The 72089-nt window shown below is 39.9% G+C and overlaps 1 protein-coding gene across 3 annotated transcripts; it reads left to right on the plus strand.

The window, feature by feature from the left end:
* Positions 1 to 16446: 16446 nt before the first annotated feature.
* On the plus strand, positions 16447 to 43429 carry LOC141586809 (uncharacterized). Of its 3 annotated transcripts, none has more exons than XM_074408174.1 (3): positions 16447 to 18856; positions 20844 to 21048; positions 43243 to 43429. In XM_074408174.1, the coding sequence occupies exon 1, from the start codon at positions 16627 to 16629 to the stop codon at positions 18274 to 18276; it is 1650 nt and encodes a 549-aa protein (XP_074264275.1). In that variant the 5' UTR covers positions 16447 to 16626; the 3' UTR covers positions 18277 to 18856; positions 20844 to 21048; positions 43243 to 43429. The 3 variants fall into 3 exon arrangements, with proteins under 3 accessions (XP_074264275.1, XP_074264274.1, XP_074264273.1); XM_074408173.1 differs by lacking the exon at positions 43243 to 43429 and adding an exon at positions 21217 to 21324; XM_074408172.1 differs by lacking the exon at positions 43243 to 43429 and having other exon boundaries at positions 20844 to 21324.
* The last annotated feature ends 28660 nt before the right edge of the window (positions 43430 to 72089 follow it).

Raw genomic sequence — 72089 nt, forward strand, 5'->3', positions numbered from 1 at the left:
CTCTCTCTCTCTCTCTATGCGTGAAAGCTGATGATTGGTGTTGATGAAGGAGGGAGGCGTGTGAGATGAGGGGGGTGTATGGTTAGGGTAAAACTAGGTTAAAATTTAGGTTAAAGATCAAGTTAGATGGTAAATGGGTCATGGGTAACGTGATTGGTAAATGGGTAAGCTATCGTTCAGTTAAACCCGTCTCAACAAGTTTACGAGTAACTCGGTCTTACGATATCAACACGACTAAACAATTAACCCGACTTAATTAGTAATATATAAAATGTATAATAATTAATATATATTAATATCCGTTTAATTGATTATATATAAAATACGGGGTATTACAAAGCATTATAATGTGTCGATGATTGTCTTTTATTCTATTTTTGGAGATTAATTCATATGTATTTCATCATACTTTGTACGATTTTTTATACTAAGTGCACATTTAAAGTACAAGTTGAAAGTATTATACTACTTATCTCGTTTGATAAGTCGTAAATTTTAGGGCCCGAAAAGCCCATATAGGCCCAAAAGCCCGATTTAGCCCATAAGGGCCGGGCTTGGGCTCGCTAAATAGGCCCTCTCATTTGGCCCGGTCCAGCCCAACCCGCACATGTGGGCCATTTTTATCATCCCGGCCTGGCCCAAGCCCGCATAGGCCCGGCCCATGATCAGCTCTAATGTGAATTATTATGACATCATGACGAAGAATAGACGAACGAACAAGCAAAAGAAAGATTTGAATACGAATTACAGAGGACAAGCGAAGAAGAAAGGAAGCGAGGAAGCTGCGGCGGCCCTCACGAAGAGCGGCGCAGGCTGCGCTCCTTCAAGAGGCGCGCAGCGATTCTTGCGTCCTTTCTCGGCGGTTACCTACTGGAAATCCGCAAAAACAGGTTTTAACAAAGGGTTTTAGAAATCGATTTTAACGGTATTTTCGACATAAACCTTACAATTGATGATACGAAAAGTAAAATACAATAAATAAAGAGAGATTACACCCTCAGACTTACATGTTGACGAAACGAGAAGAACTAAGATATCGATTAGTGAATGCTCGACGCGAATGCAAAGAGAGTGCCTTCGTAAGAGGAAAACGATTGATTAATTAAGTTGATTATTGTGTAGTTGGTCAAATTGGTCGGTCATGCAGCGGAGATCTTTGGTACCGGAAGATCCGAGCTTACGTGGTCGAAAGTTCAAGCACGTAGGCGCCAATAAGTAAGAACAAAGTCTAGAATGCAAAGGGAGAAGAGAAGGGCGGACACTCGCGTGAGAAATATGAGGAGCGAAGGCTCCTATTTATACTAATCACGTGAAGGAATTAGGGTTTCGGAGACTCTTTGGAAGTGAATCTCGGAAAGATATGAAAAAGATACGTGAAACATGCGAGAAAGGGGCACAGGAAAGGCGCAGCGTCTGCGTCTCTTGGAAGAGGCGCGGCGCTTTCTTTGCGTACATTCCCGGAGGTTTCTCTCTTGAAGAAAGATTTCAGCGTTTGAGTTATGGTAGGACGGAAATAATTCGACTTCCTTAATATCTTATATGAATATTACGGGATATTATTTGCCAAAAGATAAAATTTATGAAATATGGAATAGAAATATCCGGAACATTCGAACATTCGACTCGGGATTTAACGGTTATCAGGAAATGGAGACGGTTTTTGACCCGGACTCCGAATGTACTCTAATTACTGCCAAAACGACCGTATCGGTACGTAGATGACAACTAAGAGGTAGACATTTAATATTTGAGCAATCACTTGACGATAATCTTACGAACTGTCACAAATCGTTCTGCGTATCAAACATGCGGCCCAATCATCACCGGGTGGTTTGCGGGAGATGCAGAAATGAGGTATCTACAGTATTCTGTGACAAGTGTTTCGACACGCCTTCATTATATTCCCCCCAGCGAGAGTAAGCGGATAGACAATCCCTCTCGAGACATGGAGATCAGTTCCCGATAAGGTTTTCCCCAACGAGAGTTCACGACATACAATCGTCCTTCTCAAGTTCTTCTGAAGTTTGTTTGAAGACGACCCAAGCAGATTTCGCCCAGCAGTTCCCGTCTGTGTCCTGCTACTCACGATATTTCTTGTTTCCCCACGGAGTGCGATGAAGGTGTCGTTCTCCAGAAGTTCCCAGACCGGCAGAGTTCTTACACTCAAACCTTGGTTGCCCCTTAAGTTGAACTTATATTTAGCCTCCTCCCCATCGATGCTTTCCTTTAGGGTCCCACACCCTAGCACAGTCCTTATATATCTTTTAGGTCTTACCCTTAGCTCCTACGCTTAACCTTAGCTCCTATGCACTTCCAGAAGCATCATGAGAAAGAAGTTTCAGGTATGGTATCTTCTTATGGCTGACGAGCTTCCTTACGTAGTCTAATGGACTTTAAACGACCATCCCCGACAGTCGACAGACTCTAAAATGTTCCCGACGATAGGTCAATGGTTCAGACCTCTTGAGCCGCCTCGCGTCGCCATAGTCGTCAGGTTGTAATCTTCGATTGACCTGATGGCTATACTTTGACTTTCGCCTTGTCCAAGCCTCGGTCAAAGTGGGGGCTCTGTAGATACCTCATTTCTGCACCTCCCGCAAACCACCCGGTGATGATTGGGCCGCATGTTTGGTACGCGGAACGATTTGTGACAGTTCGTAAGTTTATTGTCAAGTGATTGCTCAAACATTTATGTCTACCTCTTAATTGTCATCTACGCGCCGATACGGTCGTTTTGACAGTAATTAGAGTACATTTGGAGTCCGGGCCTAAACCGTCTTCATTTTTCGATAACCGCTAAACCGGAGTCGAATGTTCTGGAATGTTCCGGATATTTCTATTCCATATTTCACAATCTTTTAATCTTTGGTCAAGAATTTCCCGTAATATTCACACAAAATATTAAGGAAAATAAGATTAATCCGTTATTCCATAAATTAAACACGGAAATCTTTCTTCCGCAGAGGAAACCACTGGGGAACGGACGCGGCAGTCTGCGCCTCTTCCAAGGGACGCGTGCATCTTTGCGCCTCTTCCCAAGTCCTTTCTGCGTATTTTTGTATCTTTTCATATCTTTTCGAGATTCACTTCCAAAGTCTCTCCGAAAACCCTAATTCCTCCACGTGATTAGTATAAATAGGAGCCTTCGCTCCTCATATTTCTCACGCGAGTGTCCGCCCTTCTCTTCTCCCTTTGCATTCTAGACCATGTTCTTACTTTTTGGCGTCTACGTGCTTGAACTTTCGACCACGTAAGCTCGGATCCTTCTGAGTACCAGCCTCGTTTTGCATGACCGACCAATTTGACCAACTCCACCATAATCAACTTAATTAATCTTAATCGTTTTCCTCTTACGAGGGCACTTTCGTTACATTCGAGTCGAGCATCACTAAAACATAAACTTAGTTCATCTCGTTTCGTCAAACATGTAAGTCTGAGGGTGTAAATCCTTTTTTATTCATTGTTATTTACTTTTTGTAATCATTAATGTAAGGTTTATGTCGAAAGTACTTCTAAAAACCGATTTGTAAAACCATGTTTAAAACCCTTTTTACGGATTATCATGAGACAGACGTCGAGAAAGGACGAAAGAATCGTTGCGCCTTTTGAAGGGACGACACTGCTGCGCCTCTTCGTGAGGCCGCCATGATTCTCGCTTCTTTTCTTCTTCCTTCGTCCTCTGTTAGTTTCGTTTCTTTACTTTCTTTTGCCATTGTTTGCTCTTTTTTCGTTCACATAATAATTCAACATATTGTTAATCACTGTTAGTATATAATTCATCGTTAAATCCCGACCTAAATCCCTTATAATCTAATATTTGCGGGTTTTCGTCATCAAAGTCAATCCGGGTTGTAGAGATTCGATTCATTCATATCGAATTTCTGAAATTCGATCTTTGATATATTCCCATCTGTTTGTTCATCATTAGTTTTTCATTAATTCGTCATATTTAACCTAATTAGTTCACTCATGTCACTAATCGATCTTTCATTCATGTAATTAATTCGTTTACATTCGTCTCATCCATGTTTTATCGCTTTTATGACTCATTCACATGTAATTAATGTATTAAATCACTTTCATCCGAGTCATATATCGTAATCAATCATTAAATTTCACCCACGAATACTAACGATTTGCAGTTCCGGCTTCACGGCTAGAACTCAGCCTTGGAACAGACGCAGCAACTGTTGCACCTCTTCCAGAGGGCGCAGTCCTGCTGCGCCTGTTCCAGGTTGATTTCTGTCTCTGAACTTCCGTTCTGCCTTGACCTAGTTTAATTAGTTTACGTATTCAATTAATTGTCATTCGTATTATCGTTAATAATATGTTCGCTGATTTATTCTTCTTTTTTCTCAAATTATCCGTTTTAAGAGTATTTTCGACATAAATCATTAAATCCGTTGTAATTATTGTAATTTTCATTATTGTATTATTGTATTTCTTTTATCGTATTGCTTGTATGTTTTCACATGTAATTGAATCTAAATCCCTACTTCGACTCAAATACATGTTAAATTAATTGTCTACCGACTTAGTATTAATTCTCACATGCTAGGATTAATCTAATGGATGTTGCATTGCATGCATATAATCGACAATATATCGAGTATAGACGATTTTCCCTAATCATTAGTAGAGGCCGCTATCGAGGCGGGCGGGATTAGGTGTTCGATCAAAAGAGCTTCCTAATACGTACCCTCACCCCTTACTCCAGATCTCTGTGAACATCCGTGTTCATTGGCATCCACGAGAGTCATTCTAGATATAGAATTCTAAGGGTAATGAGTTCTTTGTGTTCATGTCACTACTTTGTGTCTTGACATGGCACGAGGTATTCGAACGGTTTCCAATTTTCCACAATAAATTGGTGGCGACTCCACAAATGCAAACGCTTGTTTCCCAAGCGCCCACGTGGCCCATTGTCCACAGTAATATTATTTAATAAATGTTTTGTTTAAAATTGTACAAAATTTAATTGGTAAATTCGACAAGGAACCAAACATACATCACTTTTTCTTTGTCCAAATGCGGTTCCTAATTTCATGGTGCAGTGGATAATTGATTGGGTGAATGTCGATAGCGATGGGAACTGTGGGTATCGAGCAGTTGCTCAAGAGATTTATGGTGATGAACATAGGTGGCCAACAGTTAGACGTGATATGGTGGATGAGTTAGAAAAAAATAGACATATTTATATAAGATATTATGGAGGCGAAATGGAGGTCGATAAATTGATTAAGAGAATTTCATGGTGGAAAAGAGATGAAGATGCACCAGTGATACATTGGATGGATGCCGATATGGGATTCATCATAGCTAATTGCTATGATGCAATTTTCACATGTTTGTCACCTACGAATAGTTTTACAAGCTTACCAGTGACGCGAGCGAGTGCAATATCACAGGGGCAGAAACAAATAATTTCCATTGTATTTATAAGTTATGGCAGACACTTTATATGGGTATGTTCGAATTCATTATATTTCTTAATTAATGTGTTATATGCATTTTCCTAACAAGTTTGTTAATCCCTTTTTCTAGGTGCGTCTTAGAAATGGGTCACCATTACCAACCATGCACCCGCATTGGAGATATCATGCTGATAAGAGTAGAATTCTCGAGTTCAAGCAAATTGAGCAAAAAATAATATCTTTTCAATCTCAAGGACCACAATTTGGAGAAGCTTCTCCGGCAAAGACCATATCATCTTCCACATAATGAATTTTAGTGGAACAGTTTAGAACTCGTACTCGTATTTTAAGTGGGCACTATTTAGCTATTTGTTTATGACTCTTGTCTTCAACAAGTTTTACATTATTAATTACATTACATGATTACGTTTCATAATTCCGTCTTATGCTCATCTCTTATATAGTAGTCTTACTGCCGGCAAAGAGAAGTGAAAGACCAATAAAAATTGGAGGTATACACACTATAAGAGCCTGTCAATAGCTGAATTGCATACCCGATGTTCTTCTTAAAGGTTTTTCTACATATTCAAATGCTTCGGGACTGCATATTTTTCAGTTGGTAATACCAGCATCAGTGATTAACACGATTGAGGCTATCTTGTAACACCCCCATACTCCAAGAGCCTTACCAGGACCCCCCAGGTATAAGGATGTTACCATCTCGGTTACCCGAGGCAATGATAATCATAAGACAATAAAGAAACATATTTAAATAGTTAATATAATTTAAGTGATTACATATCTCAAACCAAGACATCAAAAGAATTACAAAGTACTCAATCCGTCTCATCGATAAAACTATCAAGCTACTAGACATCGTCGACACAATGGAAGACTTCTAAGCGCAACGTGATGACTCATCCGGCTATCCCGCACGCGTCATATCATACTGCTCAATAATCGCTCACCACCCCGAATGGATCACCACAGTTTTAAAACATTTAAACGGGATCGATACTATTTACACAAGTTATATATCAACAAGTACAGAACAACAACACAGCTCAAGCAATCATAAACAATCGGGCACTCCACTCCATCTCCGTTACCCGATCATCCTTTGGACCGATACCGCCCGAGTGGGGGACCGCAGCCGTTCCCACATAAGCCCCGCTCATCATACCGAGCGATAACCCTGTCCCATTAATGTGCACATCCCCTTCCGTGGCGGGTTCCACGAAGGGCGAAACTAGGCGTGAAGCCACTCCCGCAAGTGACTCCACTTTCGTAGAACGCATCTTGAGAACCACGGACAAACAATCACAATCACAATATCAACAACCGTTTGAATCAACCAATTACACCAATTACAAGACAATCACCACACATTATGTAAGTAATCGAGTAGGAAACCCTACAGGCAAGAACACAATCGACGGTCTCAACAAGTGTATCAAAATTCCTCTCCTACGAATCCTCCTCCTAACATATAATCATGCAATTGCTACCAATCAAGAAACATAACAAAAACCCCAATCCCAAAACTAGGGTTTAACGAAACTTAACGAAATACTATAAAATTGGTATGTAGATCTTACCCTCGACGCAAGGATTACAAAGGTATAAAGAACGATGGAATCCGACCTCTCGAACTCCGGGATTTGTCAACAACACGGATGAATGCGAAGAACGTAACTTGAATCTCCCTTTTAATGTTATTAGGTTTGTAAAGGTGTATTATGAAAGTGACGGAAAGATTTATATATTAATCCGTGTTATTAACAAAACCGTCGAATTATCACCGTGAATCGAGCTACTCGATCAGTAGGCGAGGTACTCGATCGAGTGCCCCTTACTCGATCGAGTATCAAGGTTACTCGATCGAGTACCCAACAGTCGAAACTAATTTAAAACGCAACACATCCTTACTCGACAGAGTAAGGCCTACTCGATAGAGTACCCAGAGACTCATAAAACCGTAGTATTACAGTCTTCCCTCCTTAAAAAGAACTTCGTCCCTGAAGTTCAACCCATACATAAAAACAAACATACTAACTCGGTCAAGACGCAACAAAGCTACTAAGAACTCAAAACAAAACCCCAACTTACAAAATATGAAACCATGAACTCTTAACACCAACTATACCAACTATTCCTACCTCCACACCTCGCTCACGATGTCATATCAACTACATCATAAACCCTTCCGACACTAACTCCATACATAACCACTACATAAATATCAAACGGAATGTTACATTCTACCACCCTTAAAAGGAACTTCGTCCTCGAAGTTTACTCACACTCATAACCTCATCATCCAATCACAACACTATCGAAGTATTCTCGCATTCCTAACATCGAACTACTATAAGCACGTCCATGACCTTTTAACACTATCAACCACAACATACACAAATCCATACCTTATGCTACACCAACACTCTACTTCCAAATATACTACCATATGTACAACCATCAAACTTTCTTTTATCGCATCCTACTCCTCTTAAGATAAATGTTACGTCCTCGTAACTCACTAATACTAAATCCTAGATATATCTTTTCATTTTCTCATCACCACCGCATGTCAAAGATAATCACCTATAACCTAAACACTCGCCATGCACATATCCAAGACTTTCTTACTTAAACATTTTTCATACCTCAACTCATACGGCACACCACCTAATCTATACCATAAAACTCGTGGCAAAATCACCATACTAACTCTCCATTCTTACTGCAAAACAACATACCTCTCTATGCAAGGCACCTATCTCCCAAAAGCATAACTCACGATCTACACTCGTTACGTACACTCACATTAGATCCTCAAGTTCTTTTCTTTATTACCGCAAAACTCATACAAAACTTAACATGACACTAATTCCCCACACCCTACACTCACTGTCCCAAAATCTGATTATGAACCACTGCAGCGGCCCGGATCAAGTACAACTCATGTTCCACCAATCACTTACCATGATTATGTCTAAAGCCTCATCTTAAAACAAGATCAAAAAATCAGTAACAACTTCGACAAGCGTGTCCCATCAACAGAATGTCACTATACCATGACAACAACGAAAACATATACAACTCTCTTTCATATCATACTCTACCCTCATACCAAAACTTAATTGGTAAGAAACATCAATAAACAAAACAATGTCTATCTCGTACAAATGAAACTCACAGGAAGCAACATCAAACAAAACAACAATCCATGTATGACTGGTATGAACTTTCGAAACTCGAATCATAATCATCCCGCCTACTCCACCACAACCGGTGACAGCATCGCAACACCGCCACCAACAGCCACACCACAATGCGAAAATACCCGCATCTCAATACTAAATACCGTGCCCGGATCACCACCCGAGGCACCACAACCACATCGATAGACATCACAGCTACATACAATTCCCACAAACACTGACTCAAAATAACTTCTCAGACAAGAAAAACTTATACAAATCCACTTTACTAAATCACATCGCAACATATTGTATGAATTAAATAGATAACCTCATGAATATCATCCCCTTACCATATCACAGATTAACATGTATCATGAATACATACAAGCATAACCAGTCACGCCAGATCACTCGAATTATTACCTTTTTGAATACCATTTAATTAGATTAGCATACCCAACATGCATTATAGAACATTCAAATATGACTTTATAATAATCACACTATACCACTTCTTGTGAGGTCAAAACCTCACACAAACATTTATACACATCATAGACCCATAATCACATCCAATCGGTGGAGTCCCGATCACGTAAGTTACCACTCAACATAGGTTACCTGCCGCCCGAGCTTAACTCATATGCCCCTCACAACATTTTCCCCTATTCGCACAACCATCACTTCTTGCCAAGTATAACCATACCATTACTATTCGACTATTAGCATCCGCCTCATCTAACCACATCTTATACCTTCTCACAATTATACACAACAATCAGGTCCCTACCAAATCAACCTCTTTTGAATTGCTACCTTTCTAATATACCATCACTCTTAACCATTAGTCACAAACCATAACACCACCACTGTCCGGACATCAAACCTCTTTCACTCATCTCTAAACATCACAATTTCTTTCCTATCTTCGGTTAACATTCCAAATAACTATCATCAAATTCACCAACAAAATTACATCAACATCATTCCCAATACTATCTTACTCGTATTTTCGTTTAACTCTCCACCAATTATCTATTATCGTGCAAATTTTCCACCAACTGCTTACTCCCTTAATTCCTCGAAACTCATGATTAATCATGTTGTCCTGAAATTTCTGTATAATCACTAACTTACTTACTCTTGATAGTATCATACATCTCGACGATTCCTTACTTTTATGTCACATAACTCCGGTCAACATTTTCCTAGTTTTGCTCCCCTCATTCTTTTCTTGTACACTCGTGTAATCAATTAACCATTCAACTCCTTATCACTTCTACCTAACTCTTTAGTGTTCCAGTTACTTTCTCACTGCTCCAAAACTCACATCTAATTATTTCATATCGATATCATCTCACTCTTTCTTGTCACAAATATTCTCTTATTATGTCATCAATCACCCTTGCCACTAATCCATCCATAGAATCAACGTTTACTGTTCAACAATTACATCTCTAGAAATCAAAATTCCTTTCATACCGCTAATTGCCCAAAGAAATCACACAGTAGTTTCATCTCTTAATAAACCAAATCTCCCAAACTCATTCACTGTCTACAAATCCACCTCGCGACATGTCTCCACAAAGTTCACTATATACTACTCTTCTCACCCTTTTAAAACGAACTTTCACTATGTATATTCTTAACCCACACGACTCGTAACCATTCCCCTCCATGATTCTTTACACATCTCAAGATGCCACCATTTGCGTTCCTCATTTCAATCTTTCAATTCTCACGTTCCATAAACTCACATCATCCCTTGCCCACATTCACTTACTTTTACGTTACTCAACACACAACCATATCACTCATCTCATTTCATCTTAGAAAACATGCTCTATGTCTCAATTAAGCCATAACGATCTTACTTTTCTTTTTCCACTATCTATCACAACCACGTATAACTCATGTCCTCCCACCGAACTCATACTCACCACAGGTGCCACTCATTACACCACAAGATTGGGTAACTTACGCGTCAAGACCAACGTACGTGTAAAACAATGCATAAAGAAGCAAAATAACAACTTTGAATTAAACATAATATGCAACGAATTCAAAAGATAAGCATATGACCCAAAACAGGGGTCACTAGATCGAGTACAGGACACTCGATCGAGTAAGTGACTTACTCGATCGAGTAGGTGAAGATCAGAAGCATGTAAAACAAATTACCAGGACTACTCGATCGAGTAACTGACATACTCTATCGAGTTCCCCCCTACTCGATCGAGTACCAAGGCTACTCGATCGAGTACCTACGCATTCTCAAAGACTTTGTCCGAGTTTTCGTAAAACAATCATAACTCACTCATTTCTTGGTCGTTTTGGGCGTGTGACCTATCGTTAGAATCGTTAAAGGACACGCTATCACCTCCAATTGGAATCACATTAAAATCATTTATGCATATCAAGTTATAACAGTTTAAAGACAACCTCCCTATAATCGAAAACACAACTACTTGATTTTACTTCCCAACAACTTAAACGACAACATGGTAAACAAAAACAACTCGATGCTCATAAAACCAGTATCCCTAACCACATGTTACTAACTTCAAAAGCCAAGCAATAAATAACTCGATGCACATATATCATTCAACTCACCAATCACATATTACCCACATGTTTTTATTATATAACTTTACGTAAACAAAATCACAAGTATATGACATCAAGTATCATATTCACATGTTACTAGCATAACAACCTTATAAAATCTCTTCCATCATACAACATGCGTTATAAAAAAAATATCATATTATCATGCAACAATTATCATCTTTTCCACCAACTATTCATGCTCTTACTCAAACTTTCAGCTATATAAACTCGTACAACACTACCAACAACATATATGTATACATAACTCTATGTATAACTCCAATCAAACACATTTTCTTTCCGTATTTCTATAATGCCATATCGTAAAACAACTATCATGCTTTCAATCAATAACTTACGAAATCACATCATCACCATCTTTTCTACACATTCCCCATTCTCAACATACATACATCCACTGATTCATGCCACACATCACTACATAGGTACACAATACACAAGGTAAACACATAGCGATCCCGACTCATATCCCATAGTGACCGGTTCAAAATCGTAGGGCGAGTTCGCGACTTTAGGACGTCTCCCAAGTCTTTGCATTAGCTCCTACAACTTTTACCCCAGGTTCATTTTATTTGACTCCCTATGTTTATTGGGTTCATTGGTTACTGAGTTTAGGATCGTCGCTCGATACCATTTTGTAACACCCCATACTCCAAGTGCCTTACCAAGACCACCCAGGTATAAGGATGTTACCATCTCGGTTACCCGAGGCAATGATAATCATAAGACAATAAAGAAACATATTTAAATAGTTAATATAATTTAAGTGATTACATATCTCAAACCAAGACTGTCAAAGGAATTACAAAGTACTCAATCCGTCTACTGATAAAACTATCAAGCTACTAGACATCGTCTGACACAACGGAAGACTTCTAATCGTAACGTGATGACTCATCCGGCCTATCCGTACGCATCATATCATATACCGCTCAATAATGCTCACCACCCCGAATGGATCACCACGATTTTTAAAACATTTAAACGGGGTCGATGTACTATTTACACAAGTTATATATCAATAGTACACAAGAAACCAACACGGCTCAAGCAATCATACACAATCGGGCACTCCACTCCATCTCCGTCACCGATCGTCCACCTTTGGACCCGACCCGCCATTGGGGGACCGCGCCGTTCCCACCTAAGCCCCCGCTCATCATACCGAGCGATAACCCTGTCCATTAATGTGCACATCCCCTTCGTGGCGGGTTCCACGAAGGGCGAAACTAGGGCGTGAAGCCACTCCCAAAAGTGACTCCACTCAGCCGAGAACGCATCTCGAGAACCACGGACAAACAATCACAATCACAATATCAACAACCGTCGAATCAACCAATTACACCAATTACAAAGCACAATCACCACACATTATGTAAGTAATCGAGTAGGGAAACCCTACCGGAACAGCAACACAATCAGACGGTCTCAACAGCTGTATCAAAATACCTCTCCTACGAATCCTCCTCCTAACATATAATCATGCAATTGCTACCAATCAAGAAACATAACAAAAACCCCCAATCCCAAAACTAGGGTTTAACGAAACTTAACGAAATACTATAAAATTGGTATGTAGATCTTACCCTCGACGCAAGGATTACAAAGGTATAAAGAACGATGGAATCTGACCTCTCGAACTCCGGGATTTGTCAACAACACGGATGAATGCGAAGAACGTAACTTGAATCTCCCTTTTAATGTTATTAGGTTTGTAAAGGTGTATTATGAAAGTGACGGAAAGATTTATATATTAATCCGTGTTATTAACAAAACCCGTCGAATTATCACCCGCTAACCGAGCTACTCGATCGAGTGGCTGAGGTACTCGATCGAGTGCCCCCTTACTCGATCGAGTATCAAGGTTACTCGATCGAGTACCCAACAGGTCAGAAACTAATTTAAAACGCAACACACCCTTACTCGACAGAGTAAAGCCTACTCGATAGAATACCAGAGACTCATAAAACCGTAGTATTACATATCTATTGTACATATTTTTCCAGAAGGGACTGATAGAGCTCTACAACAAAAACAAAAACAAGTATCTCATAACTATGTGAAAATAGCCTATCAACAAGTAATCCCAAATTATACAATATCAGTAGCTGAATTGTTTGTTTTGTAAAACAAACAAGAACAACTCGTTTTCGACATTAGGCATCAACATCACTCGTCCAAGTAGTGTGAAGATAGGAAAAATAGAAATACTTATTTACTGTTTGTAAAAACTTGTTCAGCGTGAATCGATTATTTTTAGATGAATCGATTAAATAAAGACAAACAGTAGACAAATAAAGACAATAAGTAGCTGAATTGTTTGTTTGTAAAGACTCGTTTTTGCTGAATCGATTATTTTCAGATGACTGCAGGTTTGCTGGCAAAAATCAATACCAGTAAGAAGGAATAATGTCGAGTGATGTTGATGCCTTTACAAACAGTAAACGAGTAATGGAAAAAATAGATATCTAGCTTAGTAAAAATCGATTTAGCGAGATTCAGCGTTGTAAAGACTTGTTCTTCTGATGCATATCTCAAATTTCTTCACTTCCCTGCAAAACCAACCAAATAATGCTCCAATTTCTACTATTTCGACCCGAAAGCAGTAAACTCGTTGAATCACAGTCAAAACTCGGAGGCGGGGATGTGAGCAGGGAGGGGTGTTCGGCTGCGAGGAGGGGACTGTCGACTGCAAGGAGGGGACTGTCGACTCCGGGGAAGGGGCTGTCGGCGCGAGGATAAGGGTATGATGTGATGTTCGTCGCGTGGATGAGAGTGTGGTGTGGTGGTCGGCGGCGCAGGGCGGGAGGTGAGGGAGGAGGGTGGCAGTGAAATTAATATTTGGGTTTTTTTACTTCTCTTGTTTCTCTCTCTCTCGTTTGTCGTTTGATGAGGGGGAGAAATGAGAGGGGTAGTTTTGAAATAAGGTGGAATTAAGTGCGGGATTGAGTAAAATGATGTGCGGGATTTAGCACGTCCCTAATTATAATTTTAGATATGATATACTTCCTCCGATCCAGACAGATGTAAACACTTCCCTAAAACGGATGAACCAGATCAATGTAAACATACCATATTTGGCATGGAAAATGACAAGCTTACCCTTACATCCACTACCTATTTACAACTTTATCATCCACTCATCCACTCACCAACTACTTATTTAATCCACCTAAACCCATGTGGCCGCAATCAATATTTCCTACTTTACCCCTCACATTTCCACATTTTCTTAAATAACCACTTTTTGCTTACGTTTACATCTGCCTGGATCGGAGGGAGTACAATAATATATCGTAAATGGTACTCCGTAATAGTCCGAACTAGAATAAGGTAAGTCAACACAATTCAATTTCATACAATATTAAGTTAGACGGTAAATGTAGGTAATCCGAACGGGATCAGACACCAAAACTAGTACGCACAAATAATTGAAACCCGGCTTACTAAACCTGACAAAATTGACCCGGGCCGAGTGATTTGGCCTGAATAACGTGACCCAAACCTGAATTGACCCGATCTAATATATCCTCGACCCGATTCTTAATTATTACTCACAGATTATTATAGGCTTGATTAATTTGATAATAATAACTGACCCGAAAATAATAACCGAAATAAACTAAGCAGACCCGGTTAACCCGTTTGCTTAGGCCACATTCTTTTCGGCTTTTTAGAGCCGAATCAATTAATTGAATCGAATGGAGCCGAATGAATCGAATCGAATGAAATGAAATGAATCGAATGGAGTCGAGTCGAATCGAATCGAGATGAATCGAATCGAATGGAGCCGAAATCAACCGAACTGTTTGATTAAATTTGAATTGAACTGAAATAATATTAATATTAATATTAATATTAACACTAAATATAATAAATAATAATAATAATAATAATATTATTATTATTATAGGTATTAATATTAATAATAATAATATTATTATTATTATAATTATAATTATTATAATTATTACTATTATTATTATTATAATAATAATTATTATTATTAGAAGAAGAAGAAGAAGAACATTAATAATAATAATAATAATAATAATAATAATAATAATTAAACTAATTTGAGTGATTAACTAGGTAGCCACCATGAACCACGGTTCGCCATCAATCTAATTAGGTGAAATAATGGAGCACCAATTTGCTAGATTGATGTTCAAAGTCTAGCCGTTTATCATCCTAATTTGACAGATTAGGTAACCACCACAAAGCACCAACAATCCTAATTTAATTAATTAGATAAATAAAAATCGACAGGCCCTAATTTCATCTTTAACAAATAAATAAAATTTGGTTGATTAATTAAAACTCAAGAAATAATATTAATAATTAATAACAAGTAAATTAATTAATTATTTTAAAAATTAGAATTCATCTTGTAAGTTTTAAGTCATTTGAGCAATTAAATTAAGTTTTAGGGAAAAATATTGATTTAAGAGTTCACTTGGTTCAGTTTGAGGTCAAAAGGGTACAGAATAGAACGTTATGAAAAAGTGTGTGTGAAAGAATAAAGTTCGTATATGAAAAAATAATTAGGTATTAATAATAGTAATATTAAAATTAACAATGTTATTAATAATATTATTATTAATTAATATTCATATTCATAATAATAATAATAATAATAATAATAGTAATAGTAATAGTATTAATTATATTAATATGAATATTATTAATTTTAATAACCATAATATTCATAATAATAACAATAATGAGGATGATTAATTAATAATAAATTAATGATGATGATAATAATAATAATAATAATAATAATAATAATAATAATAATAACAAATAAATAAATAAAAATAATAAATAATAATAAAATAATAAAAAATAATAATAATAATAATAATAATAATAATAATATTAATATTAATATAATATTAATATAAACTATTAAGTTTAAGATTCGCAGAATTGAAATTGGCTGAATTTAGTGGAGCTGAACTGAAGTGAGTCGAGCTGAACTGAATGGAGCAAGCTGAGCTGGACTGAACTGAATAGAGCTGAACTGAACTGAACTGAGCTGAACTGAATTGAATAGAGCTGAGCTGAACTGAAGTGAAGTGAGCTGAAAATAAGTCAGAAAGAAGAGTGCCTTAGTCAGTGAACTCACCCAACACAAACGCTGCAGGGCTTGCACCCTTTTTTCTTGCTCTTCAAGTCGTCCTATTTCCGACCTTCTGACAATGCACTTCCTATCTCCCATTCTCCCTCCCCTGCCGTTTCTCCGCTAATACAACCTCATAACCCCCCATTCTTCTTCTCCTTGAACCAATAAAAAATACCATCAATTTCACGCAAAAATGATTTAAAATAAGAACAAACAATCTAAACCTTAGTTAAACCCCTGAATCCTCATGATATTTCCATTCAAATCCCATCACAAGGTACGAAGCTTAGTTTCCAATTTTAATTCACACCCTTTTTTTGCACTCTCTCGTTTATTTCATCATCACCATTGTCCCCGTGGCGATGCTTGGTTTACAAAGTTTGTTTGTACCCTTTTCTGTTTGAAACCGCAATACTTGGATTCTAATTTGCATTTGGATTATCTTGGTCGAGCTATAACCCCTCTGCTTGTGTTTCGTGTCGTTGCGAAATTGGATTACCAATATAAAAATCCCATCTTGGCATTTAAGTTCTTTGAGTTAACCCGTGTTAGATTTAGCATGATTCATAATTTTGACACTTATAATTGCTTGTTGAGGTCACTTTGTCAGATGGGTTTTCATAATAATGCTCAAATTGTTGTTGATTGGATGATAATTGATGGGTGTGAATTGGATTGTTCGGGTTTGGGTCAATTGGTTGGCTTGTTTGTGGAAGTGGGTAGGTTTGATGTTGCACGGAAATTGCTTGGTGGAGTGAAATGTCGCGAGGGAGGAGTGGATTCGTATTTGTATAACGTACTTTTAAGTGGTTTGGTTAGGAGTAATAGGGTAGATGACGCTGTTAGTTTCTTTAGTGAGGAGATGGTATCGAAATCTTGCTTTGATGTTTGTAGTTTTAATATATTGATTAGAGGCCTTTGTAGGACTGGAAAGGTGGATGAGGCGATAAGATTGTTCAATGGTATTAGAGGTTTTGGTTTGTTACCAGACATTATAACTTATAACACTATGATAGATGGATTATTTAAGGTGAAGAAGGTAGATAAGGTTCGAGAGTTGGTTTTTGAAGCTAGATCGAGGAATGAGATTACGCCTACTGTTGTAACATATACGTGTATGATATCTGGTTACTGTAAACTTGGTAGGATGGATGAGGCTTCCTTGCTGTTTCAGGAAATGTTGACCATTGGTATTAGACCTACCACCACAACGCTCAATGTTCTTATTGATGGTTTTGGCAAGGTGGGGGACATAGCTTCCGCGTCTGCTATGTATGAAAAGATGATTTCTCTTAAGCTTCAGCCTGATGTTATTACCTTCACTTCTCGCATCCATGGTTACTGTCGGATTGGACTAGTGGACGAGAGTTTGAAGGTTTTGAATGAAATGATACATATGAAATTGTCTCCAAATGGGTACACATTTTCTATTCTTATTTTCGCCTTATGCAAGGAAAATAGATTGAATGAGGCATGCAATTTACTTGGACAATTGAAGTCGAGGAATATTACTCCTCAAGCTTTTATTTACAATCCAATCATTGATGGGCTCTGCAAAGCTGGAAAGGTAGATGAGGCAAATTTGCTGGTGGCCGAAATGGATGACATAAGATGCAAGCCTGATAAGTATACTTTTACAATTCTTATTATTGGGCACTGTATGAAGGGGAGAATGATGGAAGCAATTAAAATTTTCAATCATATGCAAGCACTTAAATGTATCCCGGATTATATTACTGTAAAATGTTTATTATCATGTTTGGTAAAGGCTGGAATGCCGACTGAAGCTTCACAAATACAGAAAAGCATAGCACTAAATAATGTGGCTGTGGGTTTATCATCTTCAGAAAAACGTATCCCAGCCAGGACCAATATGGATATTGAGGTGGCTGCTTAAGCGAATAACCCGTGAAAATGCTTCATACCGCAGCTGGATCGGACTTTTTCTTTCCATCCAGAAAATTGATTAGCTGGATCTATTACTTTGTGCTGCTTTGATTTTTTCCGTTGTGTTCAGGATTACACACATCGATTTAATCACCGCATTCAATATACGCTTAACCTGCGAAGCGTCTTTGGCATGGGCACTTGGGCAGGGGGTTATGTTTAGGCAGTTTTATAAAGAGGAGTTTTTGTCAGATTTTTGACGACGGGTGCAATATTTGTCTGCCACTTCACAATTTAAAAGGGGCTCAAGCAGTTTGCTGAGCTATTTGGTCTATTTCATCATGCTCCTAAGTTCTAAATTGAAGATAGTGAAAATTCTTGGATCCCTTGGAAATGGAAATCATGCTATACCTGTTCCTCCTGCTTATGTTTGATTGGTGCACCTCAAATGAGTGCTTATTGATAAGACATCTGTTGCTTATTGATCAGCTGTTGCTTCAGGGATCTTGTTTTGCTTTTTTGAATGAGATCTTAACAATATCGCATTGTGCATCTCTTGACTTAAGTAATGTGAGATGATGGAGAATGAGGTTAGCATATATTCACAATTTTCCTGCGTTTCCTTGATCTTTTATTCACTTCTCATATGATTTCTTAATAGTGGCATGATCTTACGACTTTCCTTGTTCAGATATATACAGAGTATATAACAAGCGATGCAATACAATGCACATTTCATATCTTTGTCCTTTTATTTTTCCCTTTGCCCCATCATCCGTATGTTAGAGGATCCCTCTTTAGAAGTAAAAACGGTATTATTGCACAGTTCTATATCTACTTTAGATTGAAATACAAATTTGTCTATAAAGCCGTGAGTTTCCTTCATGCCGTCTTTGTTATGGGACCCTTGTTTAGTTTGAAGAGGCGACAAGGCGCAAGGCGAAGGCACTCGAGGCGTTCCAATTTTTTTTTTTTTTTTTTTTTTATCAAGTTTGTATTTTTCAAATAAAATTTTGGGCATCAATACCCATTTTACCATGTAAAAGAGTAAAAATTAGGATTAATGGGGAAAAGAAATGACATAATTAAGATCTAGAAGAAAAATTTATGGAAATTGCATAGAATGCATACTAGTGAGCCTGGTCAGGCGAGCCTTATCTAAAAGGCGCACCTAAAATGCACAAAGGCGTTTTGGCTAGTGCCTCATCCAAGGCGCACTTTTTTTAAACTAAGGACCCTTGTCACCTTAGTACGCCTTGCACCTTTTACGATTAATCTCGCCGTATGCGCTTACTAAACTGTTTCTATGTTGTAGTTTTGTTATGTTAATATTGCTAAGTTGTCATAATTTTTAGCAGTTGCAAAAAAATGCCATCTGTAAACCCAAACCCCTTATGCTGATTTATGAACCACTAATTTAGTATGCTTCTTAATTACTAACCAATCAGATCACCAACATCCCCATCCGTACCCACCCTAACTTCCTGCTTCCTCACCAGAACACCCCCCCCCTCCTCCTCTCTGAAGCAACCCAACCCAGCGGCCGACCACTCTCCCATCTTTGACCACTCCCCAACCCCGACCTTCCCACCAGAAACTCCTCCTTTCTCCTCCATTCTCTTCAGCCGATATTTCACAACCTTTATATCCGACCGGCCCATCCCTGTTTCTGCCACTGCTTCCGCCATCCACAGGCCACACCTGATGTCCCCTACATACATTAGAGCATCTGTCTCCTCCCGCAATTAAAAAGAGCTTGTATTTGAGTACATTACATTGCATTTTATGTCAAAATAACCTAATATAAAATCTATTTGAAGTGTACATTAGCCAACATTAAAATACATAGCAAACAATATTGAAAACACCAATCCTATGAATATCTTAGTTTTCTTTGTCTATGACCTTAACATCTCCAACGCAAATCTTCATCTCATCACATTTCAGCTCAAGCTCCTTCAAATCCATCTTCTCCTTAACTCCTTGCTTAAGTTGATTAACTTTCTCATGACACGAAACTTCAAGATGTTTTAAGTACAACATGGATGCCACAGTTGCATACCTTTCTTCTAGTTCAAGTTTGCGTGGATCTTATTAAGGTACTTGACATTGGGTAAAATCATAAATGGAGATGAAGGAGATAAGAAGAAAGAGGAGGGAAGAGAGGGTGTTGAATTTTTTCAAGAGAAAACAGAATGAAAGGGTAAAAAAAGACAGCTCCCACGCGATAAAAAGAGTAAACAAAGTAAATGCCGGAGTCTGACCAAAATTTGGCCGGATAATGGATTTTGGTGGTTTTCAACAAAATTTTAAAAATTAAAGGTAGTGTCTTGCAAAAAATTAAATGATAGGTAGTGTATTTGCAAATGAGACAAATCTTAGGTAGCTTTTGACAAAATACTCCATAGAAAATGAAAATCAGCTACTCATGTTAAGACATTTAGTGACGTGTGTAATTGAATGGGTGCGATCCTTGGTTCATATGTACTCCACCGCTTGAGGAATAATTCAAGCACTTTTCCTCTCTTGAGTCCTGACAATGAAACTGAATCACACTATATTTTTGCATCTATTCAGTTTTACAAGTTATTTAGGAGGACATGATTTGAAAACATGGAGGTGATTGGATCATGCAAAAAGCACATCACATCAGTTGATCCCCAATTTCTCTTATATCAGTCATCCTGATTTTCATCGTTGGCTACAATATAGAGACACTAGTGGAGGCCACACCTAACAACTGGCAACCGTATTGTGGATGGCAGGAAATTACTTGGATGAGGTGTGTTGGTTTCTCCCATTTTTTTTTTTTTCGCTTCAGAGGTTGCTTTGGATCCCCTTGTCCATCTGCATTATTGAACTTCTCCCTTGTATAGCATGAGTATAGTTTTTTCCTGGTGAGGGTATACATTGTCTCTTACTCCTGTTTTATTGGCAACTGTATATACAGAGTAGTTAAACAAAAAACAGAGATTTGGGAATACTGTCAAACATTCACAACTCAGCCATATCAGATTCAAATAAATAAACAGAGTTAAGAGGTCGTTTGGCTAAAAAATGGTGGTATGGAATGCTTGGAATGTGATACTATTGAGGTATGAAGTTAGAACCCCATTGCACATGTACTTGTTTGGTTAGATACTTGGATATCTTTCCCACTGTAGGTGTAGGGGGAATAGAGTTTGAAACTTGGTTTGGAGAGTCAAGCATGAGATTCTAATTGATTTAGCGTTTATCAAGTATCGGCTCCATTTCAATATACCTCATCAAACAGTGGAATTGATAAAACCCATTCCATTCCAATTCAATCCAAAACACTCAACCAAACACCTCGTAATTGCTGTTTGACTTGCTGCGTGTCAATAGCTGTTTGGCTTGTTGGCTATCGATGATAAATAGAACTCTTATAATCTGTATGCTGTTGCCATTTGTGGCTTTCAAATTGATGATTCCTGTTGGCTGTTCCCAAACATTCTGGGAAGTCATCTCGGGAGGTCGTCCTGAGTATGCATTAATCTGTAAACTGGCCATCTAAAACCATCCCAGAAATCTGAGTCAAAATGACGGATGTATGTCTAATTAAAGCCATTTAGTGACGTTCTTCAACCCACCATATCTTGCATTAGGATCTTGAAGAGTTTAGGATCCCAAAGTACCTAAGAGGGGGAGGGGGTGAATTAGGTACTTTTTAAAATTTTTAACTTAACTTAATTGATTTAAGTTAGTTAAATGAAATGATATCTCAAATACCTAACACAATCTCTTTTAAATGAAGATTAAAAGAAGTGTCGTTGGTTATGATTGAGGCAACAGTGTAACAGACTGTAACTTGTTGTCTTTGTAAAAACTGTAAACAACGTACCAACGTGACAGTATAGTAGACCATTGCTTTGAAGAAAATGAAAACGACAAACTAAAATTGCAGCGGAAAAGAATGAACGAAATAAGATCAACACAATCGGTTTTGAATTGGTTCGGCCTACACTCTATAGGCCTACGTCCAATCTAGTTCTCATTAATAATTTGATAACGTAGTTAACTCTAATTACAATTATTCTATTACACCGAGATTTCCCCACAATCTACTCCGTTTGTGCTATTTAAGAAACTACTCCGTTTCTAAAGCTCATCTAATTCTCAAGTAGTTATAAGATCAAATGTCTCTAATTTTTTCACTTAAGAACGCGAGAGACTCAATGTCGATCTAACTAAGAGAAAGAAGATATTGAGCTATGTCATACTAGACGAATAAACCATTTTGAGACTTATAAGAAATAAGAAAAGTTTGCAACTAAAAGGTTTTAGACACTTGAAAATATTAAGAGTTTTTGCAAATGTTTTCTATCTCTTTCTCAGATTTTTGCTATGTGAAATGTATTTTTCTCAAAGGAAGAAACAATCCTTTTATAGATGAAAAGGAGGAATCTTTTTAATAAAAAGAATTCAAGTTTGAAAGTCAATCCAAAGACAAGTAAGATGTGACAAAAGATTTCAGATTTGAACTTTTGTACTTGCACCAAAATGGTTAATGAGAAAAGCAAGCTTTAAAAAGTTTATTTCTTTTCCTTTTGGAGAGTCACACATGTGACTTCGACAAGAAATGAAGGCTTTAAAAGTGCTTTCAAAAGATCAATCTTAAAGCATTTAACCAATTTGGGCAAAGCTTACAAGTTACCAACTAAACCAACTAATCAGAATAGTTGGTTAGGATTCCTCACAAACTTGTTCAACAATTTAAAAGACATCTTTAAAAAGCATGGTTTACGTCTAGGACAGCAACAGTGGGCGACACTGTTGCCTTGGCATAGCAAACTCAATATTTTCTATCTCAATACTGATGACCCAAATTAAATACAAGGCGGTCTTCATCCAACGCTTCAATCGTCTTGAATCAACAAATCGATAATTCCTATTAAGTAAACAACAAATCGATAATTCCTATTATGTAAACTTAAGCGAAAACATTAGTAACTTTTGGTTTGTCATCATCAACATCAAATACCCAACATATCCTCTTTATTTTCTTGTGGTTCACTTTCAATCAATGGTCCAGACTCCAGATTTTATTCTGCGCAATCTAATTTGCTCGATTATAAAAAGTATTGAAATGATGATGTGAAGTGAAAAAAAATATTTTAGAAAAAGGATGACGTGAGAGAAAATAGACCTCTCCGTTTCTTTTAGGAAATTGAGAGCATACCCCTAATGGCCTAATATGGGAAATTCAAAGGCGACAGATGCACAATATTTTATTCAATCAACCATTGTCTAAATTTGCCTTGAGAACAAATTCACTATAATTTTCAATTGGTTCAAACACTCTGCCCGACAAACCATAACCTGTAAATTTGCATGATATCATGGGTGGATCGAGATTGGGATCAGTATGAATCTTATAGTCCCTCCTCTTCACCATACTGTATATGTTTAACTTTCAGGTTAAAGTTTCAAAATTTTGACTTTAATTAAATATATCAATATCAATATCTATTTATCTATATTATTAAAGGAAGCTTTTTTTCGAGGGATTATAAAGTCTCCAACTTTTACAAACTACCGCAAATAAATCTATATCTTAATAATTTTTAAAATAAAGTATTTATGCAATAGAGTTTGAGAGATGTTCAAACTGGAAAGATAGTACCGAAATATATCACAATATATAAAGCGGTATGATGATATCCTACCAAGCATACTTTTTTCTGTCTAATTCTATTCTTTCTTACTTTCCTCTTTGTTTCATTGCAATTTATTTATTTGTCTGCAATCGTGTTGTTTTGTTTGTTGCAATTATTACGTTTGTGAATCTAATTGTTCTTACTTAATGTGAGATCCATGAAGAATATCAAGCAATCTCACAATACTCCGACCTGCATATTAGACATGAAAGTAATCTCAAAATTCGGTATCAATTCTTCATCCATGCCTTATGCAGATTTTTTTTGTTGGTAATTTTTAGCATTTAAAATCTCAAACATGAGATCTTTTGTCGTTTTCCTCTGCTCTAATGATTTTTATTTTGAGAAAGCAGTTTTACAATTCCTCTGCTCTAATGATTTTTATTTTGAGAAAGCAATTTTACAAATTTGAAGTAATCTATTTTATTGCTATATTTACTTACTAACATATGATATCAAACTTATGTCCTACAGTTTGGCCGCATATTGCTGGTACGGTATGCATGAAGTTTTATCATGATAAACCAACACCTAAGTTTTACGTTGCCTATTTGCAACCTTCTTGAATCTTATTGTATACATACTTATATGGGCTCAACTAATCATAATAGATTTCTTTATGTATTATTTTAAATAAGTTGACGGTCTTTATAAATAAGTAAAAGCATTATTTTGGTTCCGTATTACTTTTATGAGTGGCACAATACTATAAGAAAAAATGAGCGGCACTTTAACTTTTAGTTTTCGTTTCTTCATGTTTATTTCATGATTCTTGATTATCAGGTTTTGTGTGACTATTTACAATATCCTAACGAAAAGAATTTAATGTTGGGTTTTCGTGCAGAAATTAGCCGATGATTTAGGGGTTCAGGAGGACTTTAGTAAAACGATTCTACTTCGATCATCTAAGACACTATCCTCCATTAAAATAGAAGTTCTATTATACTTTAAAAGCTTTGTAGTGCTACATAAAAAAAAGAAAAAAAAAAAGAAAAAAAAAGAAAAAAAAAAGGTAGATACGATATACCTGGATGTTTACAACTCGGGATCATCCCTTTTATCATCAACAAGATCAATTATAATTATAAATACAATCATATTCCTATTTAAAGCTACTTTATACTTGCGTTGCGAAGGCATAATTATGATTGATCTTTGCAATTGTAGGTCAATAAGGAGTTTGGTGTATTACTTTCAATAATATTGTTAATTTTTTTTGCATTGTAGTCATCCGTATATGTTACTCAGACACATGTTATGGAGTATAAACTCTACTTTAGCTATTTGTACTCCCTCATCATAAACTGGTGACATAGTTTAATATTTATATCCTAATGTTTTCCAAGAAAAGAAATCATTACGTATATGTTTTCCCAGGCACGGCCCGGGCCGTGCAAGCGGTGCGGCCGCACAGGGCCCCCGACTTGAAGGAGCCCCAATCGTAAGAAATACCCGTGTTAGTTAATAATTAATTTAACGCTTATTTTTAACATAATAATCAACTTGACTCGGTGGTAAGAGTAATGGTACATATTGCCAATGGTCTTGGGTTCGATTCTTGGGAATCGAACTCGGGTGGTATTGCTCTTTATCATTTAACTAACCATTATGCCACGTAGTTGTTGTTAAAGAATGGAAAATAAATTTGTTTATGTACTAAATTCCTTCTGGAATGAAGAAAAAAAGTAGCCATATAAAAGTACTCAAAATAGTAAAAATATATTTTTCAAATTATTCTATTAATAAAAATGGTACTCGGGGCCCCTTTTTAAGATTTCGCACAGGGCCCCCAAAATTACCGGGACGGCCCTGTGTTTTTCTAAAAAACGACTAAAGTCACATCCATCCTGAAGGAAATCAAATAATTTTACTTTTAATCGATTATAAAGAGTCCAATACTAAATTGAAGAGAAAAATAAGTATCCTAATAAGTAAGAATGACATATATATATATATATATATATATATATATATATATATATATATATATATATATAAGAGAATGAACATAGTATCATATTTTAGCCATCATCTTTATCAGATGTATAAGTTGGGTCCAGTTAGGATTTAAGAGTATTTATTAGTGATTTAGTGTGATTGTCAATTTGAGAATGGGTTACGTAAGAATTAGAGTACATACAACTGATACAAGCAATGCCAAAAGTTTTCCAACGAGATAATTAAGACACCAAATCCATAAACAACAATAGCCATACATTGTTATATTGGAGTATATCACCATTCGAAGAATATTAGACACAGTGTTAAGTCCTACTTTAAAATCCTATTTTTAGGATTAAAGTTGGCTGGTATGAGTGGTGATGGCTCTCATCTCTTAAATAAGTGATCAGAGATTCGATTTCAGACTCTTACGAATGAAAAAGCCAAACTTGGGAGGGGTCAACCCATTAAATTGCCTTCAATACTCCAAATGAGATTGACCCAAATATCGGATCCAACTGTCGGTAGGGGATACTCTTGGTAAACACTAAAGAAAAAAAATACTTCCTCCTATTCACTCATTTCCTCCCCTTTCTATTTTGCACAAGAATTAAGAAAATGATTTTGGAGCACACAAAACACTCTATTCCACTCTATCCCAGATGTAATTAAATTTGGACCACACAAAAGTTACCAAAAAAGAAAAGGGGGAAGAAAACCCGACTTACCTAAACATGAATGAGGGAGTACTATTTTTGCACAAGTTTTATACAAGTTTGATTTTATGGAAGATAATCTACAAGTTTTATGTGTCTTTGTAATGGTTGAATGTAAACATATAATTTCCGTGTTTTTTCTTATCAAGGCATTCACAAAATAGGAAAATAATAAGATAAGAATTTAATTAATTTACTCAAAATATTATGAAAGATACCATTGGAGTTCTTTTAAAATTAGAGGCAATTACTTGTTATGAAATTTTTTCTAGGGTTTTCTCCAAGGGTTCCTGTCTAGGTCTAGGTGTAGGTCTTGGCTTTCTCCTCCGACTCGAGGCTCTTCTCACGCTTCTACGTGAGATTTGCTAGGGTTTTCTTTCTTTCTTTTGTTTGCTTTGTTTGTTTTGGTTCGTTTTTGTGCAGGGCTAGGGTTTAGCGAGATCGAATGGCCACATCTTCGACTAAGGGAAAAGGGTTGATGGGAGGAGATGATTGTAGAGATGGGGAATCGTTTCTATGGGATGAAGGGACAACAGAAGAAGACGAACGTGGGTGTTTGATGCTAGTGGGAAGAATATGGGCTCAGAAATCTATCAATGTTAAGGCGGCAATTGAGACAATGATCAAGCTCTGGAATCCTTCGAAACCTATTATAGGAAATGTGATTGACGCTAAAGAGAAGACTTTTGTCTTTCGATTCGGAGTGATGCGTGATAAGGAGCGTGTTCTTGAAAATCAGCAATGGCATTTTGATAAGTTCGTGTGGTGCTTCAACGAGCCGAGTATGACGGGTAAGATGACTGATCTTCCGCTATATCATTTACCTTTATGGGCTCGTGTTTATGACCTTCCCATTTCGGGTAGGAGAAATGAGTCGAATGTGAGGAAAATTGGAGCGATGTTGGGGAAGTATGTGGGTATGGAGCTAGGGCCGAACCCGGAAATGGATAGAGCTATTCGTGTTCGCATTATCCATGATGTTAGGCTGCCATTGAAGAAACTAATCCATATAAAGATGAGCGGTGATCGTGAGGTGCCTTTCGAGGTGAAGTATGAGCGCTTGCCTACTTTCTGCTATGGGTGTGGAAGATTAGGGCATGGGGAAAAAGATTGTGAGGAGGGCCCTTTCGAGGAGCATGAGCTTCAGTATGGGGAGTGGTTGAGAGCCTCTCCTTGGAAAATTACGAAAACTGTTAAGGAGGGGTGTGGAAAGGCTGCTCGGTCATTGTCCAGCGAGTTTGATCTGGAGAAAAAACGTAGTGAGGAAGATGCGGTTGCTAGAATTATTGAGAAATTGCAGAGCATTGCTGTTGGAATGCGAGTGAAAAAGAAGGGGGATGGGGAGACGTTGCAGGTACAAGGGGGAGTAGGGAGCAAAGAGGGAGAGGATGTGATGATAGTGGAGAAGGGGGGGGGGGGGATGCTGTGAGGGGTGTCGATAAGGAGGTAGGTAGGGAGGAGGATGCTAATGTTGAGGGGATTTTTCCGGTCGACAGGGAGGTGGAGATGGGTATGGGGATGGGGAGCTCTCTGGAAATGAACGACGGGATAGGGACAGCTGGGAAGGTAACTGGTGAAGTGAGGAAGGGCAGACAGGGGAGGAGTGGAAACGCGGGGATAGGGGTGTGCAGTGGCAAGGGAAGGAAGTGGGTGAGGACTGAAAGAGTGGGAGGCGGGGAAAGTGGTGTGTTGGAGATGCCCGAGGTGGGGGAAAAACGGGAGCGTGTGGAGGAGGAGCTAGTTGGGGGGAACAAGAGGATTCATGCTATACAAGACGGGGGCGTCATTGAACCTGAGGCGGTGGTTGAGAGATCTCAACCCCGCCGGGCTCAATGAGTCTTTTAAGTATTAACTGTCGGGGCTTGGGCCACCCTGACGCAGTAGGTGCGCTCCGTCATTTGATTCGACGGGAGGCCCCGGCCATGATGTTTCTTTGCGAGACGAAACTCAATGGTCGTGAGATGCGGACTGTTCGGGCTAAGTTTGAAGGGTATGGGGGAATGAAGGTGGATAGTGTGGGCAGGTCCGGTGGGCTCGCTTTTTGGTGGAAGAAGGGGATTCAGTGTGATTTTGTTTCAGCTTCAGTTCACTATATGGATTTTATTATTCGGGAAGAGGGAGGGGACTGGAGAGTGACTGGGTTTTATGGGTGGCCTGCGGTTGCAGACCGTCATCTTTCTTGGTAGCTGTTGCGGATCCTGGGGAGACAATCTTCTTTACCTTGGATATGCATTGGTGACTATAATGAAATATTGTATGCTAACGAGATGAAGGGTGGGCAACAGGCACAGTGGCAGATGAATAATTTCAGGGAAGCGGTGGATGATTGTGGGCTTGTGGATGTTCGTTACGAAGGATATAGTTTCACCTGGGATAATGGGCAAGCTGGAGCGGATAACAGACAGTGTAGGATTGATCGTGCGATGGCTAATAGTGAATGGTTTGACAAGTTTCCGTATGCGAGACTCATACATCTCAGTCGGGAATGGTCTGACCATTCACCCATTCTTTGGTTATGGATAGGCGGGAGGAGGAAGGGAAGGGGAGGAGACGGTTTCGTTTGAAGGTTTAGGTGGGTGAAGCTGGGAGTGAGGAGGCGGTTAGAAGAGGATTCGAGAGAGGGGGATGGGATATGATGACGGCTTTGAGGGAGAGTGCGGAGGAGCTTCAGGCGTGGAAGGGGATTAATATAGGGAAGATTGTTAAATTGATTGCTACTAAACGCAAGCAAATTGAGAGACTTAATGAGGGGGGGGAGGTCGGTGGAGGAGGTACGAAGGAGGAGGAAGCTCGTTGGTGAGGTGGCTGAGTTGTGTAGGCAAGAGGAGCAGTTCTGGAGGCAAAGATCGAGGGCTCTTTGGCTAAAAGAAGGTGACCGTAATACGAGTTACTTCCACAAGCAGGCGGGACAGAGACGAGCAAAGAACCATATTAATAAACTTACTGATGAGAATGAGATGGTTCGATATGGGGATGAGGCGGTTGCGGGGGTTGCTACGGCCTATTTAAAAGGATCTCTTCACAGCGGCTCCTAGGCGTGATTTCGGGGACGTGCTGGATGGTATGGAGGGTCGGGTCAATGATAAGATGAACCGAACGTTGAGGCAGCCTTATCGCGAGGAGGATGTTCTTGAAGCTCTTAATCAAATGCACCCATTGAAAGCTCCAGGCCCGGATAGGATGAATTGTTTGTTCTATCAGACATATTGGCATATCGTTGGTCCACTGGTTACTAGCACGGTGCTGGGAATATTGGATGGTGCTCCAATGCCGGATGAGGTGAATCATACGCATATTGTCTTGATTCCGAAGAAAAAAGCTCCAGATAAGGTTAGTGATTATCGCCCGATCAGTCTATGCAATGTAATTTATAAATTGGTGTCGAAGATTCTCGCGAACCGCCTGAAGGTTTTCTTGGCTGATATTGTCTCCGTTAACCAAAGTGCTTTCACCCCGGGAAGATTGATTTCGGATAACGTGCTCATCGCTTTTGAATTGTTTCACCATATGAAAAATTCGAAGAGCAGGGAGGGGCATATGGCTATAAAACTTGATATGGCGAAGGCGTACGACAGAGTCGAATGGGACTTTTTGGGCCGTTTGCTGCGTGTTATGGGATTCGATGGGCATTGGGTTAACCGGGTTATGATGTGTGTGACGACGGTTGATAAACGGTAATGTGAAGGAGTTTTTTCAGCCAGGTAGAGGCCTCCGACAGGAGGATCCTTTATCGCCATATCTGTTTATTCTCTGTGCCGAAGTCCTATCAAATATGCTAAGGAAATCAGTGGAGGATGGCTCGCTTCATGGCATCCGCATTGCGCCACAAGCACCGGTAATTTCTCACCTTCTATTTGCGGATGATAGCATTTTTTTCCTCAAGGCGGGTGAAGAGGAGGCCATGAAGGTGAAAGAGATTTTACGTGATTATGAATTTGCTTCGGGTCAGCTGGTTAGCTTGGATAAGACAACTGTGTCTTTTAGCCGTGGAGTGTCGGATGAGAGACAGGCGAGAGTTGCGGGGCTGTTGGGGGTTCGAAAGGTTGATGAGCAGGAGCGCTATTTGGGCCTACCGACAGTTATTGGTCGGTCTAAAAAGCCGATCACTGATATAGTCCGAAATAAGCTGCTTAAGCGGCTTCAAGGGTGGCGAGGGAAGATATTGTCGAAGGCTGGTAGGGAGATACTTATAAAGGTTGTGGCCAATTCGCTCCCTACCTATGTGATGAGTATTTTTAAACTTCCAGCTGCTTTTTGTGACGATCTTCGGAGAATGATATCGAGGTTGTGGTGGGGTCATGAGGAGGGGAAGAAGGGCATTTCTTGGGTTTCGTGGAATCAAATGTGTAAACCAAAATGTGTAGGGGGAATAGGATTTCGAGATTTTCTCAAATCGAACCAAGCTCTTCTAGGCAAGCAAGCATGACGTTTGTTAACATCCCCGGATTGTCTGTGGGCTCAGTTGATGCGAGGCAAGTATTATCATGGGCGTGATTTTTTAACGGCGAACCTGGGACATAATCCAAGCTATACATGGCGGAGCATTTTAGGGGCAAGGGAGGGGTTGTTACAGGGCCTACGTCGACGGATTGGTAATGGCTTAGACACATTGGTTTGGGGTGATCAGTGGGTACCGCATACTCAGACGGGGAAGATTCTGTCACCGTGTTTTGGGGCGAACGAGGGAATGAAGGTGACTGAGCTTATGGACACGGGTAGAGGGGCGTGGAGTGAGGAGAAGCTGTCGATGTATTTGCTACCGTTTGAGAGGGAACGTGTGCGTAATATTCGACTCAGTGATGCGGACCATGACGATATGTGGTATTGGGCTGCGGAGAGGGATGGTGAGTATTCTGTTCGGTCCGCCTATAAGTTGTTAGTGGGGTTTGAGAGCGATGCTTCTGAGCCATCGACATGGGAACGAAGTAAATGGATATGGAATAACCTTTGGAAAGTTCAAGTGTGGCCACGGATCAAGCTATTCTTCTGGCAGCTGTGCAACGACGCGCTAGCAACTAAGGTAAATTTATCTTTTCGGGTCGGGAGGGAGGATGTCTTGTGTCCTTTGTGTCAGTGTCAAGTCGAGTCAAGTATTCATTTGTTTCGTGACTGTGGCTTTGCTAGTGAGGTTTGGGACAGGCTGGGGGTGCAGGTTGAGGAGACCGCGGGGCTAGGTGGGATAAGGGACTGGGTGGAAGGTTGTTGGTGGGAGATGGACAAGAGGGATTATGGGTTGTTGATGGTTGGGTGCTGGGCTCTGTGGGAGATGCGAAATCAGGCGGTTTTTGAGGGGGAGAAGGGAGAGATTGAGAGGGTGGTTAGACGGGTTCAGCGGGTTTTGGAAGAGGTAGAGGGGGATAGGGTGGCACAGTTCAAACGGGAAGGGAGGCCAGCAGAGGAGGAGAAGAATGAGCACGGTAGGGAGTGGATGGCTCCGGGTGAAGGTTGGGTAAAATTGAATGTGGATGCGGGAGTTAAGGAAGGCGTCGGTGTGGGGATAGGTGGGGTGTGTAGGGATAGTGCGGGGAAGGTACTTTGGAGCATGGCAGCGCGGAGATTGGAAGTGTGGGAAGCCCATGTTGCTGAAGCGGTAGCAGTTCTCGAAGGCCTTGAAGAAGCGGTCAAGGCAGGTCATGATGCGGTGATTGTTGAAAGTGATTGCTCTCAAGTTATAGACGGACTGAAGTCAAGGAAAACGGGTCGAAGTGTTTTTGCTCTTGTTTTGGACGATATTTTGCGTCTTTGTTCCTCTTTTGGTTCGATTGTTTTTTCTTCTGTATCTCGTAAAAACAATGAGGTAGCTCACGCTTTGGCTCATGCGTTACCGGTAGTCTCGGGACGTGTTGTTTGGCTAGACAAGTTACCTGATGTAGTAAGTCGCAATATTTCGATCGAGTAATATATTTACCCCTTTTGGGTTTCAAAAAAAAAAAAAAAAAAATTAGAGGCAATTACTTGGTTTTTCTTAGTTGTTTTTAATCTTTAGTCATTCAATGTGTATCTTAGGCCCTATTCTTTTGGACTAAATTTTAGCATATTTCAGTTTAGTTTAGTTCAGTTCTATTTAATTCAGCTCAGTTCAGGTCAATTCAGTTCAGTTCAATTATTTTCAGCCGAAAAGAACTGGGCCTTAAGTTAGGCACTTTATTCAAATGAAAGATCTGAAACATCATACGATGAAAGCAAAAGCAAATGACTCATAGGATATTACAAATAGGCTCGTGCATCGCACGGGCATTAAATCTAGTATATACTTAAAAGAGGAACTTTTGGAGCGATTTCATTGGTTATTGCTTTTGTTGAATAAATTATGTGTATAAAATAAAGATTAGTCCATATTTAAATTTAAATTATAATTACATATAGACAGTCCAAGTTTTTAAAATTACAAAATTAATTAAATAAGTTAAATAGATAATGAAGTAAATGTAGGATAAGATTGTATCAAGACTCAAAATTATTAGTTCGTTTTTAAGTCAGACTAAAACTTCGTAAAACTCAATAAGAATAAATTTAATAATTTTATGAATTAGATTATGGATCAAACACTAGCTCCAACAAAATATGGAAGCCTAGAAACGTAGGAACCAAGCTATATGCTTGCTTATTTGAATAATACTAGTTGTTGCACCGCCCTATCGGGCGCGGTGCCCCAATTTGGCAAAATGCCAAGTGGAAGCAAGCCGAGAGTATAGCAACATAAAGAGACATGGTCCTTCACATATTTAGAAATCGTGGACCAAGCATAGTAGTTAATTAGTTATTACACAACGGACGAAGATGCTTGAAAACACGATGTCTAATGCAATATAATAGAGAACAATAAAAATTATTCGGTGAAATAACAGTGCCACTAAGGCATAGACAATAGTATCCTTTTTCTCAATTTAAAGAATGGGATAACCCCACGAAAAGACAATGAATGCTGAACTAATGACCAAAAAAAATTTATGACCTGTAGGTTAACAAAAAAAATAGCACTGTAGAAAAACTCCAACCTTGACATTATCGTCGAGGGGTATCATAGTGCAATAAACAAACAAAAAGATTAGCACTAAAACACTCGACATGGATCATAAGAAAAAGGTAGCTTTTATAGGTTCATTTCTTGTACTCTAGAGTTCCAATAGCAACTTATCCCACATTGGACAATGAAGGCTGCAACATCATGCACGAAACTAAGCCCAACCTTTCCTCGCTGGCGCATACGAATTCCCATCGTGCATATTTATACAATGGTCGCCCAAACATTCCGTTCTCCTTGTCGATGCCACCACTATCTTTGGGGAAGCTTTTGCTTTCATTGATGACCTAACTTTGTGCCCATCCTGACCAAAATAATTCAAAATCAAAACAAAAAACAATAAAACTTAGGAAAAATTCAAAATTACACCCTTATATGTACACTTTTTTCAAAGTTACTCCCTTTTAAAACAAAATTTCAAAATTACTCCCTTATACGAGGGTTCCGATAAAAAATTGGTACCAAGACGCAACTCAGGTCATAATTAGACCAATTTTCCGACTAAATTCAAATTTCTTATAATTTCCTTCATATTTTACCCCTCTTCTTTTTACTCTAATATGTCCCTCCTCTCCCTCTCTGGCTTACACCTCCTTTCTCTCTGCCTACACTCGTTTCTCTCTCTTCTCTTCCTCTATCTCACTTTTCACTTCATTTCTCTCTCTTGTATCCCTCCATCTCTTGCCCCATTTTCCTTTATTTGCTGTGACATATGAAATCATTGTCAAGTTCTAACTTGCACTCAAATTCTCATTGTAGTTGTGATGGTCCAAGATTGTGCTTTTGTGGTCTTGTAGCTTCTAAGCTAACTTCTTGGATAAAAGATAATTAAGGTAGAAGATTTGAAGCATGCCAAATTTACAATCCAGTGACAAAGGAAGGTGTACGTATTTTTATTGGTTTGATCAGTCTCAAACCAATTGGCAAAGGAAGGTAATTAATGAACATAAAAAAAAATTACAAAGTAAAATAGAAGAAATAGAAATAACTTACCTAGCTAGCAATGATAAAAGAAGTTGAAATCAGCAGATTAAGGTTAATTGATTTTAACAGAATAATTTTGGCTGAGAATATTTGAGAGTGAATCAATAGTAAATTAGGATAAACTATAATAAGGTTTGTGTTATAAACAAGGGTAATTTCGTCAATTCCTTCTAATTATGACTTGAGATGGGTGTTGGTAATAATTTTTTATCAGAACTCTCTTACAAGAGTAATTTTGAAATTTTATTTTAAAAGGGAGTAACTTTGTAAAAAGTGTACATATAAGGGTGTAATTTTGAATTTTTCCTAAAACTTACAACAATATCACAAAGAATGACAAGGCTAAATAAAAAAGGCTATCCTTCCTCCGTCTACATCCCCTCATCATCCTACTCTTTCTTACTTCTACCCGTCCCCATCGTCATCCTTCTACTCTTTCTAGCCTCTCCCCTTCCTCATTCTCATCCTCCTACTCCCCTTGCCCCTCGCCCTCCTCATTTCTCTCTCCCCCTCCCCCCCTCTTCTTTAAAGCAACTTTTCAGTAAATTAGAGCCTATACATTCCTGGGTAAAAAAACAAAATTCGAGCAACCTGCAACTTCAGCAGAAGAGAAGACGACCTAGTATATGTCTACATAACTATTGTTGACTTTACTGTCTTTTATGATTTGCAACTAAAAAATTCAATCCCTACGAACATAAACTCCCATAAATCCCTCACTATGGAAGCCCTCATATGAATCATCTAGGCTTGCTTTGCTCCTTTTAGCAATAGTTAACAATCAAACTTGAAGCAGTCTTAATCTTTCCACCTAAATTATGGAACCATATAAAATTTCCATATTAATGGAGCTGGAACTAAACCCATCAGTTTTTTTTGTCTTCCCACCCAAATCATTTAAAAAAATTTGTTGGCTTTGAACCACTCACTAATGAGTCTCTATCAGCTAGCTCAAAAAAACAGTTCTAAACAACACATCAATATCAGTGGCCACAACGTAGTCATCCCTTTAATAACAATGTATTTTAATAATAAAAAAACCATTATAAACAGAGCATCCAAAAACACCACTTACTCCTCCTCCCCTGCTTCCTCTTTTCTCCACCCACCATCCCGGTCCCTTATTTTTCCCTCTCCTCTCTTCCCTTTCCTCTCCGTCCTCTCTCACTTCCCACCTCCTCCCCTCCACCCTTATTATCGTCCTCCTATGTGCTATGTTTTGATATTGTAAAAGGTCCTTTTAAATTTGTGAATTTTTTGCGCCCTATTATTCTAAAAATTTGTCGAAATCTCAAAATTTTTAAAGAACAGTTTAAAAACTTTACTTTGGATCATAAAAATTATTAATAGTGTTCTTATCACTCTTTTATTCTACTCTTCCTCTTCCTCCATTTCCCTCCTCCTCCTCTCTCCCGACATTTCCCTCTTCTCCCTTATCTCCCTATCAATCTCCTCCCTTCCCCCTCATATTAGTGTAGAGTTTTGCCGAAGTTATAGCGGGATTAGATAAATTATGAAAATGTTTTGACATAAGAGAATTAGTTTCTATATATGAAATCTTAGATCTTTGCGACAATGGAGGTAGGTATCCCAAGCTCATTCCTGTATCACATCACACAACATCACCTATCCAACTTCCCCTACCCACACTCCCAAACACAACACAATGCCGAAAACCATATCGACATAACCTGCTTTATCGTTTCTCAGAGATTATCATATCTAGTCTCTTGTTTTGTATATTTTATGACTTCTACTTACGTTGTCATTAAGTAGTCTCACTAATACAGAGGCCGATCGGGTCGACAAAACAACATTCACAGATTAGTCGATCATGTCAACAAGATTGATCACGGGTTTAATTGCCACCGATTCCAGAAGTTCAAGATAGTTTAACAATTTCGATTTTAAGTAGCCGCACTGGCCCCTTATGCAATCAAAACGATAGCCTTGACTGTTGGGCCTGGTTTACCCAGAAGCATTTTTCTATAATTAAAAGGCTTGTCAGATAGAATTTGCATTCTAAATTTGAAAACAAAAAACTAACACTACTATGTGCACCAAAGATATGAATGCTTACGCGCGAAAAAAGGTAGAGTTGTACAAGATTAAGGATAACATTTACATACTTGACCAAGTAGTACATCTTCTTTCTCGAGTTGTTCACCGTTGAAAGGATAGGAGTGACCTCTTTTCATTGTTTCTCTTACACCAATCGTATGAGAGACAAGAAGAACTCGTGATTTGATTACTACAGTAAAAAGGAAAAAATAATTAACGGATGGTTTTGAGACTTGCCTCAGCTTCAACTTCATTTAGAATGTTTGCGGCCCTTAAATGGTACTAATTCTTGTCGATTTCAACCTTAAAAAAGTAATTCACATGTAAGAGTCAAGGATCATCATACAACTTTACCTCGTTCCAAATTTATTGTAAGATCCCGGGTTAAAGAATTATGCCATCATTTTTTTCGAAGGACTCACCCCACACTTAGCTGCTGCTTATGCATCTATGTATGCCAGAACATCTTCCTGCCTCATAAAAGCTTCTTGCAGCGCCTTTTTATAAAATCACCGTATAAATTCAAAATGATGGAAGTGCTTTTAACCAGCTTTGAGCACGATTAAAATAAACCTCACATCTGATTATTCAGTCAGATGAAATCCAACTCTTCCAAGGACATTATATGCAAATCATTTTTACGGACAAGTTTAATTCAAAGAGAGTTACCAAATTGTACGGCCAATGGCGGATCATGGCTTTAGCGGGAGGGGTGCGGCCCCTGCTGCCTTTTTTAAGTTCATATGCATTTGAATATATAGATTATTGTTAGAGCCCTTCTGGCTTATTAGTTCAGTGGCGAATATTAAATCCCAAGGCAAGGGGATTAACATTGGTCCCCTTGTTTTTGCTCTAATATTCGCCATTTGCAGGTAAGATTTGAGACATGTTTGTAAATTCTTCAAATCATGGAAATACATTCACAAGCAGCAAAAGGTTTTTCTCACTGTATCCTTAGTTTATAATGGAGTAGAGATGGAAAAGGGTGAATACCTTTTTGGTGGAAATTAACTCTGCTTCTAATGCGTCCAGTCGACATATTGCAGTATTTAACAGGTCCTCTTTCTCGGAGGGCATTTGCATAAATTTAGTTTGTAAAGTAGCCACCTTCTCTTCTAGCTCGGTAAGCCTTCTTAGTGTACGTGAGAACAGATTTGTATACGCGAGCTGCAAACCCGTTGGAGGTCCAAAATCTTCTTTGGGAATTGACCCATCAATCACATCTGGGATGTTGCGATGAAGATATGAAATCAGACTGGTAGCCCCTCCACACTTTTAGAGTTGCAAATCGAATGATGCCGATCAGAGCTGTAAAGAAAGCCATGACCACCGTCAAGAATCGAAGATGCTGCCACTTTGCAGTGTCTTCGATGGATGGCTGAGAGCTTTTTTGCAACAAGTTACTGAGAGACATCTTTGAAATAGGAGTATGAAATTAGAAACATGGTGCATCAGATAATGATACATCAATTACCATACCATTAAGAAATATTCTCTCCATTTTTTTTTATATTGTCCTCATTTGACTTTAGCGATCAACCGTTGTCAACTTTGACGCCTTTCAAAAAATTGATGATATGAAAATTAACAGTTGAGATAAATTAAACATGATAAATTTCACCAAGTAATTTAACTATTTAGGGAAAATTATGGTGAAAACTGATAACGGTTGACCATCGAAAATCATGAGGGTAATAAAAATGAGATTGAGGTACCACAAAATACAGACACAACCGCCCCACCCACAAAATACAGAAACAAGTTAAGTTTGCGTAGAAGGTCGTGTATGCCCCCGGTCACCCCGCGCCAGGCCTTCGCCCCCTCTCACTGAAACTGACGAAAAAGAAGCCATAGGGATATTCTCATTCCAAACTGAGTATAGCTTATAAGTAATATAATGCTGCACGGTCGAAAATGCGATTGAACCATTGATCTTATACAACAAAATTATAGCATTATCCATAAGCTGGTAATGCTAACCTCTAGATGAATTTGTCTAAGAAGTAGAGAGTTCCCCAAAAAATGTACCATCCTGAACCTTTGCAACTGGTAAATACTCATCACTATGATGCAAGGGACAAGTAGAACTAACAGTTTCCGCAGCCCTACCACAAGGTTTTACATAAGAAGGTTTCTTTGTTGAATCATCTAATTATCTACGTATGCAACCAGATAAGAAATCCAAGAGATGTAGTAAAGAATTTGAATCTAATTCTACTTATCTCAAATTTAAAAGAAAAAATATAAGCCATTGAGCTTACGAATGCTTCACATATCACCAACATTTATACGAAAAACAATGACGAATGATCCAATTAACATCGACTAAAGTTAATTAACTTTCATTATGCACTTACTTCTTCAACTGACATCAATTTTGATGGAGAAGCGACAGGTACTCTGGAAGAAGATAATTCTTCAACCTCCAATCCAGATCCTGCAGTTGAAATGTCATTAAATTCATCTGATACAAAAATTAGAGAAGCAACACGAAAAGAGTGCTTATGCGAAATCAGTAATGTTAGCCCTTCAATGTGGTTTCCGTACTATATATTTTAGAAAGTAAAAAAAGGTTCGTTCAAGTAGCTAAGAGTACCATGTTGTCACAAGCAATCAAACTTCCTTCAGTGTTTGAAATAGCCACCTCGGCTTCACCGGTTTGGATGGTCGGAAACGGTAATTCAAAATGAATAAGTTAAATTAGCGAAGTGAAACAAGTATCAAGAGTCAAACATAAGCGCCAGTAATGCCGGAACACGACTGCTCATTTGTGACAACCTTTAAAATATCAGGTTAGCTTGTTCTTCTTCTTGTCACGGATTATTTCATTTGAGAGACAACATAGATGAAACCAATAGGTAGAAAACGGACGCCAATAATACCCTAAAAAAAAAAGGACATGGCACAGAAATGAAATCAATTGAGGAATAAAAAATGAGCAAGATAAAATCGTAAAAAATTGCTTTCGCTGCCACTCTCACCTCCATAGCCTGGAATCTTGTTCTCCCTTCCAATGCCGATTGAAACTGCACACTACACACATCAAAAAACAAACTGCAATCAATAAGAGTTCAAACAAAAACCTAAATTCTGATATGAAATCAAATGAGGAATAAAAAATGAGCAAGATAAAACCGTAGAAAATTGCTTTCGCCGCCACTCTCACCTCCGTAGACTGGAATCTTGTTCTCCCTTCCAAAGCCGCCTCAAATGAACTCAGAAATTGTAAGCCCCAAGCATAAGCTTTCATATTATGAACAATCTACGGTATTCCAAGGTCCACCATCTGGGCACCAAATGTCGATCTTGGAAGCAGATTCTTGAAAGTCATGACATATAGCACGTCAATAGGCATATACAGAGATATGTCTCGTAATGGAGTTGTTCACGGATGAAAGAAGCAACTGTGTTAGGAGATAATTTTTGGATTATGATAAAATAAAGTAAAATGACTTTCTAAATTGGCTACCTATAGAAATCAATTGAGAGATTGAGCAAATTAACCTTGCTTGATTACTTTAAATACAGGATTACTGTAACAAATAATTCTGTAACAAATTTCTTACCTAATGTAGTTGTTCCTACCTCCAATTCTATTTCCATTAAACTTGCATTAATGCCATGAAGTACAACCTGTTTTTACATTGGCTGCCATAAGTTTATCACGAATCTCCTCCTTAATCGAGCTTGAAACCTGCAGTTAATATCGTCGAGACAGTCACCAACAAAGTACAGTAACATAATCTCTGGGGCTCTTGTCCACTGCTGCTCTTACACCAAAAGCAAAACAAAATTTTTTGTCCCTAATGTCATGCAACTAATTTCAAATTTAAGCATTATCCCCATTGTAGTGACAAGAGTTAAACTTAGTACCGAATACAATTGATCTAAACAACCAGAGAACAATATGCAAACATGAAACAATCCCTGAAGCAGCCAACACAGGCAGGCATCAGTAAACGATCAGCCTAAGAAAAGTAGCATTGTCGACTCCGTGTAAAAAAGCAAAAAGAGAAAACATAATCGTATAAGCTTGAAGATACAATGGAGGTAATATACTCAAGTTAGCCAATGTCTAGATTCTTATTGATAGTATTATTTCGTGTTATTGCTTTAGCCTTTTTGTTGCCTGCAATATCCACATTTGATTTCATATACTCTGGACTTTAGCAGCTTCATGGGGCTGTCCCTACCTCCAATATCCAGCCAACGACTAAAAAACGGCAAAACTACAAGAAATAACATTTTATAGGACTAAAACACTAATTTCGAGTTCTGTGAGAGGACCGAATGAAGGGTGGCAGCAAAAATGCCTTTTGATTAATGCATATTTGTTTATGACTGCTTCCGGCATTGAAGGCATCGGTTCCCGCAAACCTCAGGTACGAAATAATGAAACAACTAACCCACATGAATTCAGTCCGTAAAATAGTCAAATAAATATGCATAATGATAATTATTAGTAGTAATAAAAACAGCGTAATGGTGAATTATCAACAGATAAGACACCAAGAATCGCTACACAATCAAACGTACCATGGAAATCATGGAATGTTAGATGAAATCACGATTAGCGCTTGTGTATAGCAAAAAACAAACAAAAACATCACACTTTCCACGGCGTTAATTAGTACTAATTGTTATTGGAGTATCAAAGGAATATCAAATCATGAAGTTTAGAGAAGGTGATAGCCAACCGTACAACAAGAGCAAAAACATGAAGAGAGAAATACCTAGTCATTTGTCAACTTAAATGCCTCCGGCATCGAAGGCACTGGTTCCCGCCATTTTCAACAACAACTGTAATTGCACAAAACAAAATGTAAGAATCAAATTAATAAAAATAATTAACTTTGTTGGTGTGATTCTGTAGATACCCTTTTGAGCCACAAATTAATACATGCAATCAATTAAAACCTCCAAAAAAGCCCCAAATTATTGCATGTCATCAATTTAAACCCGAAACTAAACCCTAACTTATGTAATTAAATTCACAAATCAATAACAGATAGGAAGAAATCACACAATTCAGCAGAGCAACTAACCTGCTACTTGTTGGTGACAGATTCCATTCTTGATCGCCATTGTTGTTGCTTTAATGAGTAAGAGAAACGGAAGAAAGATTCAGCAGGGTACATTATCACGCCTACAAAACCCAGAAATTAAATTAGGAAATAGCTTAATGGTGGTGATAAATTGGTACACATAAAGAAAGAGAAATCGCATCAAGTAAAGAGAAAGAGAAAATGATCAGAGAGAAGAGGAGGAAAGAACGATAAAGAGTATAGAAAAAAGACAGGGGTAAAATGGGAAAAAACAACAGGAAAATCACCCGGATTCAATTGCATGCAATCAATTTAAACCTAAGAAAACCCCAAATCAATTGCATGCAATCAATTTAAACCCAAAAATAAACTCGAAGTTACTTTAACTCACAATCAATAATCACCTTAATAGTTAGAAATTCAGAATAGTGAACAGGATAACTTACCTGCTACGTCTTCGTATCGGTAGGATTGAATTAAATCATAGCTATGGTTGTCGATTCGATAAGTGAACTGCTTTCTGGAAGAGGAAGAGGAAGAGGAATTATGGTGATTGTTTTGGTTAGGGTAAGGTTAGGGTTCCTACAAAACGGGTGATTTGGTACAGTGTTAATGAAGAAATATAGAGGTATAAAAATGGAGAATGATGAGCAGCTTGGAACACGAAAAGAGGAAGGAGGAGGAAAATAGAGGGAGAACTTTAGTTGAGCCAAAAAAAAGGGCACGGAAGTAATAAGAAGTAAAGGTAAGGGCAGAATGGGTAAAAATGCTCAAAAGTACTGTTACAGGAACAGTAGCACATCTTTAGGCTTTTAAAAGAGTATGGATTATTACTCCAAAATATATATGAGTCCTAACTCCTAACTCCTAACTCCTACAACACATAAAATTCATCAACACCGATCATTATAAATAGTTAGATGATGTTTACTATCATCCCCCTAATGTTCCATTATTATTTATATTTTCACGTTTCTATGCATGATAAATTGATAATGTTGATATTGATGTTTTGATTTTCGTAAGACTAATTTTTTTTTCATGAATGTGCAGGTCAGTGCTTATAATATAGATTTAATGTGTTGTAAAAGACTTTGATCGACCTTTTTACAAGGTATTTCAATCCTTTATCCACTATATATTGTAGCGAAAACTCAAATTACATTTCATATGAGTTCTTTATTCTTTATTTTACATGCGTTAGGAGAAAGTTATTTGGGTGGAATCTTAGGAAAATTTGAGTTATTGTGAGTAGATTTAATAGTCTTAAGAAAGACACGCATTCATCTTGAGTTACCTATTGAAAAGTTGAATTGTCATATATACATGGTTTTAATTTGATGGTTTTTGCTCTACTTAATTCATTCGTCAACTATTGTACATCTCTGATCATACTATTTTGTCCTTGTACTTTTGACAAGAAGCGCTTAATTTTTATTTGTGTTTAACCACAAGAATTACCGATGAAGTAATGATGAACTTATTTTGTGAGTTTGTGTTACATTTATGACGGTTTTAATTTTGCAGGAGTCATTCAATTCGTTCAACTTGAAAGTTCATGAGTAGTGAATATTGTGTTTAGATAGTTGCATCAAATAAAAAACCGGTTCTGATACGATTTCGCTCAACTTCAAGATGCACTAGAGTTTTTCAAGTGTCTTGCATGATTATTTTTCAACTATCAGATAAAACATGTATCAAGATACACTAGAGTTTGATTCACTTTCTCAGATTCTCATGAATCCAGATTGTAGCTCAAATTAATTATCAATACTGATTTAGATTGTAAATAAAATAGTTTCTTTACTTTGCCATCAAATATTGCGAATACAATAATCTCATTTAATCGATTGTGCAGTTTGTCTTATAAAGAAAAATTGATACACGAATAAAACGAAAAAAATGATCCGTTCAATGTTGATATATTTTGATGCTTAAATCTCCTTGTGGTTAGTGTTACCCACTTCCCGGGTCAAAAGACAAACTTTTTGAGCGATTTTAAAGTCTCCAATTATTCTAAATTACTTGCATATTAAAATATAGAATTTTTTTAAAAGTAGATCAATTAATTAAAATTAAAATAAATATTTCAAAATAGTATAAGATTTTGTCAATAGTCAAATTTAATGTCAGTGAACCTAAATATATGTAACTATGTAAGGATTAAGGAAGAAGTTAGCCAATGATTATTCTAAAAGCCAATTCAAAAACTATTCTTCTGAAAACGAAAATGCAAATGTATATATGTGATGGGAATAGGCAGTACATGCACAAATAGGATTTTGCACGCACATGATATTAGTTGGACTTCATTATTGTTTTACTCATTATGTCAAAACCACAGAGGGATCATACTAATCTGGTTAATTCGGATTATGGATCAAGTGGGGGTTTTCAGCTCAGGTGTTGGGTCAGTAGGGTTATTCTGGTCGGATACAATGAGGCTATGGGGTAATATTGACAGAATTGGTATAGGAGTATATTGCCGGATCGGTACAACCAAGGCTTCTATCCTTGAAAATAATCGTATTCGAATGACTCCCTCTCTTTGTGTAGGTACAGCACGTATTGGTTGAACAATTTGATAAGAAGTCATTAACGATAAGGTCATTTCGCGTACAACAATTGAAAGGGATTGAACGAAAAAGAAGAAAAAAAAAATTTCAAGCACTACCACTAACATAAAACTAACAATAGGGGATTGATCGTTATTTTTAGGGTAAACCATAAAACTATTAGTAAACTATTGTTTTTTTTTCTAATATATCAATCTCACGAGATAATAGCTCAAGCGTTGGATATAACTCAAGATATTATAAATGACACTATCAAGTGCTTTGCGCATCGTCCGGGCATTTTTCTAATATTAGCCCCAAGATAAATATTATGAAATCGCTGTTGTGAATAACTTATGATATTACCCGGGCAACGCCCGTGCATGAAATCTAGTTGAAAAATATGAGAGATTCGTACCAAATAAAATAAAATAAAAAAGATAAGTTACAATATGATATTAAGTATTCGAAAATTTTCTATGATAACCCTTAATTTTGTATGATTTCCCATGGTACTCCTGCATTTAAGAATCTATCCATGATACCCTTGAGATTCAATTTTTGAGCCCATGGTACCGTATAATGTAACGGTCGTTAACGGAACGTTAAAATTTTGATGACGTGACAATAATTAGTAATTAAAAAATTAATAATAAATATGAAATAAAAATAAAGTTTGAACATTTCCCACGGTACCTTGTGCTTTATACATTTCCCCTAGATATCCCTAAGTTATAGCAAAAGAAATACCATGTTCTGCCATTACAACTCACCATCAAAATATTAACAAGGTTATCGATTTAAGAAGAGTTTATGTAGAAAATAAATCACAACTTATTGGGCTATGTTAACTCACTAAAAGAAGCTCGACAAATGTCTAACATGGCTTGTTAGAAAAAATAAAGATTTGACAAATAAAGTGAATGATGACATGAAGGCAAAGATAAGTTTTTGTTCAAGCCCTTGTATTTTAACATAAAAGTAACATTGATTATGTACATGTTGATGTTGAGTAAGGGTAAGAGTAAATCAAGATGACACATGGAATGATAGCAAAATGACCCCCTTATCATGCTATTGCAATGCATAAATCAGGATTCAAGAGTGTAGTGGGAAAACTGTATAAACTTAAGGGTACTACGGAAAAATTATTACTGTACAACTTAGGAAGATCTGGAGAAGAATGTGTAAAGCACAAGGGTACCATGAGAAATGCTCAAGTTTTTATTTGTATTTAATATTTTTTTATTAATTTTTAATTACTAATTAGTGTCACATCATCAAAATTTAATATTCCGTTAACCGTTACATTAAGGGTTCGCATGGAATGAAGGAAACAATTAGTGGGGTAATGTTTTAAGGGAAATAATTACCGGGGAATATAATCCAGGAAGTAACATGTTCCTTATTTGCAAGTTCGGAATGCTAAGAGAATTATTAGTAGGGTAATCTATTTTCGGGTTTGGTACAAGTGTAATTAGTGCATTAGGTATAAAATGAATTCATATTTGTTCAATATTGAGAGTAATGAATTACTCCAGTAATAGTTACCCATGGGGAGGGTGGGTAATACATTATGTAACACCCCCGCACACCAGGATGCCTTACCAAGGACCATCCCCGTGTATGAAGGTGTTACCATCTCGGTCACCCGAGGTAGTAGATCAAATAGACAATAAAAGAACATTATAATTAATAACTTTAACACCTTACAACCACGATACAAAACTGAATACAAGAGATAACTATGATTGCTAAAGAACTCATGCGTCTGACACCTATGCCGGTAGCGTGGTGACTCGATTCCCTCCATGACCAACATCAACAATCAACTGTACCTGCTAAGCCAACTGCTCACCATCCCCGAATGGATCACCACCGTTTTGAAAACATAACACGGGGTCAGTTACTGAGCAATTAAGGTAAGACAAGTACGATAAATAACCAACTGATCATCCACCAACCCCGGTCTCCCGATCTCACACAGTAACCGACTACACACCAAGGTGTGTAGCCCTGCCAGATTACGCATCGCAACTGGTAATCCTCGCCGCCAGTGGGTGACCGCAGCCCATCCCCACCAAGTCCAGCTCCTCAGTGAGCGACTAACAATCCCTGTCCCTTAATGTGCACATCCCCTCCCGTAACGAGTTCCACGGAGGGCGAACTAAGGTGTGAAGCCACTCCCGCAAGTGACTCCACCACAAACACACACACACACCACAGCAACACAGCTGTCACAACACCACAACTGTCACAACACAACCACATCACCACCGTCGCCACAACACTCATACTCCGATGATTAGCAGATAACAATAATTAGAAACAAACACAATCTTAAATCAATTGACAGTAACCGAGTAGGGAAACCCTACCTCGTCGCAAGCCATGAAAAGCATCCATACACAGCCAGACCAGACTCCAATATGCATCCTACAATGATAGCCATCCCCTATTATACAACTATCCTCAATAACCTACTTGAAGACACAAGGCAGAGACTTACCTAATTATGTAAATCGATGATGACACGGATGACGACCACGCATGCAACCTTCCTAAGCGAATCCCGTCTTTCCCATGGTGGAGGTTTAGGTTATGTATATGATAGTGTATGGAGGTAGGGGTGATAGGAGAGAGTGGCAGGCTAGGGTTAGAGAAAGAGGAACTGTCGAGAAAATGAGAAAATGAAATGAATCTCGCGAACTTGCGTTTTATATTAACACGTCAACAGCTGCCATACTCGGTCGAGTACTGGAGTACTCGGCCGAGTAGTGTGGACAATGGGCCCACGGGGGCGCTTGGGAGGAGAACAAGCGTTTGCATTTGTGGAGTCGCCACCAATTTATTGTGGAAAATTGGAAACCGTTCGAATACCTCGCGTCATGTCAAGACACAAAGTAGTGACATGAACACCAAGAACTCGTTACCCTTAGCATTCTATGTCTAGAATGACTCTCGTGGATGCCAATGAACACGGATGTTCACAGAGATCTGGAGTAAGGGGTGGGGGTACGTATTAGGAAGCTCTTTTGATCGAACACCTAATCCCGTCCGCCTCGATAGCGGCCTCTACTAATGATAAGGGAAGTTATCTATACTCGATGTATTGTCGATTATATGCATGAAATGCAACACCCAACGTTTTAATCCTAACATGTGATAATTAATACTAAGTCGGTATACACGTAATTTAACATACAATTAATGTCGAAGTAGAGATTTAAGTGCAATTACATGTGAAGGCATACAAGTGATACGAGAAATATAAATACAATAATAAATACAATAATGAAAATATTACAATAATTTACATTGGATTAATGATTTATGTCGAAAATATCTTTAAAACAGATAATTAGGGAAAAGAAAGAATAAAGGAATTAACGAACAGGAATTAAGGGTGGTAATACGAATAATAGTTAATTAAATACGTAACTAATAAACCAAGTCAAGGCAACACGGGAGTTCAGAGACAGAAATCAACCAGGAACAGGCGCAGCAGAGCTGCGCCCTATGGAAGAGGCGCAGCTTGCGTCTGTTCCTTGGCTCAGTTCTGGCCGTGAAGCCGAAATTGCGAATCGTTAATGCTCATTGGTAACTTTAATGATTGATTAGTATTGTTTACTCGGATGAAAGTGATTAGCAGGTTATTTACATATGATTGATGGTCATAAAAGCGATAAACATGGATGAAACCGACTAGAACGAATTAATTACAAGGTTAAAAGGATTAATAATTAACAAATTAAGGAACTAAACAAATTAATTAGGTTAAATACGATGAATTAATGACGGACTAATGATGAATATGATAAGAAACAGGTGAGAAATATATCAATGATCGAGTTCCAGAAACTCAACATGAATGAATCAAATTTCCACAACCCGGTTTGAATTTAATTACGAAAACCCGCAAATATTGGTTACTTGGGATTTAAGTCGGAAATTAATGATGAATTATATGTTAATGACGATGAACAATATATATGTTAAATTATTATTCTATTATATCAAGGAATCGAAGAACAAACGAAAACAAGTAAAAAAACAAACGAATTGACAAAGGATGAAGGAAGAAGAAAGGAAGCAGGAATTGCGGCAACCTCACGAAGAGGCGCAGCAGGTACTGCGCTCCTTCAAAGAGGCGCAGCAGTTGCTGCATCCTTTCTCGACGGTTGTCCTCTGATAATCCGTAAAAAGGGTTTTAACAATGGGTTTTAGAAATCGGTTTCATTTGTATTTTCGACATAAACCTTACAATATGATTACAAAAGATAAATAACAATAAATAAAAGAGAGATTTACACCCTCAGACTTACATGTTTGACGAAACGAGATGAACTAAGTTTACGATTAGTGACGCTCGACTCGAATGTAGCGAAAGTGCCGTCGTAAGAGGAAAACGATTAAGATTGATTAAAGTTGATTATGGTGGAGTTGGTCAAATTGGTCGGTCATGCAAAACGAGGCTGGTAATCAGAAAGATCCGAGCTTATGTGGTCGAAAGTTCGAGCACGTAGACGCCAAAAAGTAAGAACGTGGTCTAGAATGCAAAGGGAGAAGAGAAGGGCGGACACTCGCGTGAGAAATATGAGGAGCGAAGGCTCCTATTTATACTAATCACGCGGAGGAAGTAGAGTTTTCGGAGAGATTTTGGAAGTGAATCTTGAAAAGATATGAAAAAGATACGAAAAATACGCAGAAAAGGACTTGGGAAGAGGCGCAGCACCTGCTGCGTCTATTCCCAAGTGGTTTCCTCCGGCGGAAGAAAGATTTCCGTGTTTAGTTTATGGAATAACGGAATAATTTGGTTTTCCTTAATATTTTGTGTGAATATTACGGGAAATTGTTTACCAAAGAATAAAAGATTTATAAAATATGGAATAGAAATATCCGGAACATTCCAGAACATTTCGACTTGGCATTTTAATGCTTTTCAGAAAATGAAGACGGTTTTAGGCCCGGACTCCAAATGTACTCTAATTACTGCCAAAACGACCGTATCGGCGCGTAGATGACAATTAAGAGGTAGACATAAATGTTTGAGCGATCACTTGATGATAAACTTACGAACTGTCACAAATCGTTCCGCGTACCAAACATGCGGCCCAATCATCACCGGGTGGTTTCCGGGAGGTGCAGAAATGAGGTATCTACAGAGCCCCCACTTTGACTGAGGCTTGAACAAGGCGAAAGTCAAAGTATAGCGATCAGGTCAATCGAAGATTACAACCTGACGACTATGGCGACGCGAGGCGGCTTGAGGGGTCTGAACCAAGGACCTGTCGTCGGGAACATTTTAGAGTCTGTCGACTACCGGGGAGGGTCGTTTAAAGTCCATTAGACTACGTAAGGAAGCTCGCCAGCCATAAGAAGAGACCATAACTGAGATACCCCTGGGTGAAACGGGACTGAAGACGCTTCGGCAAAATCTTTGGTCTGAATATTACTTGGTGTCTGAAGGCATTAGGGGCCCCAGGGATTCTGAAGAAACTTCTTAACACTTCTGAAGGCTAACTATGAAGGCTATCTCTCACTAAAGGAATGGCTGAAGGACAACTCTCTCTAAAGGACTGAAAGGTATGAAGGTTCGCCTAGGGAATAAAACGTTGATTTTGGGGAAGACAGCAGGACACAGTCTGGAACTGCTGGGAGAAATCTGTTTGTGTTCAGCTTCAAACAAACTTCGGAAGAATTCGGGGTCGATGTTGATCTCCATGTCTTGAGAGAGAATGACTGTCGGTCGTGAACTCTCGTTGGGGAACTTAATCGGGAACTGATCTCCATGTCTCGAGAGGGAAGTCTATCCGTGTACTCTCGCTGGAGGAACTTAATAAAGGCTTGTCGAAATACCTGTCAAAAAAGGAATGCTCGTTGTGACAAGCTAGGTCTTGTGTAAGAAAAATAAGGCGATAATTTGTTGTTGGCTTGGAGGATGTGGATCCGGGTGAAGAACATACGTCAAACGGACCAAGTATGTGATGTAGCATCAAGGAAGAGGCGCACCAAGGATGGGCCCACAAAAATAACGAACTCATAACGAATTTTTGAAGACTTGTATGAAGGGGAGCTGAGGAAAAGGCGCAGCAAGAGCTGCATCCCTTGGAAGAGGCGCAGCGCCTGCTGCGTCTATTCCTGGGCGTGTCTCTTCTGCGTAAAAACCCGATGAAACAGGGGTTTCATTTCATTTACTCGAAACACAAAACTTCAATTACTCTCTCAAATTCCAACCATTTCCGTCGAAATTTGATCCAAAAGCTTGCATTTGCCATGACTAATCGAGGTATGTGTATCAATCTCGCATTTATCTTCCGTATTTGCTCAAATGGGACCGACAAAATTAGGGTTTTCGACCCTAATTAGTCGAAAATTTGGGGCTTTTCCCCCAAATGATTTTGCCTTGCAAAATTGACTTTGTAAACGGCCAATTGGTTGTATAAGGATCATAACCATGTATTTGTTTCGAATTTTCGTTGAGTTTTGAGCATTTGAGTGAAATTGAGACGGTTTCACAGCTAAACCGTACATTGCTTCGAAAATGGCCTTAGGATTGCCCATTTGCAATGAAACTTGATATTTGGAATCCTTGTGTGATGGGTAAACTTCCTACCATCTCGGAATTTTGGTTTGTGACGGCTTTTTCAGGACACTTTTTAGGGCATAATCGCCGTTATAACGAAATGCTGTTGAAATTCCGACTCGAACCCATGACTAGGTTTCAACTTAGGCTTGACTCGACCCAAATCATCATATGAGCGGACGGGTTTGTGGTTAAATTGCCGAAGATGGCAAGAAAAGAGCGATTTCGGAACTCCGAAAACTCGAAAATCCCCTAATCAAGGCTTGTCGTCACTTGACGCGGCCTAAATTTACCTTAATTTTGCAGGTGACGAGGCTTCTACGTCTGGGAGGGCTCCCATGGACATAGACACTGCTGTTGACCCTTCTCAGGTGCTTGAGGAGGCGTTGGAGGAGGCTTTCACCGCTGCGGTGATGGCTGCTGAGGACGAGGTCCAGGAGGAGGCTGTTGAGGAGGAGGAGGCCCCGAGACGGGCCAACGTTGGACGAGGTGGTCGCCAGCTGAGGGGAGCACCTGCGTGGGCTAAGACCTGGGACAGCAGGCACTTGCTCTGGGATGCAGAGGGTCACCTGTCCTATAGGACGGTGAAGAGCTTGGTAAATAGGATTCATAACTCTACATTCATCTTCTTCTCATTTCTGTTTGTCATTCCTTTTCTCCTTCATTTAAGCTAAAGATAGCTTTTGTTTCAACTTAACATAGGAGGCCGGGAACATCAGGTCGTTCTCGGGTTACACGATAGCGATGGGGTGCTACGAGAGGCTGTCGGCTGAGGAGCGGGCCATGATCGAGCGGGGAGCGTTCGGCGCCTTGGTGCAGGCCTGGAGGGACATTGCGAGGAGGAAGCTTCGGACTAACCTTAGTCTTGTCCGAGCGTTGTTGGACCGGTTTTGGGACACGACCTCCATGTTTCACCTGCCTTTTGGTGAGGTGGGGGTCACGTTGGAGGACTACGGCATGATTTCTGGTCTGCCGTGTGGGACTGAGATGGTGGAGTGGCCAGAAACGGCCATGAGGGTTGACTCGGCGGAGGCCATGAGGTTGATCGGCTGGAACTTGGTGCCGAAGGCGGCTGAGGTACCTAGCTTGGTGCCTAGTTCTTACGTGCGGGACTACTTCGCGGGGAAGACCCCGACGTTGGTGGTGATCGAGGGGAGGGAGACGGCTCCTCCTCCCTGCACTGAAGAGCAGAGAGTCCGCTTGTGGCTCTGGTGGTTTCTGTCTTCGATTTACTTCGGAGACAAGGGCGAGAGGCTTTTGACGAAGCTTCTTCCCTTCCTTTCTGACCTGAGCTCCCTAGGTCGTTGGGATTGGGTCACTGCTGGTTTTGCGGTCCTCATCCGTTTCATGAGGGCCATGGTTCGTCCGGAGTTGATGGAGAAGGGGACTTCTCCCTGCCGTCGACCTGGGGATTGTTGGAGGTATGAACCTTCATTTCTTCTCATGAAATATCATCTCTTTTCCTTGTCAAATCACGAAAGATCGTTACTGATTATCTTGATTTACAAGCGTGGGTGTACTCCTACTTCCCGAGCCTCGCGCCCAAGAGGACGGAGCAGGTGGAGAAGGCTTATCCCGTCGTGAGGGATTGGGTGATGTGCCGTACGAGGAGTCGGCGTTCCTTCCACGACGTCTGTCGGTGGGAGGTGAACGCTCTTCAGTTGGACGGCGTGAGTATTTTGCTTTATATTTGTCTGTCTTACTTTTTATTTCCTTTAGAACTGATCATAAGAATGACCCTTCGTTTGCTTTTTTAGTGGGTGCCTAGACCTTGGGAGGAGTACGCTGGCGCTCTTCCTTTCATGGCTGAGGTCCTTCGACCTAGGAGTTCGAGCTGGCTGCTGTTGAGGACGTCGATGGGTCCTGTGTGGTACTTGGGCGAGCGCTTAGCTCGGCAGTGCTCTCGGGATGTCTTGACGGTTCCCATCGATCCTCCTCGGACGATGTTTAGGGAGCCTTCTAAGGCTGAGAAAGAGACTGACATGGCTGGCGTTGGTGACAACGCCCTCCTCCTTCCTGGTGAGAACTACTCGGCGTTCCTCTACGGGAGGTTGGCGTACTGGCCGGTTGTGGTAAGTGTTTTGCCCTCTTTTATTTTTTGATTGTTTGAGCATACGATGAACGATCATCGGTTAACGGAAATCATTTGACTTTGCAGGAGGTCGAGGCGGCGGGCATCGAGCCCCCAGAGTACCCCGAGACCCTTGAGTACACCGACATGACAGGGATAACGACGATCTCTGAGCTACGTGACTTTGACGTGGCGGTGAGAGATGCTGGCTTGGACGACTGGTAGCATCTGATTCGGAGGGTGAGTCTTCTAGCCTGTATAGTTTTCGTGTAAGAACACGTTTGCTCACATTTGCTCCATTGCTAAACATTTTTCCTTTTGAAATGCAGGTCGCGCCATCCCGGTTCGTGGCTTTATGGAGGGTAGCCAACCTGCGCGGCTGCCGCCGTCGAGGCACTTTTGGTGGCCGAGGACGCGTCGGTATGAACCTTCCGTTTACTTTATTTTATGAGTTTTTCGATTTTCCTTTATGCTTGAAATGATTGACATGAGTCGACTTTGTTGTTTGCGAGAGGAGCGAGCTTGCCCGATCCGAGAGGAGACGGCTCGCTTGCCGAGGGAGCTCGAGGTTCGTGACGCCGAGGTTGCTGCTCTCGAGGCGAGAGTTGCTGAGCTAGACGGCGACGAGCAGTAGCTTCCGCGTTGCTTCTTGTTTTTTGGCTGTATTTTTGTACATTTATACATTTTTTTGGACATTTGGATCTTGTTTCGGGGCTCGAGCCCCCAGTTTGGTGTATATATCCCTTTTTGGTTGTACATATGATGGCCTCAGTGCCTTTGCTGCTGGGTTGTTTTGTTTGTACATGCAGGTTAGCTTTGAACAGGTTTGTTAGATGACGGTTTACGCCGTCATGCTGCCGAAATTTACACAGAAATCGCACAGAACATATATTTGTACATATGGCCTAAATTAGCGCAAAACAATGACTCGAAAATGCAAAAAGTATGACCAGAAATGAAAATGCAAAAATTTGGTCGGAAATGGCAAAATGCAAAAATTTGGTCGGAAGTGACCGGACGGTAGGGAGGGTTACCCCCTAAAAAAAGGAAAAAATAAAAACATATAAGTTTGAAATGGGAAAAAGCAAAAGAGAAATGTAAAGTTCGAAAAAATGATATAATATCAAAATGTAAAAAAAAAAAAGAATAAATGAAATTAAATTGGTGAAATGATTCCCCAAAAAAGAAAATTAAAAAGAAATATATAAGTGTGCTAAAATGACGAAAATGTCGATATCGTCTCGAGATGCGTGCCTGGGAATTTAGGAAACACGAAATATGGTAACCTGACGCATTTACCAAAATAATAACCCGTATGAATAGGAAATTATTCGTTGAGGAATTTAGGAAAGATCCAACGCGGAAAATCACAGAAAAAGAGCTGAGGAAGAGGCGCAACAAGAGCTGCGTCCCTTCGAAGAGGCGCAGCACCTGCTGCGCCTGTTCCCAGTGCGTCCGTTCTGACGGATTTTAGGAAACAGCTTTTAGTATAAATAGAGACGTCGTAGGAGGTTTTATTCACATAATCCTTCCGTCTTTCTTCGTCTTATTACACAAAAACTCCCAAAATAAGCCTACGTCATGAATACTCTTGAAATTTGTCTAAAAGAGTGGACAAATGAGTTCTCTAGTGTGGAGAAGTATGACATGGGTGCTTATAATTTTGGAGCACTTTTGAGCTTGAAATTGATCAAGGTAGTCAAACCGTTCTTGGATGCTTGTCTTGACTATTGGGACCCTAATCATCACATATTTACCTCCTAGAGGAGACATTTGCCCATTTCCTGAGGAGATTGCTGCGATTGGTGGTTGGGATCCGGAACATTTGCTTGCTATTCCCTCCACTTCTCAAGGGTATAAGAATAAGTTTAGAGACTTGCTTGGATTGGCCAGAGTTGATGTTGACCGTCTTGCGACCTCTAAAGGAGTGCGAATGTTGGATTTCATTGACCGCTTCATCAACAAGGCTGATCCTACTGTTTCTTATGTTGCAAGGCGAAGGGCATTCGGGTTTTGCCTACTTCATGTATATGTCCTTCAAGGGCATGTTGATGAGGACATGAGGGGCGACCCTCGTCTTTTGAGCTTGGTTGAGCAAATGGAGCTGCGCAGGAGCCCAGCTTGCCTGTGTTTAGGAGAGATCCTATTGGGTTTGGATAACAGGAAAGCCAACCGCGACCTACCGTATTTGGGAAGTCCCATTATTTTGCAGGTAAAGAGCACTTTTTTTTTTTTTTTTTTTCACTCTTTTCTTTTTTTTCATTTTTTCGTTTTTTTTTCTTTCGCTTTTTTTTTTTTCATTTTTTCGTTTTTTTTTATTTTTCTTTTTTTTAATACCCGCTTTTGGTAGGTCTGGCTTATGGAGCGTCTTCGGTTGATCGAGCCCCCAGTTAATGTTTCTTCTTACCATGCTCGTTCGATTGCAATGAGGGCCAGGCTTTACATGGTGGACTTCACTCGAGTGTGCAACTACTGGAAAAACAAGTTGAAAAGTGAAGATGGCCACTTAATTAGATGGATCGCACCATGGTGGCACCTCAAATCTGTTACTGGAGTATCTTCTCTGGATCCTATCCGAGCTGTTCGCATTCCCGGCTTGGAGTTTATGATATGCATCTTCCCGGAGAGGTTGATGAGGCAGGTTGGATTGAAGCAGATGATCCCGAAGCTTGATACTGTCCTGCAGACTGTCGTGGCGCTTACTACGGAGAGTCGAAGAGAGTGGGCCATCAAATGGGCTCAGAGGAACATTTGGTTCTTGAATTCTTCTGTCAGTACTCTATGGGTGTCAGATTCCTATATGCGGTGGAGGAAGGCCGGTACTCCGGAGGAGCGCGAGAGACTGAGGAAGCGTGAACCAGTTGACTACAAGGTTCGCGAGGTGGAAAAGGAGAAGGAGAAGCATCTGACCGAGGGAGAGGAAGAAGCCGGGTTTCGAGTTGTTCATCCTTGAAGAAACCAAGACTTCTCTGCCGTCGAGATGGTGGTTGGCAAGAATGGCAAAGCGAGACCACGAGAGAGACCATTGGTGATTAGGTCGGAAGGGGCGCAGGAGCGTCCGGCTCGAGGTCGCGACAAGAAGTATGATAAGAAGGACAAAGGCAAAGGGAAAATGGAAGAGTAGCCTATGTCTCTAATTATTATTTATTATTATTATTGGAATAAGAAGGTGGAGTTTTTAGAATCCTAGCCTATTTATTTTTATTATAATTTTATTATGTAACGTATTAATATTATGAGATGAAATAAAAGAGGTTAATTGGTTATGAAACCGTTGTGGTTTTCTTTTCATTATTCTTGTCGAATTTCAAATGCATTTGCAAATGTCCTTCTATTTACATTTAAAGCGATTAAATGGGTTGTATCCCGTGAAGGATTGCCTACGTATTCATTAAAAAATGTAATCAAACCCTTGCGCGTAGTTCGAGTAAATTTAAAAGAATAATTGTTCTAAGCAAGAGCTTGTAATGAACTTTATAAAATAAGCATGTGCTTTACTTACTCTGAAAATGCAATTTCTTTTATTTGATGATGTGAGAATGACGAATTGTCAAAATGGAAGAGCAAGATGACATTAGCTTGATTCAGCTTGGCCAGGGGCCATTTATTTCGTGCCACAAGAGTGACACGTGAGGTTATGCGAGGCGCGTTTTTTGCTCCTATTCTAGGCATAATAACGTTTTAATTGGTCAAGGTTTGTTGGGTTGGCAAATTCGTTCCCATCTAGGTCTGTGATCCTAACCGCAACCCCTGGAAGTATGGACTTGACTAGGAATGGCCCGGCCCAATTGGGTTTGAATTTTCCTCGTGGATCGACAGGTAAAAGAGCCCTAATGGATTTGAGGACCAAATCTTCTTCCTTGATGTTCCTTGGCTTAACCCTTTTGTTGAAGGCTCGTTTGATACACGCCTGATATGTCTGCACATTATGTAATGCACGTAACCTTCGTTCATCCTGGAGGATGAGTTCTTCATATCTGTCCCTCTTCCATTCGGCTTCTGGGATTTGACTTTCGAGTAAGATACGCAAGGATGGTATTTCTAGCTCGACTGGTTGTACGGCTTCCATGCCGTAGGTCAAATAGAAAGGAGTAGCCCCAGTGAGCGTCCTAACGGATGTACGATATCTCCATAAAGCAAAGGGTATCTTGCTTGGCCAATCTCTATAGTTGTCAATCATTTTCTTGAGAATTGTGACAACGTTTTTGTTTGCTGCCTCTACCGCGCCATTGGTTTGTGGTCTATACGGCGAGGAGTGGTGGTGCTTGATTTTGTACTTGGCTAGCAATTGCTCAGTTTCAGCTTGGAAATGCGATCCATTGTCACTGATGATCTCATGTGGGTAACCATATCGACAGATGATATTGGTTTGTATGAACTTTGCCACATTCTCTTGTAAGATGGTGTAGGAAGCCGCTTCTACCCACTTGGTGAAATAATCGATTGCTACTAGGATGAAAAAAGTGACCTCTGTTCAGTGGAGTGATCTTCCGATGATGTCAATTCCCAAGCGAGAAAATGGCCAGGGAATGTCATGGTGTAAAGCAATGAGGGAGGAACATGTTGCACATTCCCGAAGATTTGGCAATTATGGCAATGTCTCACATATTTGATGCAATCAGATTCCATCGTGGTCCAATAGTATCCTAGACGTGTGATTTTCTTTGCCATCATGGGTCCACTCATGTGAGGGCCACATTCTCCGTCGTGGACTTCTTCCATCACTTTTCGTGCCTGTGAATGATCAAGACAACGTAGGATTACACCAAGAGGTGTTCTTTTGTATAGCTCTCCTTGCATGAGGACATATTGGGAAGCTAGTAAGCGGATAGCGCGTTGTCCCCTTTTGTCCATTTCTGGTGGATAGGTGCCGTTGAGTTTGAAGTTTAAGATTGCTTGGAACCAGGGTTCCTCCGCAATTTCCTCTTCATCGGTGATTTGGTGCACATAAGCTGGCTCTGATCGCCGTTCGATGCATAAAGGCATTTATACCATACTATCCGGTATGTTAATCAAAGATACGAGTTTTGCAAGAGCATCCGCAAATTGATTTTCTTCTCGAGGTAGATGTAAGTAGGTTACTTGATCGAAGAATTGGGCTACTTGGTCTATTCTGGCTTGATAAGGCGCCAAGCTTTCGCTTCGGATTTTCTAAGATCCCGTAACTTGATTGATGATCAAAGAGGAATCCCCATGTACTCGAAGATTCTTGATGCATAAACTTACTGCCGCTTGCAATCCGATGAGACAAAGCCAGATTCTACAGCGTTATTTGTCACCTCGAAGTCGAGTTTGACAGAGATTGGTGTATGCTCGCCTTCAGGAGAAATGAGCAACACTCCTATTCCAAATCCTCTTAAGTTCGATGCTCCATCAAAATAGAGGTCCCAGGAGTCTACATCTATTTGGAGTATGTCCACATCCGGGAATGACCAAGTGTCTATCGTTTGTGCATCATTGATGGGATTTTCTGCGAAGAATTCGGCAACGGCGCGCCCCTTTATGACTTTCAAAGGTACATATTTAAGATCGAACTCAGAGAGCATCAGAGTCCACCTCGCTGGACGTCCATTGAGAACGGGTTTTTCGAAGAGGTATTTGACATGATCCATTTTGGAGAATATTTTGACGGAGTAGCTAAGCATGTAGTGGCGTAGCTTCTTCGTTGCCCACACAAGAGCGAGGCATGTCTTCTCGAGTGGTGTGTATTTGCACTCGTACTCCAAGAACTTCTTATTAAGTTAGTAGATGGCTCTTTCTTCTTTTCCTACGGTTTGAGCTAGCATGGCACCCATGGCGGTTTCAGTTACCGTGAGATATAAACCAAGAGGTTGATCTCGTTGAGGTGGCATGAGCACTGGTGGTTTGGCTAGTATTTCCTTGATTCGGTCGAAAGCCTTCTGACAGTCATCATCCCACATGGTGTAATTTGTTTTCTTTAACTTCTTGAATATGGATTCGCAGATCATGGTTAGTTTCGATATGAATCGACTTATGTATTGAACCTTGCCTAGGAATCCCCTAACTTCTTTCTCTGTTTGAGGTTGCGGCATTTCGATTAAAACTTTGATCTTTGAAGGGACTATTTCTATACCTCATTGGCTAACCACGTATCCCAGAAGTTTGCCTGATGTTACTCCGAATGCGCATTTCTGAGGATTGAGCCTCATGTTGTCCTTCCGTAGTCTCGAGAAGAATTTGCGAAGGTTCGCAATATGTCCCTCTCTTTCCTTGGACTTGACAATCATGTCATCTAAGTATACCTCAACTTCTTTATGCATTATGTCATGTAAGAGCGTAGTTGCGGTGCGTTGGTATGTAGCTCCGGCATTGATTAACCCAAACGGCATAACCGTGTAGCAGTAGGTTCCTCATTGAGTGACGAAGGCGATCTTATGCATGTCCTATAAGGCCATCTTGATCTGGTTATATCCCGCGTATCCATCCATGAAGGATAGCAACGCGTGATCCGCTGTATTATCCACTAATATATCGATATGTGGTAGAAGGAAGTCATCCTTAGGGCTTGCTTTGTTTAAGTCTCTAAAGTCAACACACACACGGATTCTCCCATCCTTTTTGGGCACGGGTACTATGTTAGCCACTCAGTTTGAGTACTCGGAAACTTTGATGAACCCGGCCTTGAATTGTTTATCGACTTCTTCTTTGATTTTAAGAGCCCATTCCATCCTCATTCTTCGAAACTTCTGTTTCACGGGTTTGAACCCTGGTTTGATTGGGATTCTATGCTCTGAAATCTCCCTGTCGATCCCTGGCATATCTTTGTAGGACCAAGAGAAAACGTCTTTGAACTCGTGTAGGAGGTCTATGAAATTGGCCCTTTCGGTGGGGCTCAGGGTTGTCCCTATCCTAAGTTCTTGAGGTTCTAGTTCAGTTCCTACGTTGATGGGTTCAGTATCTTCTATCACGGGCCCCCCTTCCCCCTCTTGTAGTATTTCTTTGGCTATGTAGGGAGGTATCTCGATTGTGTTAGGGTTTGGGTCATCCTCATCATCATCGTAAACAGAATTGCATTCAAGATAACACGAAGAGTAAGCAGAACCTGATTTATTCATATTAAGATTTGAGAAAAGTTGAAACAGAGAAGCCATCGATCGTGGTCGGTGTGATAAAGGGACAGCGGTTGGGACATTTCCCGAACTACTGTTGCTATTTGACACTAGGCTAGGAGAAACGAGGGGAAAGGGAATGACGACAGGAGGAGACTCTCTAGGAACTTCTATAGACTCCGACTCTGACTCTGACTCTGACTCTGACTCGAATTCATCATCTTCCGGTTCTCCTTTGAACATCTCTCCTTCTCCAGTAGTGAGCTTGAAGAGTCTTCCTTGGTTGTTTGTCCACTTGATCGATTTTCTCCATCCTTTCTGCTGATTGGTGTTGATTTCTGTGATTAATGCGGTAGGGTTGAAGTGATCATCTTGAAGTATCATAGTAATGCTCTCGTCCTGCGCGGCTTTAACAAATCGATCTTCTCCAAATAGTAGACTCACAGCTTGTTCGTCTAGGCAAGGTGCTTGACGAGTCTTGATGGTAGGAACCGTTTCTGGAGGAATGAAGTAGCAATCGTGAAAGATCTCGATTCCGGCTAGCTTCCTTTCGAGATAATGCCAAGGTTCGGGAAATCCATGAAAGAATTCTTGACTTCCTTCCCTAACGAAGTATCCATTTAGGGTAGGGAGATAGGGTCGCATTTGAATTCCCACATTCTTACGGTTTTGAATTTGAGTGAGCATCTCGAGAACTTCCTCTTTGGTGGGTTTGTATCCTAATCCAAGGGGTATTCTATGTGAATTACCCTCTTTGTAGGGGGCAATGGTGCTCCTTCGGATAGGATTCAAAGACATTCCCGGGAAGTATCCCTGGGTTTTGAGTATGTGGTTGACCACTATGTTAGAGTATGGATTGAAGTATAATGGTGCCAATTCACTCTCTATGACGTTTATGATGTGAAAGCCCCCAAGTTCATGTACTGGATCCGTAAGGACTTGATTGCTTGACTTCTTTTCGATGATTGCCTTGATGGGCGATGAAGTGATCGTCACCACCTTACCATCTAGTGGGATTTTGATTTTCTGGTGGAGTGTGGATGTTATCGCTTTGGAAGCGTGAATCCAGAGTCTTCCCAGAAGTATGTTGAAGGATGCCTCGATGTCCACTATTTGAAAATTGACCTTTCGTTCAATTGGCCCTGTGGCTATGGTTAGGTCAACAAGTCCCACCACCTTTCGTCGTGTACCATCATATGCGCGAACACCTTGATTGGTAGGAGTCCAATCTGATTCTTTCATGCCCAATTTATATGCCGTTTTCAAGGGTATGACGTTGACCGCAGAGCCATCATCTACTAAGGTATTTGGCACATTCTTCTTTAAACAAATGACGGTGATATAAAGAGCCAAGTTATGACTAGCACCGAAGGGTGGCAAGTCCTCATCCGAGAAAGTAATAGGATTACTTAGCTTTGGTGATTCTTGGAAGACCAAGTTGACCACGTCGTCGGGTGTGGAGTTATGTGCCACATTCAGTTTGGCCAAAGCTTGCAGCAAAGCTTGGCGATGTGGGAATGAGCTTGACACTAGTTGCCAGACTGAAAGATCAGCCTTTGTATTTTGTAGTTGCTTTAGTAGATGGTCGGTAGAGCCTTCTTCATTGTCATTTGGTGCGACTACATTGGTTGGACTGTTTGCTATGGGACCATTTTGAGAAGTATTTTGGTATGGGCGTCCTGAACGAGTGAGGTGATCTACATCTTGATCTTCACAATTCTGGACTATTTCCTCACTGATTTTGACTAAGTAGTGTTCAGTGAGATACAGATCTTCGTCATCGTCAGCCTATATTCCATTGATAGCAACAAGTTCCCTCATTCTTATGATTTCAGCTTCTAATTGGATAATCTGGTCGACTAGTTCATCAACCATGGCTACTACTTCTTGTATTGTAGTGTTTTGAGAGAAGACTAGTGGTGCAAGTTTTCTAGGTGTGGCGTTGGGTCCACGTAAGGTTGCCACTGCACTCTCTAGTTTCAAGACTTGTCCATCCACACTTTTTGCCCATGCGACGAAATCAGTGATAGTTGGGGAAATGGTGGAGTAGTTACCTTCATTTTCTATTGCATGGACTTCATCTTCGACTGGGGAGATGAGATGTGAAAAATCTATGGTAGATTCTTCATTTGTAATCACTAGAACTCCAAGAGGATTCTTAGTGTTGTTAGGCATACCTCCAGGTGGTATCGGTAGGCGACCGTCTTCAATCATGTCTTGAAGTAAATTTTTAAATTTGTAGCATTTCTCTGTATCATGTCCCTTACCTCTATGGTATTCGCAGTACGAATTCTAATCCCGAACTTGGATTTCTTTTCTCGGTTGGGCGTAGGGCCTATGGGTTGAACTTTCCCGAGTTTTATCAATCTTTTCAGAGCGTTGGAATATGTGTCCCCTAGATTTGTGAATTTCCTTGGAGGGGTACTCTTTTTAGATGGCTCAAGGAGGTTAACTTCATCAGTCTTGCTAGTAGAGCCGTAAGAACGACTTGTTGAACCTTGATATTCACGACCTATCGTTTTGGACAAGAGCACTTTACGAATGTCATCTTCGATCCTTGTCCCTAGTACGGTCAAATATTTGAAAGTCTTGATGTTTTGTTACCTCAAATGATTTGAATAGATGGGTTTTAGATTGTCCACGAACTTCTTCATAAGGGTAGCCTCATCCGGACGTTCAACGAGTTGAGTACTAGTCTTCCTCCACCGACTTAGGAAATCGGTGAAACCTTCTTTGTCATTTTGGGTAAGAACCTCTAAAGTGCGCATGTTGACTTGGATTTCAGCATTATCCGCATATTGTTTAGCAAACTCGATTGCGGCATCGTCCCAAGTAGCGATTTTCTTGTGATCTAGCGAATAGAACCATTGCTTTGGGATGGTGTCAAGAGATGAAGGAAAGATCCTTAAGAACATCTCGGGTTTAATGCCCTTGATAGACATGTAATCCTTGAAGGCACGAATATGGTTCAAAGGGTTTTCATGCCCCTTGAATTTAGGGATATCCGTCATGTTGAAGTTGGTTCGCAACTTGGAACTTACGGCCTCATACTTGCGATTATTCTCCCTATAAATGTCATCCCCTTTAAGATACATCAATTGCTCCTCTAAGTATTGGAGTCGTTTCTCAGCTACAGTGATACCCATGAGAGGGTTTTCATCCCCGAAGTCATTCACGAAGTCATCAACGATTTCACTTTGTCGAGGGAGGCATCCTCGTTTCTACGGCATATATTCGGCCCTCAATGGTGTCAAGGCGATCATACACTTGGTCTTGAGTAACTTGGAGACGAGCTAGCGCGGTTAAGATTTGATCATTACTATCCTGGAGTTGATTGAAGTTCACGTCGCTTGTTCCAGGCATCTTTGGAAACTGGATAAGAGTTCAACGATGAATCAAAAACACGATCGACCACTCTACCACACCTACTTGAAAAGAAATGTTTTGACTCGTGAAGTAGGAGTGTGCCACTTGTGTCAGTGAGCTTTGAGGAAATGACAAAATTTGAAAAATGTCGGTCCTAGTCAACTTTAGTGTAGTTGTAGGAGTGGACTCGAAGTGAGGTTTTGAAATGGGTTTTGAGGCCCGAATTTTGACTCGACAATTGGACAGAGTTTCGGCTTGTTTTGCGCTAGTATTAGGCCCAATTCGAAATTTTTACATGTTAAAGAGGATTTTGAATTTTACAAAAAATCGTCATGGTTTCGTTTAGAAAAGGGTGATCACGTATGGTACAAACAATATACAAGCATTATAACGGGATGCTGAGTGCATTTAAAAGGGTTTTGGTTTAAAGGGGGGTTGCCATACCGAACAATCAAACCCGATGTCTGTGGAGAGGCTCGTACCAAACAAGAGTAAGGCCGATTCCTAGTCCATTTCCTCAAGTAGTGAAAGTCCTTGATACAAACAAGAGTAAGTACCATGGTATGGATGACGTCAATCGCTATCCATTCTTAGGCCCAAATAAGAATTAGGACCGTTTAGACGGGACGATTGGTCGAATGGGTTGGGCTGGGCCTAGGAAGGCCGAATGAAACGATCTAGGAAGACCGAGTTATGAAAACCGACAATTGTCTTGTACAAACTATTCCCTAACCTTGTTCAAGTTTCACCCTTGGCTACACGTAAGTGTATTATCACCAGCGGAGTCGCCAAACTGTAGACAATGGGCCTACGGGGGCGCTTGGGAGGAGAACAAGCGTTTGCATTTGTGGAGTCGCCACCAATTTATTGTGGAAAATTGGAAACCGTTCGAATACCTCGCGTCATGTCTAGACACAAAGTAGTGACATGAACACCAAGAACTCGTTACCCTTAGCATTCTATGTCTAGAATGACTCTCGTGGATGCCAATGAACACGGATGTTCACAGAGATCTGGAGTAAGGGGTGAGGGTACGTATTAGGAAGCTCTTTTGATCGAACACCTAATCCCGCCCGCCTCGATAGCGGCCTCTACTAATGATTAGGGAAGTTATTCATACTCGATATGTTGTCGGTTTATATGCATGCAATGCAACACCCAACGTTTTAATCCTAACATGTGAGAATTAATACTAAGTCGGTAAACATGTAATTTAACATACAATTAATGTCGAAGTAGAGATTTAAGTGCAATTACATGTGAAGGCATACAAGTGATACGAGAAATATAAATACAATAATAAATACAATAATGAAAATATTACAATAATTTACATTGGATTAATGATTTATGTCGAAAATACCTTTAAAACGGATAATTTGGGAAAAGAAAGAATAAAGGAATTAACGAACAGGAATTAAGGGTGGTAATATGAATAATAGTTAATTAAATACGTAACTAATAAACCAAGTCAAGGCAACACGGAGTTCGAGACGAGAAATCAACCAGAACAGTAGCGCAGAAGAGCCGCGCCCTCTGAAGAGGCGCGGCGATTCTTTGCGTCTGTTCCTTGGCTCAGTTCTGGCCGTGAAGCCGGAATTGCGAATCGTTAATGCTCATTGGTAACTTTAATGATTGATTAGTATTATTTACTCGGATGAAAGTGATTAGCAGGTTATTTACATATGATTGATGGTCATAAAAGCGAGAAACATGGATGAAACCGACTAGAACGAATTAATTACAAGGTTAAAAGGATTAATAATTAACAAATTAAGGAACTAAACAAATTAATTAGGTTAAATACGATGAATTAATGACGGACTAATGATGAATATGATAAGAAACAGGTGAGAAATATATCAATGATCGAATTCCAGAAACTCAACATGAATGAATCGAATTTCCACAACCCGGTTTGAATTTAATGACGAAAACCCGCAAATATTGGTTACTTGGGATTTAAGTCGGAAATTAATGATGAATTATATGTTAATGACGATGAACAATATATATGTTAAATTATTATGCTATTATATCAAGGAATCGAAGAACAAACGAAAACAAGTAAAAAAACAAACGAATTGACAAAGGGCGAAGGAAGAAGAAAGGAAGCAGGAACTGCGGCAACCTCACGAAGAGGCTCAGCAGTTACTACGCTCCTTCGAAGAGGCGCAGCAGTTGCTGCGTCCTTTCTCGACGGTTGTCCTCTGATAATCCGTAAAAAGGGTTTTAACAAAGGGTTTTAGAAATCGGTTTCAATTGTATTTTCGACATAAACCTTACAATATGATCACAAAAGATAAATAACAATAAATAAAAGAGAGATTTACACCCTCAGACTTACATGTTTGACGAAACGAGATGAACTAAGTTTACGATTAGTGATGCTCGACTCGAATGTAGCGAAAGTGCCCTCGTAAGAGGAAAACGATTAAGATTGATTAAAGTTGATTATGGTGGAGTTGGTCAAATTGGTCGGTCATGCAAAACGAGGCTGGTACTCAGAAAGATCCGAGCTTACGTGGTCGAAAGTTCGAGCACGTAGACGCCAAAAAGTAAGAACGTGGTCTAAAATACAAAGGGAAAAGAGAAGGGCGGACACTCGCGTGAGAAATATGAGGAGCGAAGGCTCCTATTTATACTAATCACGCGGAGGAAGTAGGGTTTTCAGAGAGACTTTGGAAGTGAATCTCGAAAAGATATGAAAAAGATACGAAAAATACGCAGAAAAGGACTTGGGAAGAGGCGCAGCAGGCACTGCGTCTCTTGGAAGAGGTGCAGCACCTGCTACGTCTATTCCCAAGTGGTTTCCTCCTGCGGAAGAAAGATTTCCGTGTTTAGTTTTTCGAATAACGGAATAATTTGGTTTTCCTTAATATTTTGTGTGAATATTACGGGAAATTGTTTACCAAAGATTAAAAGATTTATAAAATATGGAATAGAAATACCCGGAACATTCCAGAACATTCCGACTCGGCATTTTAATGGTTGTCAGAAAATGAAGACGGTTTTAGGCCCGGACTCCAAATGTACTCTAATTACTGCCAAAACGACCGTATCGGCGCGTAGATGACAATTAAGAGGTAGACATAAATGTTTGAGCGATCACTTGACAATAAACTTACGAACTCTCACAAATCGTTCCGCGTACCAAACATGCGGCCCAATCATCACCGGGTGGTTTGCGGGAGGTGCAGAAATGAGGTATCTACAAGTAGGCTCTACTCGGTCGAGTATAGGCGATACTCGGTCGAGTGGCCTCTGCTAGGTCGAGTAATCAAACCCTATAAGGTTCATGTTCCAAACTTAGTCCCTCACCCATTCCTCCCTAAGGTCTTTCTTTGTCAACAGTGTCGGTCAACAAAGTCCTAATATATCCTGAGTATTACAGTCTTCCCCCCTTTAAAAGAACTTCGTCCCCGAAGTTCAGTCCCCACGACACCAACAGCAAGGTTACGCATTATGAACACAATCCACATACATAAAGACATACGAACTCTAGCCGACCTTGATACCACCACTCCACCACATTATTCAAACAAACAAGCATACCACCATAACTACTCTCCCATGTGTTACCGGCCAACAACTATCACACACAAAATATACAGGGAAATAATCCTACCACAGATTCACAGCAAAATATGTTCCCATCCCATACTATATATATATATATATATATATATATATATATATATATATATATATATATATATATATATATATATATATATATATATATATATATATATATATATATGTAATATAAATGCAACTTGTTAAAAGTAACACAACAACCAGCAAAGATACACATCCGCGAAACTTCCATGCAACTTCAAGGAATCATACATGCAACTTCAATACATGTAATATAAATGTAATTGCAAATACTATAGACATAAATTTCATCATTTGTTTTTGCGACATTACTCTTCCCCTCTTAAAGGAACTTCGTCCCCGAAGTTCACTACTAACAACTTCCCCGTTCCCAAAATAGACACCTATATCGTAATAGTGACATTACTCACAAACTGCGGCTAACCTTGATTCATGCTACGAAACTCAATTTATGGCATAACACAATTACGACCAATAAACAATATAATGTGACGGAAATTAAGTAATCTATATATATATAGAGATATTGTCACCGAATAATAATAACGCTACCAATTAACCGTTATCTAGTGACGTAACGACCATTAAGTTTCACTCATCCAGTTATCAATTACTGACACCACGGAAGATTGCATTAAATAACCAAGCATATATACGTACATGACTTATGACAGCTATGACACTTCTTGTCATTACGTCATCATTCACACATTATGTATACAGATATTCTTGTATATCGAATTACAGCACCTTGAACAAGATAAGAGCCTTCATGTTGACCATAGCAATGTGAACAAACATCCATATTTTGACATATTATCTAAGCACATGCATACATTTAACATGATCGTAGTCAATTCTTGGACAATTGGTTATGCTAAGCGATACTATGAGACACCCACACACTTGACACACCAATATTCAGATAGATTTGATGGTTCGGAAAAATATTAAACACAAAAGGTTCCTGTAACAGTCACATTCGGCCAAGTATGAGTGGCTACTCGGTCGAGTATACTCTACTCGGTCGAGTATAATAGTATACTCGGCCGAGTAAGCTTTACTCGGTCGAGTAGTGCCTTTACTCGGTCGAGTTTAAACAGGCAGAGATATTTCTAAGGCACTGTAACACAAAGCATCCTTGAATTCACCTACAACCAAACTTACTACCACCATACTAAACATAACCAACTCAAAGAGTCACTACACAATAAGCTAAATAAGTAACGGCCTTATGGCCGAGTACAGTCATCCAACAGTAAGAAATAAATCCGGAAAGTACACATCCAATACAAGAGAAACAAATCCAAGAAATACAACAAAAGGATCAATAGCTAGGACCCTTCTCCATGTTCTGATCACCACCTCCACCAGAAGTACCTGTACCCGAGCTACCTGCTCTCGGAAAACCAGTTGCTGTTGAGTAGTCCCCTCCTAGCTGGCTGCCGTAGTTGGCTCCCCACGGTCCTGCGAGGCAACCAAACTCGGTCTCCTCAGGTGGCCTCCAAAAACCGGGATCAACTCCGTAGCTGTGGAAGACTCCCGTGTCCACTCCAGGTCCTCTCCACCAAATAGGCTGCGCTAGCTGTGCCACTATACCCTGATTAAGGGCTATCTCGTGCATGTTGCGGAGCACCAAAGTAGTAGAGATCCGCTCAGACAAGTCACTCGGCTGCATCCTAGGGTCATGCACCGTGGGGTAGGGCGAGTACTGGTGAGGGTAGAAGCCAGGGGCAGAGTAAGAGGGCTCAGGTTCGACCGGATCTGTCCTAGACTGCCTAACCCTACGACGCTCACGAGGTGGGGGAGGTGCCTGCTGCTCCTCAGGTACCAGAACAGGCTCAGGTATATCCAAGAGAATGGTAGGATCAATCAGATAGGTCTGGGGCTCAGGCCTAGGTATATCACAGGGGTTCCCACTCTGCCAAGTGGTCGACAACAGGAAGATGGGCAGGGTCAGGAAGTACCATCCACATAGATCCCCTCACCCTCCAGGCATAAGACCCGTTATCCAACTTCCTCAACCATCTGTTCTGACGCCAATACTGGGCGTCCATGGTAGGAACGGTCTCCACATACTCATCCCCCTCTGGAGGTGGGGCCTCAAAATCAGCTAGACGCTGAGCTAGGCGGGTCACTATGGCCCCGCAAGCAATGTGTCGGGTCTCAGACTGTGCCATGCGCTCCAGACTAGATCACACTATCCTTGGAGCACTATAATAGAACGGCTTCCTACGGTGCAGGTTAAGGTAAGACATAAGCAACATGACCTCATGAGAATTAAGCTTGCTCACATCATCTCTCGCATACAACAAACAAGTCATCATCCTCAGGAACATACGAAGGGAAACATGCAGCACATCATTGATCAGCATAGCACTGGCACTAGGGGCAGGTCGGCCAGTCAAGAAAGGAAGGTAGAGAGGGGCACCACTATTCTTAGCCACGTCACTCAGGTATCCCGTCCCCTCCTCCTCCAAACCAAGATGGCCCGCAAACTCATCCAAAGTCATCTCGTGATCCCCATTCATGAGGCGGAAGGAGACGGTCTTCCCCTTCTCATCATACTCGTACGAGCTCAAGAATTCTAAGGTCAGGTGGGGGTAGGACTTTTTCCTTAAATGGTATAACCCCTCCATTCCCAAAATCTCAAATATATGAATTATGTCTCCCTTAATCCCCAAGGTCTTTAAAATCTCGGGGTTAACACACCGAGTAGGTCGGAAAGGACGCCTTATCAAGGCTACAAAGGCCTTGCACTGCTTGAAATCAGAGAAAACTACCGATGGATATGCCTCCACCGGTGGAACCACGGGCTCATGGCTAGACTGACCCGTTTCAAGTTGAACATTATGACGTGTCCTCTTATTGGTTAGTCCCCTGGTTTTCACCATGCTGCAAAAGACAAGTCTTTAACAAGGGTACTAGACACACCAAAACTTTACAAAAGATGAACTGTTTTTACTTGTATAAAAATTTGAGGCGAACTGTTAAGGCAAATTTTCTCAGCAATTCACCAAGTATTTTACTCAAAACACCAATACTTTACTCAAAACGTCTTTACCAACATCAAGAATCTTTAAATAGTATGATAATCAAACAAATTTCGATTTTAGCAAACCCTAAAACTCAAAAATCCAAGTTAAACCAAGAAATTGCTCAGGTAACGGTATAGTCGAAGTTTATATACAATTAAATCCAAGGAATAACAGGAAAAAGACTTAATTTCAGTTACTCAAAATGGAATTTTGAGAAATTGATAAAATCATACCATAACTTTGAAAACAAAGGAAGAAATTGAGTTAAAACCTTACCTTGAATTGATTTGGGGCAAGTAAGAACAAGTTGACCACCAAAAATTCACCCAAAAGCTTGAGAAAGGAGGAATATGGAGTTTTAGAGGGAAGAAGATGAAGAGATGGGAGGCGGAAATAAGAAAGAATGGGACGAAAATAGGGTTTTTGTATAACCCGGTTAAGTCCCGATAAAGCAATACTCGGTCGAGTACTTGGTATACTCGGCCGAGTGTCGACTACTCGGTCGAGTATTCTACTTACTCGGTCGAGTTTTCAAAAGACAGTAGCGATTTTAATTTCCACAAAATGGGCACTCGGTCGATCACCCTCATACTCGGCCGAGTCTGGTCTACTCGGTCGAGTACGAACTTCTACTCGGTCGAGTTTCCAAGAGTTGAGATGGAATCTGAATTTTAATGTTCTTGCAAAACAAATAGCATAGTTCGGAGTTCCGTGCAAACGGCTCGTCACGGTTAGAGCTTACTTCTATCACATAAACACGCATCAACATGAATTTTTGTACATTCCTTACCAATTCGATCGCCATTTTCTACTTACATTCCCTACTTTGCTATAATAACAACTCACATGTCACCCTTAAGCATATGTAACAATCAACTACTGCACAAGCAAAGTTTAACTCATTTATCACATTATTACACATTCCACCGATCACATTGTACTCACCTTAAACTAAACGTTTACAAGACAGCAATCATCACATAACGCAACCATTGGCAACCAATTATTTGACTTACCCTTGTTACACATTTCAGCAAACCCTTTAACCGATTCCAGGCTTTTTCACGCACACTGATACACATTATTCTAACCATAGATGCACACGACAACCATCACAGAGTAACGACTCTTACTAGCTACCCCTCCTTCCCGTGTCTGGCTTAAGCTCGATGGGGCCATAATTTTGAAATGAGGGCGCCTACTCACCCAAAATCTAGCATCGGCTGGGGCTCCCAACGCACATACACCAGGTTCATTTTAGTTGACACCCTACATTCATTAGATTCATTGGTTCAGGTTCCAAAATTGTCGGCTCTGATACCACTTTGTAACACCCCCGCACACCAGGATGCCTTATCAAGGACCATCCCTGTGTATGAAGGTGTTACCATCTCGGTCACCCGAGGTAGTAGATCAAATAGACAATAAAAGAACATTATAATTAATAACTTTAACACCTTACAACCACGGTACAAAACTGAATACAAGAGATAACTATGATTGCTAAAGAACTCATGCGTCTGACACCTATGCCGGTAGCGTGGTGACTCGATTCCCTCCATGCCCAACAACAACAATCAACTGTACCTGCTAAGCCAATTGCTCACCATCCCCGAATGGATCACCACAGTTTTGAAACATAACACGGGGTCAGTAACTGAGCAATTAAGGTAAGACAAGTACGATAAATAACCAACTGATCATCCACCAACCCTGGTCTCCCGATCTCACACAGTAACCGACTACACACCAAGGTGTGTAGCCCTGCCAGATTACCCATCGTAACAGGTAATCCTCGCCGCCAATGGGTGACCGCAGCCCATCCCCACCAAGTCCAGCTCCTCAATGAGCGACTAACAATCCCTATCCCTTAATGTGCACATCCCCTCCCGTGACGGGTTCCACGGAGGGCGAACTAGGGTGTGAAGCCACTCCCGCAAGTGACTCCACCACAAACACACACACACCACAGCAACACAGCTGTCACAACACCACAACTGTCACAACACAACCACATCACCACCGTCGCCACAACACTCATACTCAGATGACCAGCAGATAACAATA

This window comes from Silene latifolia, chromosome 6 (genome assembly GCF_048544455.1).
Source record: "Silene latifolia isolate original U9 population chromosome 6, ASM4854445v1, whole genome shotgun sequence".
NCBI classification, from domain to species: domain Eukaryota; kingdom Viridiplantae; phylum Streptophyta; class Magnoliopsida; order Caryophyllales; family Caryophyllaceae; genus Silene; species Silene latifolia.

Coding starts and splice junctions, on each gene's coding strand:
- LOC141586809 (XM_074408174.1), top strand. CDS start 16,627: ATGATATTTCCATTCAAATCCCATCACAAGGTACGAAGCTTAGTTTCC.